This window comes from Colossoma macropomum, unplaced genomic scaffold, assembly GCF_904425465.1.
Source record: "Colossoma macropomum unplaced genomic scaffold, Colossoma_macropomum, whole genome shotgun sequence".
In the NCBI taxonomy this organism is placed as follows: Eukaryota; Metazoa; Chordata; class Actinopteri; order Characiformes; family Serrasalmidae; genus Colossoma; species Colossoma macropomum.
In genome coordinates this window covers 72,090-135,948 of record NW_023495849.1, presented here as the reverse complement: position 1 = coordinate 135,948, position 63,859 = coordinate 72,090, and the positions used below count along the sequence as shown (strand labels likewise).

General features: G+C 39.8%; 1 protein-coding gene across 6 annotated transcripts; it reads right to left on the bottom strand.

Moving 5' to 3' along the window:
• Positions 1–11,514: 11,514 nt before the first annotated feature.
• On the bottom strand, positions 11,515–39,530 carry LOC118803140. 6 transcript variants are annotated; one of them, XR_005006827.1, is made up of 6 exons: positions 39,499–39,524; positions 32,885–32,916; positions 32,708–32,788; positions 31,570–31,631; positions 20,486–26,261; positions 11,515–17,297 (listed from the first exon to the last, which is right to left on the bottom strand). XR_005006827.1 is itself a non-coding variant. In XM_036563661.1 (5 exons), the coding sequence occupies exon 5, from the start codon at positions 14,641–14,643 to the stop codon at positions 12,682–12,684; it is 1,962 nt and encodes a 653-aa protein (XP_036419554.1). In that variant the 5' UTR covers positions 14,644–14,878; positions 15,078–17,297; positions 20,486–26,261; positions 32,885–32,916; positions 39,499–39,530; the 3' UTR covers positions 11,515–12,681. The 6 variants fall into 5 exon arrangements, 2 of the variants coding, with proteins under 2 accessions (XP_036419554.1, XP_036419555.1); XM_036563661.1 differs by lacking the exons at positions 31,570–31,631; positions 32,708–32,788 and having other exon boundaries at positions 11,515–14,878; positions 15,078–17,297; positions 39,499–39,530; XR_005006825.1 differs by lacking the exons at positions 31,570–31,631; positions 32,708–32,788 and having other exon boundaries at positions 39,499–39,530.
• Between the last annotated feature and the right edge of the window lie 24,329 nt (positions 39,531–63,859).

Here is a 63,859-nt window from a genome sequence, read left to right as displayed (position 1 = left end):
AATCTTTAGATATTTTGTATAAAGTGTCTGTTTTTGAATCCTGTGGATGTAGGTTGTACGTTTTTTTTTTCTCCTACTTTTTGTTCTGTTTTATTTACGGTGCTTCCTATCATGTTTCGTTCTCTGAGGTTTTTTGGTATTTTGCATTTGGTATTTTGTTGGTATTAACAGACTTTGTTATTCTAATTCTTCATGCCCCTTGATATATGGATATAGATACATGAATAAATTAATGAACAATGAATCTCACTATTCAGTAGGATAAATGGAGGTCTTTTAATCATAGCAGTAAAGTTAGTTAGTTTTTTCTCAAATCTGTGCATTTCTGTGTTGTTAATTTCTTTCTCTTTTTTATTATTTATATGCCACACTGAGATAACAGCAGTAGCAAGTGATAGAATGAAAACTGGCGAAATCTTAAATGTGGCATAATTGTGACAGTCACAAGGCATCTTGGTTTTTTGCCGTTCTTGCCTCTGTTGCCCATGATTCACATTTGAAAACTGCTACATTGGTTAATTTCTTAATTGAATTTCTGTTCCACCTTAATAGTGTAGCAGATACATACTAGGTATCTGAATGTAAATCATACATCATTTAAGGTGGAATGGGAAGTGAGAATAAGAGCCAGACTTCTGCTTCATCTAATCTCTATCTACTGTACAAGACTGTTACAATCAGCAAATCGTGACTATTCCAAATTACAAACTATTACAAAACAGGCAAAGGGTTCAAAACACAAGTCAAAAGATCAGAATAACAACGCTCAGTAAACCAGGGAAATGGCAATACCTCGCAATGAGGAGAGCAAACCAAAGACTATTTAAAGTCTGAGACAAACAGACACAGGTGAATCACATTAAAACTCAGGTGACTGAGAACGAGGCAGTTGCATGTGATTGGAGGAATTGGTGACATCATCGGGACTGGAATTATGGGAAATGGAGTCCTGGAGCGTGCTAGGCAAGGAAGGAGAACCCGGAAGCGTGACATTGAGCCTCTCCTGTTGTAGCGTATAAGAGTGTTTATTCTGTATTTCATGGACTAATATCTCTATAAATAGCTTTGAACTCCTGGCAAGGCAGCATGGTCCCCTATCCAGTCACTGACCAGGACCAGCTTGGCTTAGCTTCCTAGATCAGTCAAGCCTAAGGGCTCCCAGCCCCATACATGCACTGCCTGTGGATGGACTCCAGTACTGGCAATTTAAAGTATCCGTGTGCACTATTAGGACTGAATGGAGGCTGACTTTTTCTAACATTATTAATTTTCAATCAAGGTTATTTTTAAAGTAAAGGTTAGGTTCAAAACCTGATTGCAACTTCTAAATGTCAGTTAGTTTTCAATACAAGCCCTGACCAAGGCCCACATTGCTTAGTTTCTGAAATGAGACCAGACCAAGGTTCTCATAGATTTTCATATAATAGCTGAAGCTGGAAACCAATACAGGCCTTCTGAAGTAATTCAGTAGAATATATAACCACGAACATGCAGGCTTCTTATGTTCTGTCTTAGGACTTCTAGTTAGTCCCACAATATAAACTACGTTTTCACTGTATACAAATTTAGTTTCAAAATACAGGTTTGGTTGAAAAGCTTTGAACTCCTGGCAAGGCAGGATCCAGACAGTGACCAGGACCAGCCTTGCTTAGCTTTATAGATCAGGCAAGCCTAAAGATTTGTGACTGGCTTCCAGTACTGGCCATTTAAAGTATCTCACCACCTCTATATGGAATTTCATTCCCAGTTACATTTTCTCTAAATTAGGAGGCCTTGATTTTGTTTTATTGTGCAAGTATAACATTGACAAAATCCCCTTCAAATTTTCAAACTTTCATAGTCTGATGCTTCTTTCAGGGACCTTGATTTTATAAGCATAATTTCCCCCATAGATATTACATATGGAATAACAAAGATATACTATAGTTTTACAGGCATGTAGCTTACCACAGGACATGTAGTAGGACATGTCCTATTGGAATAACCTTACGGGTGACCTTTTTACAGTCAGGTGAATTTTACAGAAATTTGACCCCGCAAAAATGTTTTGCAAAGATTTAAAGATGATACAGATGTTAATTGCTCTTTTTGTAATTCAACTCCTGACAATTTGTTTAACTTATTTTGGAACTGTCCTCACTCTTACAGCTTTTGGAGAGATAGTTTTTTCTTTTATTATACAGAAAATTGAAACTTTTCTCTTTGTTTTGAACCTTTGTTATTTGGTTTAATAAAGACCTCCCCTTTCAAGGCAGATAAATACTATACAATCTTATTTATTTGATTGCTAAATTCTATATTCATTAATGTAAATATTCAAATCAAAACTCTTTTTAGTTTTATTCATTAATAAAACCAAACAATACCTGAAAACATTTACTGGTTCTAACAATAAGAAAGCTGTCAAAACACTGTGTTACGACCTGTCTAGGGGTTTGAGATGATCATAACATAAAAAAAGACAAAAGAGAGCCAGTTGACGTTTAAACAGGTCAAATCGTGTTATTCTCTTTATGCTGCTCTTTTGTACATACGACACAGGAGAACGTCAGAGTGGGCATGCGCCAAAACAATAAACATAACCAGCCTAGCTAGAGATGCTAGAGAACTAACTTACCTATGCAAACATAAAGAAACAAAAGTACAGTCAGTCTTTCCTAACTCCCTAACTATACCAAAAACAGGAGAAAACAAGATCAAAAGAAATGGCACCCACTCCTACAACCTGGTCGGCATAAGAGTGAACATTTACAGAGACAGATCATGAGCTTACAGTTTAACTGCAGAGATAACTGGGTATAGAACAAGAGGTAAAGCTAAGCTATTTCATTTGAGAGGAGAGTAGACAATCGCTAGCAATAAAACAAACAAACAAGCTGCGCTGCGCTGCGCTGCGTGCGGTGCGGTTCGGATCTAAAAACAATCGCCCCAAGCCGCCATGGAGGAAAGCCTCGATGACATCCGGGCGCAGCCGTCGAAGATATACGCCATGCAATTTCAGCCAGCCAATCAGATTAAATTTCGTTACGGGACTCCAGCCAATCACACGCACAAGTGGGCGGGTTCCTAATAAGCGAGAGAATAAGAGAGAGAGAGAGAGAGAGAGAGAGAGAGAGAGAAAGAACGAAAGGGAAGCAAGCAAAACAAAACATACGTCCTATGGACGTAACAACTGAAAACATGTAAATCTTTAGATATTTTGTATAAAGTGTCTGTTTTTGAATCCTGTGGATGTAGGTTGTACGTTTTTTTTTTCTCCTACTTTTTGTTCTGTTTTATTTACGGTGCTTCCTATCATGTTTCGTTCTCTGAGGTTTTTTGGTATTTTGCATTTGGTATTTTGTTGGTATTAACAGACTTTGTTATTCTAATTCTTCATGCCCCTTGATATATGGATATAGATACATGAATAAATTAATGAACAATGAATCTCACTATTCAGTAGGATAAATGGAGGTCTTTTAATCATAGCAGTAAAGTTAGTTAGTTTTTTCTCAAATCTGTGCATTTCTGTGTTGTTAATTTCTTTCTCTTTTTTATTATTTATATGCCACACTGAGATAACAGCAGTAGCAAGTGATAGAATGAAAACTGGCGAAATCTTAAATGTGGCATAATTGTGACAGTCACAAGGCATCTTGGTTTTTTGCCGTTCTTGCCTCTGTTGCCCATGATTCACATTTGAAAACTGCTACATTGGTTAATTTCTTAATTGAATTTCTGTTCCACCTTAATAGTGTAGCAGATACATACTAGGTATCTGAATGTAAATCATACATCATTTAAGGTGGAATGGGAAGTGAGAATAAGAGCCAGACTTCTGCTTCATCTAATCTCTATCTACTGTACAAGACTGTTACAATCAGCAAATCGTGACTATTCCAAATTACAAACTATTACAAAACAGGCAAAGGGTTCAAAACACAAGTCAAAAGATCAGAATAACAACGCTCAGTAAACCAGGGAAATGGCAATACCTCGCAATGAGGAGAGCAAACCAAAGACTATTTAAAGTCTGAGACAAACAGACACAGGTGAATCACATTAAAACTCAGGTGACTGAGAACGAGGCAGTTGCATGTGATTGGAGGAATTGGTGACATCATCGGGACTGGAATTATGGGAAATGGAGTCCTGGAGCGTGCTAGGCAAGGAAGGAGAACCCGGAAGCGTGACATTGAGCCTCTCCTGTTGTAGCATATAAGAGTGTTTATTCTGTATTTCATGGACTAATATCTCTATAAATAGCTTTGAACTCCTGGCAAGGCAGCATGGTCCCCTATCCAGTCACTGACCAGGACCAGCTTGGCTTAGCTTCCTAGATCAGTCAAGCCTAAGGGCTCCCAGCCCCATACATGCACTGCCTGTGGATGGACTCCAGTACTGGCAATTTAAAGTATCCGTGTGCACTATTAGGACTGAATGGAGGCTGACTTTTTCTAACATTATTAATTTTCAATCAAGGTTATTTTTAAAGTAAAGGTTAGGTTCAAAACCTGATTGCAACTTCTAAATGTCAGTTAGTTTTCAATACAAGCCCTGACCAAGGCCCACATTGCTTAGTTTCTGAAATGAGACCAGACCAAGGTTCTCATAGATTTTCATATAATAGCTGAAGCTGGAAACCAATACAGGCCTTCTGAAGTAATTCAGTAGAATATATAACCACGAACATGCAGGCTTCTTATGTTCTGTCTTAGGACTTCTAGTTAGTCCCACAATATAAACTACGTTTTCACTGTATACAAATTTAGTTTCAAAATACAGGTTTGGTTGAAAAGCTTTGAACTCCTGGCAAGGCAGGATCCAGACAGTGACCAGGACCAGCCTTGCTTAGCTTTATAGATCAGGCAAGCCTAAAGATTTGTGACTGGCTTCCAGTACTGGCCATTTAAAGTATCTCACCACCTCTATATGGAATTTCATTCCCAGTTACATTTTCTCTAAATTAGGAGGCCTTGATTTTGTTTTATTGTGCAAGTATAACATTGACAAAATCCCCTTCAAATTTTCAAACTTTCATAGTCTGATGCTTCTTTCAGGGACCTTGATTTTATAAGCATAATTTCCCCCATAGATATTACATATGGAATAACAAAGATATACTATAGTTTTACAGGCATGTAGCTTACCACAGGACATGTAGTAGGACATGTCCTATTGGAATAACCTTACGGGTGACCTTTTTACAGTCAGGTGAATTTTACAGAAATTTGACCCCGCAAAAATGTTTTGCAAAGATTTAAAGATGATACAGATGTTAATTGCTCTTTTTGTAATTCAACTCCTGACAATTTGTTTAACTTATTTTGGAACTGTCCTCACTCTTACAGCTTTTGGAGAGATAGTTTTTTCTTTTATTATACAGAAAATTGAAACTTTTCTCTTTGTTTTGAACCTTTGTTATTTGGTTTAATAAAGACCTCCCCTTTCAAGGCAGATAAATACTATACAATCTTATTTATTTGATTGCTAAATTCTATATTCATTAATGTAAATATTCAAATCAAAACTCTTTTTAGTTTTATTCATTAATAAAACCAAACAATACCTGAAAACATTTACTGGTTCTAACAATAAGAAAGCTGTCAAAACACTGTGTTACGACCTGTCTAGGGGTTTGAGATGATCATAACATAAAAAAAGACAAAAGAGAGCCAGTTGACGTTTAAACAGGTCAAATCGTGTTATTCTCTTTATGCTGCTCTTTTGTACATACGACACAGGAGAACGTCAGAGTGGGCATGCGCCAAAACAATAAACATAACCAGCCTAGCTAGAGATGCTAGAGAACTAACTTACCTATGCAAACATAAAGAAACAAAAGTACAGTCAGTCTTTCCTAACTCCCTAACTATACCAAAAACAGGAGAAAACAAGATCAAAAGAAATGGCACCCACTCCTACAACCTGGTCGGCATAAGAGTGAACATTTACAGAGACAGATCATGAGCTTACAGTTTAACTGCAGAGATAACTGGGTATAGAACAAGAGGTAAAGCTAAGCTATTTCATTTGAGAGGAGAGTAGACAATCGCTAGCAATAAAACAAACAAACAAGCTGCGCTGCGCTGCGGTGCGGTTCGGATCTAAAAACAATCGCCCCAAGCCGCCATGGAGGAAAGCCTCGATGACATCCGGGCGCAGCCGTCGAAGATATACGCCATGCAATTTCAGCCAGCCAATCAGATTAAATTTCGTTACGGGACTCCAGCCAATCACACGCACAAGTGGGCGGGTTCCTAATAAGCGAGAGAATAAGAGAGAGAGAGAGAGAGAGAGAGAAAGAGAGCGAGAGAGAAAGAACGAAAGGGAAGCAAGCAAAACAAAACATACGTCCTATGGACGTAACACTCCCACCCCCCCATAAAAGTTTCACACACGAGAAAAAGCATCAGCCATTACATTATCTGTGCCCTTCTTGTGCCGAATCTCCAGTGAGTACCCTTGAGCTAGCAAAGCCCACCGCATCAGCCTTTGATTACTGTTATACATGCGAGAGAGTGGATTGTGATCTGTGAATACCTGAACAGGCTGTGAGCTAGAGCCTACATAGACTTCAAAATGCTGTAAAGCAAGTAACAAAGCCAAAGTTTCTTTTTCGATAGTCGAATACTTAAGTTGATGCTGATTGAATTTTTTTTTGAAAAATAACACACGGGGTGATCGATTCCCGAATTATTTTCCTGTAGAAGTACAGCACCAGCACCAGTAGCACTGGCATCTACCTCCAGCTTAAATGGCAGTGCAAAGTTAGGTGCAGACAGAACAGGGGAGCTGCACAACAGGGCCTTAATAGAGTCAAAAGCACTCTGACAGTCAGCTGTCCAAATAAAAGAACACGCAGAACTCAAATGTCTGTTAAAGGAGAGGCAATACAAGCACAATTTCGACAAAAACTCCTGTAATATCCAGCCATTCCTAGGAAGCGGCGCAGTTCACGTTTTGTAGAAGGAACAGGGAATTCTTGAATAGTCGCAACCTTGGCATTTACTGGGCGAACTTTACCCTGTCCAACTTCCTTCCCCAAGTAAACTACGGTGGCTTTTCCGAACTCACATTTGGCTAAATTCAAAGTTAATGAAGCTGCGTCTAAGCGCTGAAAAATCGTTCGAAGAACAGATAGGTGCTCATCCCACGTTTCTGTATAAATGATAACATCATCGAGGTAAGCTTCACAATGGGATACATCAAACAAAACCTGATTCATCAGTCTTTGGAATGTTGCAGGTGCATTTTTCATCCCAAAAGCCATCACTGTGTATTGTAGAAAGCTATCAGGAGTAACGAAGGCAGAAATATCAGAAGCTCGAGCTGTCAAAGGCACCTGCCAATAGCCCTTAAGTAGATCCAGCTTACTGACATATTTAGCTGATCCAACTCTATCTACACAGTCGTCAATACGAGGGAGAGGAAAAGAATCTGAACGAGTCACTGCGTTTACTTTACGGTAATCAGTACAGAAACGTGAGGTACCATCAGGCTTAGGAACTAAAAGACAGGGTGAGCTCCAGGGACTAAAACTAGGGATTGCCAAACCATTATCAAGGAGATATTGTACTTCTGACTTCATAATAGCACGTTTTGTTGGATTTATTCGATATGAATTCTGTTTAATTGGAGCGTGACCATCAACATCGATGTCATGTTCGATGACATGAGTACGTCTAGGAACATCTGAAAAAAGGTTTGGAAACTCTGCAATCAAATTTACCATCTCCTGTTGATCACTGACAGCGAGATCAGATAAAAATGAGGACAAGTCACTTAAAATACTAGAATTTGACAAACGTGCACAAAGTGCAGGAGCCAAACACGCATCTAAACCATTATCATCATCATCATCATCATCATCATCAACACCAGAGCTCGAAAACACAGAAACGGATGCAACAGGAAGGCTAAAACCAGAGTTATCAGAGGAGACTTGCTTCAAATCATCTGAGGTACTTTCTTCTCGAGAGACATAAGTCTTAAGCATATTAATATGACAAACTCGCGTTTTTCGGCTACGGTCAGGAGTACGAATGACGTAGTCTGTATCACTAAGCTTGGACTCGATCCGATAAGGACCAGAAAACCTAGCTTGTAAAGAGGAACCTACAAGTGGTAATAGAACCAGAACATCATCTCCAGGCTGAAAAGATCTAAGAACTGTTCTCTTATCGAAGCGCCGCTTCATAGTGCTTTGAGAAGTAGTTAGCGTTGATTTAGCCGCTGTACAAGCTGCATGCAGACGCTCCCTGAACTGACTGACATAATCAAGAACATTTTGATTCGGCTCCGACTCTGACATCCATTTCTCTTTCAAAATCTTCAGCGGACCTCGAACAGAATGACCAAAAACAAGCTGGGCTGGGCTAAACAAAGTCGACTCCTGAACAGTTTCACGAATAGCAAAGAGGACTAAAGGCACACCTTCATCCCACTCATTCCCTGACTCAGCGCAATATTTACGCAGCATGGACTTAAAAGTCTGATGGAAGCGCTCTAAAGCTCCTTGACTCTCGGGATGATAAGCACTGGAAACTTTATGTTTGACCGAAAGCTGTTGTAAAACCTGTGCAAATATCTTGGACATACAATTTGACCCCTGGTCTGTTTGGATACATTTTGGAAGCCCGAAAGTAGAGCAAAATTTAATCAAAGCTTTAATAATGGCTTTGGCCCGCAACGTGCGAATAGGAATGGCTTCTGGAAAGCGAGTAGCAGCACACATGATTGTTAATAAAAATCGGTTTCCTGACTTGGTTCGCGGTAAAGGACCAACACAATCTAAAATAATTCTCTCAAAAGGCTCTTCCATCACTGGAATTGGGTGCAAAGGCGCAGGAGGGATGGCTTGGTTGGGCTTCCCCACTACTTGGCACGTATGACAAGATTTACAGTACTTTACTACATCTGCTTTCAACCCAGGCCAAAAGAAATGTTGTCATATACGCTTATAGGTTTTCGTGACACCAAGATGTCCAGCTAGACAATGATCATGTGCTAAACTTAAAACTTGCTGTCGGCACACTTTGGGGATAACAATCTGACATTTACAGCATTTGGCAGACGCTCTTATCCAGAGCAACTTACAATTTCATCATTTTTACACAGGTAGGCGAAGGTAGTGTTAGGAGTCTTGCCCAAGGACTCTTATTGATAAAGCGTAGGGTGTTTGCCCAGGTGGGGATTGAACCCCAGCCTACAGCGTGGAAGGCAGAGATGTTACCCACTACACTATACCAACCACACACGGCATTGCACTCTAGATCAGCAGGAGGAGGAGGAGTCCATTTACGCAGCAGCAAACCTTTATCAAAAAAATAAGCCACATGCTTATCACTAGTAGACGACGTTTCTAAACCCAGCTGCCTACATTTATCCAAAGAAGGATCTGCTTGTTGGGCCTCAATAAGAAAATTACGAGAAGCTACACAGTCTACATCTACATCCAAAGCATGAGCACTCAACTTGGGAGTAGATTCAGCTTCAGGGACATCGAAACATACAAGCTCTGATTTGGATTCACAGGAGGGCCAAGTTTCAGCAGCCATAAACGTGTCACCCAAATCCAACTCATTACCTTTGCGCGCCTGAGCACGTGTCACCGCACATGCAGGAAAAACAGAGGGAAATTTCTGAAGCAAAGCGTCCTCTCCAGCAGTTATTCTAGGCTCGCTAATGACTTCAGGAACAGGAGTTACCTTTCCACCAGCTAAGTCATTACCCAATATAAATGTGGTACCAGCAACAGGCAGATGAGACCGAACTCCAACCTTAACTTCACCAGAAACCAAGTCAGACTCTAAAAGTATGGAGTGCAGTGGAACAGAGACAGGACTAAGTTCGATTCCCTGAACTAGGACATCATAACCGCAGTATGTGTCGTCTGACAAACTAAGAACGTTATCCAAGATAAAAGACTGAGCTGCTCCTGTATCTCTAAGGATGGTAACAGGCTGTTTATCATCAGAAGCTTTAGAAACGGAAACGTACCCCTGCAGAATAAACGGTTCAAAACCTACATGGCGACATTCATCATTTAAAACAGTGGGGCGGTTGGCAAACGCAGCAGACTGTATTAATGCTACACTTTTTCGAGAAGGCGAAGTCTGTTTTTTCTGAAGCACACGGCAGTCAGCAATGAGATGGCCAGGTTTATGACAATAAAAACACTCACGCGTTTCCCTAGAACGCGGAGGTGTACCTTGACGAGTGTCTTGATTATCCACGGCCAGATCAGACTTGAACGAAAGGTTCTGGACTTGGTCGTCTCATTGCGAGCCAGTACAGGGAAAGTGCTTTTATGTGTCAAAGCAAACTCATCAGCAGCAACAGCAGCATCAGCAAGACTAGAAAATTTCTGCTCATTCAAGTATACAACCAGATTCTCAGGCAAACAACTCTTAAAATCTTCTAAAAGCATTAATTCCTGCAACTGATCAAACGTAAATACTTGACTAGCGTTACACCACTTATTAAACAGATGTCTCTTCTCTCTAGCGAATTCTACATAAGTCTGGTTGGCTGTTTTCGAGTGGGCTCTGTAGTTTTGTCTGTATGCTTCAGGAACAAGTTCATACGCACGTAGCACAGCAGATTTCACTACTTCATAATCTAAACTCTCTTCAATCGGCAGAGCAGAATACACTTCCTGAGCTTTTCCCACTAATGTACATTGTAGCAGAATTGGCCAAACTCCTTGCGGCCAACGCAGTGTTGTAGCAACTCGCTCAAAAGCAACAAAATATGAATCAACTTCAGATTCACGGAACTTTGGGACCAACTTAATATGTTTACTCACGTCAAAAGCAGCAACCTCATCAGCATAAGGTCGAAATGACACAGAGCGGCGTGGTGACGGTACCGGACGCTCCACAGCTGGCGTAGCAGCAAATAACGGCGGAGCAGAGTTGCGTGGCGCCGGAACAGGCTGTCCGGCGTTTCCTGCCTCCAACTCCAGCTGTCGCAGCTTCACAGCCCTCTCAGCCTCGATCTCCAAGGCACGATTTAACTGTCGCTGAAGCTCCAGCTCCTTCAAACGAAGGATCAAAGCTGGGTCGGTGCCTACCGCTGGCAGGCGTACGGGATCTATGCGCGGAGGTACAGCCCCGACCCCGGCCTCCGCCCTGGCCGCTAAACTGACCTCCTCCACAGCACCCGCACCTTCTGACACAGGACAAGGCCCCTCAAAAAGTATGCCCCTCGCCACCAACACGCCAAAGATAGAAGATTTAAGCTCTGCTTTTCTAACGTTACGGTCCACCCCAATATCATAATGCTCTGCGAGTTGTAGTAAATCAGCCTTACGACACTGCTCAAACTGCTCTACGGACGGCGCACTAATAAATGCACTTAATGAAAACATCACAGCCCAAGACACATCCCCCCACACACACAAGAAAACAGCCAAGCAAACGAGTACCCAGCACATAACCAAAAAGAGGACGAGCCCCCAGTTTATGTTACGACCTGTCTAGGGGTTTGAGATGATCATAACATAAAAAAAAGACAAAAGAGAGCCAGTTGACGTTTAAACAGGTCAAATCGTGTTATTCTCTTTATGCTGCTCTTTTGTACATACGACACAGGAGAACGTCAGAGTGGGCATGCGCCAAAACAATAAACATAACCAGCCTAGCTAGAGATGCTAGAGAACTAACTTACCTATGCAAACATAAAGAAACAAAAGTACAGTCAGTCTTTCCTAACTCCCTAACTATACCAAAAACAGGAGAAAACAAGATCAAAAGAAATGGCACCCACTCCTACAACCTGGTCGGCATAAGAGTGAACATTTACAGAGACAGATCATGAGCTTACAGTTTAACTGCAGAGATAACTGGGTATAGAACAAGAGGTAAAGCTAAGCTATTTCATTTGAGAGGAGAGTAGACAATCGCTAGCAATAAAACAAACAAACAAGCTGCGCTGCGGTTCGGATCTAAAAACAATCGCCCCAAGCCGCCATGGAGGAAAGCCTCGATGACATCCGGGCGCAGCCGTCGAAGATATACGCCATGCAATTTCAGCCAGCCAATCAGATTAAATTTCGTTACGGGACTCCAGCCAATCACACGCACAAGTGGGCGGGTTCCTAATAAGCGAGAGAATAAGAGAGAGAGAGAGAGAGAAAGAGAGAGAAAGAACGAAAGGGAAGCAAGCAAAACAAAACATACGTCCTATGGACGTAACACTCCCACCCCCCCATAAAAGTTTCACACACGAGAAAAAGCATCAGCCATTACATTATCTGTGCCCTTCTTGTGCCGAATCTCCAGTGAGTACCCTTGAGCTAGCAAAGCCCACCGCATCAGCCTTTGATTACTGTTATACATGCGAGAGAGTGGATTGTGATCTGTGAATACCTGAACAGGCTGTGAGCTAGAGCCTACATAGACTTCAAAATGCTGTAAAGCAAGTAACAAAGCCAAAGTTTCTTTTTCGATAGTCGAATACTTAAGTTGATGCTGATTGAATTTTTTTTTGAAAAATAACACACGGGGTGATCGATTCCCGAATTATTTTCCTGTAGAAGTACAGCACCAGCACCAGTAGCACTGGCATCTACCTCCAGCTTAAATGGCAGTGCAAAGTTAGGTGCAGACAGAACAGGGGAGCTGCACAACAGGGCCTTAATAGAGTCAAAAGCACTCTGACAGTCAGCTGTCCAAATAAAAGAACACGCAGAACTCAAATGTCTGTTAAAGGAGAGGCAATACAAGCACAATTTCGACAAAAACTCCTGTAATATCCAGCCATTCCTAGGAAGCGGCGCAGTTCACGTTTTGTAGAAGGAACAGGGAATTCTTGAATAGTCGCAACCTTGGCATTTACTGGGCGAACTTTACCCTGTCCAACTTCCTTCCCCAAGTAAACTACGGTGGCTTTTCCGAACTCACATTTGGCTAAATTCAAAGTTAATGAAGCTGCGTCTAAGCGCTGAAAAATCGTTCGAAGAACAGATAGGTGCTCATCCCACGTTTCTGTATAAATGATAACATCATCGAGGTAAGCTTCACAATGGGATACATCAAACAAAACCTGATTCATCAGTCTTTGGAATGTTGCAGGTGCATTTTTCATCCCAAAAGCCATCACTGTGTATTGTAGAAAGCTATCAGGAGTAACGAAGGCAGAAATATCAGAAGCTCGAGCTGTCAAAGGCACCTGCCAATAGCCCTTAAGTAGATCCAGCTTACTGACATATTTAGCTGATCCAACTCTATCTACACAGTCGTCAATACGAGGGAGAGGAAAAGAATCTGAACGAGTCACTGCGTTTACTTTACGGTAATCAGTACAGAAACGTGAGGTACCATCAGGCTTAGGAACTAAAAGACAGGGTGAGCTCCAGGGACTAAAACTAGGGATTGCCAAACCATTATCAAGGAGATATTGTACTTCTGACTTCATAATAGCACGTTTTGTTGGATTTATTCGATATGAATTCTGTTTAATTGGAGCGTGACCATCAACATCGATGTCATGTTCGATGACATGAGTACGTCTAGGAACATCTGAAAAAAGGTTTGGAAACTCTGCAATCAAATTTACCATCTCCTGTTGATCACTGACAGCGAGATCAGATAAAAATGAGGACAAGTCACTTAAAATACTAGAATTTGACAAACGTGCACAAAGTGCAGGAGCCAAACACGCATCTAAACCATTATCATCATCATCATCATCATCATCATCATCATCAACACCAGAGCTCGAAAACACAGAAACGGATGCAACAGGAAGGCTAAAACCAGAGTTATCAGAGGAGACTTGCTTCAAATCATCTGAGGTACTTTCTTCTCGAGAGACATAAGTCTTAAGCATATTAATATGACAAACTCGCGTTTTTCGGCTACGGTCAGGAGTACGAATGACGTAGTCTGTATCACTAAGCTTGGACTCGATCCGATAAGGACCAGAAAACCTAGCTTGTAAAGAGGAACCTACAAGTGGTAATAGAACCAGAACATCATCTCCAGGCTGAAAAGATCTAAGAACTGTTCTCTTATCGAAGCGCCGCTTCATAGTGCTTTGAGAAGTAGTTAGCGTTGATTTAGCCGCTGTACAAGCTGCATGCAGACGCTCCCTGAACTGACTGACATAATCAAGAACATTTTGATTCGGCTCCGACTCTGACATCCATTTCTCTTTCAAAATCTTCAGCGGACCTCGAACAGAATGACCAAAAACAAGCTGGGCTGGGCTAAACAAAGTCGACTCCTGAACAGTTTCACGAATAGCAAAGAGGACTAAAGGCACACCTTCATCCCACTCATTCCCTGACTCAGCGCAATATTTACGCAGCATGGACTTAAAAGTCTGATGGAAGCGCTCTAAAGCTCCTTGACTCTCGGGATGATAAGCACTGGAAACTTTATGTTTGACCGAAAGCTGTTGTAAAACCTGTGCAAATATCTTGGACATACAATTTGACCCCTGGTCTGTTTGGATACATTTTGGAAGCCCGAAAGTAGAGCAAAATTTAATCAAAGCTTTAATAATGGCTTTGGCCCGCAACGTGCGAATAGGAATGGCTTCTGGAAAGCGAGTAGCAGCACACATGATTGTTAATAAAAATCGGTTTCCTGACTTGGTTCGCGGTAAAGGACCAACACAATCTAAAATAATTCTCTCAAAAGGCTCTTCCATCACTGGAATTGGGTGCAAAGGCGCAGGAGGGATGGCTTGGTTGGGCTTCCCCACTACTTGGCACGTATGACAAGATTTACAGTACTTTACTACATCTGCTTTCAACCCAGGCCAAAAGAAATGTTGTCATATACGCTTATAGGTTTTCGTGACACCAAGATGTCCAGCTAGACAATGATCATGTGCTAAACTTAAAACTTGCTGTCGGCACACTTTGGGGATAACAATCTGACATTTACAGCATTTGGCAGACGCTCTTATCCAGAGCAACTTACAATTTCATCATTTTTACACAGGTAGGCGAAGGTAGTGTTAGGAGTCTTGCCCAAGGACTCTTATTGATAAAGCGTAGGGTGTTTGCCCAGGTGGGGATTGAACCCCAGCCTACAGCGTGGAAGGCAGAGATGTTACCCACTACACTATACCAACCACACACGGCATTGCACTCTAGATCAGCAGGAGGAGAAGGAGTCCATTTACGCAGCAGCAAACCTTTATCAAAAAAATAAGCCACATGCTTATCACTAGTAGACGACGTTTCTAAACCCAGCTGCCTACATTTATCCAAAGAAGGATCTGCTTGTTGGGCCTCAATAAGAAAATTACGAGAAGCTACACAGTCTACATCTACATCCAAAGCATGAGCACTCAACTTGGGAGTAGATTCAGCTTCAGGGACATCGAAACATACAAGCTCTGATTTGGATTCACAGGAGGGCCAAGTTTCAGCAGCCATAAACGTGTCACCCAAATCCAACTCATTACCTTTGCGCGCCTGAGCACGTGTCACCGCACATGCAGGAAAAACAGAGGGAAATTTCTGAAGCAAAGCGTCCTCTCCAGCAGTTATTCTAGGCTCGCTAATGACTTCAGGAACAGGAGTTACCTTTCCACCAGCTAAGTCATTACCCAATATAAATGTGGTACCAGCAACAGGCAGATGAGACCGAACTCCAACCTTAACTTCACCAGAAACCAAGTCAGACTCTAAAAGTATGGAGTGCAGTGGAACAGAGACAGGACTAAGTTCGATTCCCTGAACTAGGACATCATAACCGCAGTATGTGTCGTCTGACAAACTAAGAACGTTATCCAAGATAAAAGACTGAGCTGCTCCTGTATCTCTAAGGATGGTAACAGGCTGTTTATCATCAGAAGCTTTAGAAACGGAAACGTACCCCTGCAGAATAAACGGTTCAAAACCTACATGGCGACATTCATCATTTAAAACAGTGGGGCGGTTGGCAAACGCAGCAGACTGTATTAATGCTACACTTTTTCGAGAAGGCGAAGTCTGTTTTTTCTGAAGCACACGGCAGTCAGCAATGAGATGGCCAGGTTTATGACAATAAAAACACTCACGCGTTTCCCTAGAACGCGGAGGTGTACCTTGACGAGTGTCTTGATTATCCACGGCCAGATCAGACTTGAACGAAAGGTTCTGGACTTGGTCGTCTCATTGCGAGCCAGTACAGGGAAAGTGCTTTTATGTGTCAAAGCAAACTCATCAGCAGCAACAGCAGCATCAGCAAGACTAGAAAATTTCTGCTCATTCAAGTATACAACCAGATTCTCAGGCAAACAACTCTTAAAATCTTCTAAAAGCATTAATTCCTGCAACTGATCAAACGTAAATACTTGACTAGCGTTACACCACTTATTAAACAGATGTCTCTTCTCTCTAGCGAATTCTACATAAGTCTGGTTGGCTGTTTTCGAGTGGGCTCTGTAGTTTTGTCTGTATGCTTCAGGAACAAGTTCATACGCACGTAGCACAGCAGATTTCACTACTTCATAATCTAAACTCTCTTCAATCGGCAGAGCAGAATACACTTCCTGAGCTTTTCCCACTAATGTACATTGTAGCAGAATTGGCCAAACTCCTTGCGGCCAACGCAGTGTTGTAGCAACTCGCTCAAAAGCAACAAAATATGAATCAACTTCAGATTCACGGAACTTTGGGACCAACTTAATATGTTTACTCACGTCAAAAGCAGCAACCTCATCAGCATAAGGTCGAAATGACACAGAGCGGCGTGGTGACGGTACCGGACGCTCCACAGCTGGCGTAGCAGCAAATAACGGCGGAGCAGAGTTGCGTGGCGCCGGAACAGGCTGTCCGGCGTTTCCTGCCTCCAACTCCAGCTGTCGCAGCTTCACAGCCCTCTCAGCCTCGATCTCCAAGGCACGATTTAACTGTCGCTGAAGCTCCAGCTCCTTCAAACGAAGGATCAAAGCTGGGTCGGTGCCTACCGCTGGCAGGCGTACGGGATCTATGCGCGGAGGTACAGCCCCGACCCCGGCCTCCGCCCTGGCCGCTAAACTGACCTCCTCCACAGCACCCGCACCTTCTGACACAGGACAAGGCCCCTCAAAAAGTATGCCCCTCGCCACCAACACGCCAAAGATAGAAGATTTAAGCTCTGCTTTTCTAACGTTACGGTCCACCCCAATATCATAATGCTCTGCGAGTTGTAGTAAATCAGCCTTACGACACTGCTCAAACTGCTCTACGGACGGCGCACTAATAAATGCACTTAATGAAAACATCACAGCCCAAGACACATCCCCCCACACACACAAGAAAACAGCCAAGCAAACGAGTACCCAGCACATAACCAAAAAGAGGACGAGCCCCCAGTTTATGTTACGACCTGTCTAGGGGTTTGAGATGATCATAACATAAAAAAAAGACAAAAGAGAGCCAGTTGACGTTTAAACAGGTCAAATCGTGTTATTCTCTTTATGCTGCTCTTTTGTACATACGACACAGGAGAACGTCAGAGTGGGCATGCGCCAAAACAATAAACATAACCAGCCTAGCTAGAGATGCTAGAGAACTAACTTACCTATGCAAACAAAGAAACAAAAGTACAGTCAGTCTTTCCTAACTCCCTAACTATACCAAAAACAGGAGAAAACAAGATCTAAAGAAATGGCACCCACTCCTACAACCTGGTCGGCATAAGAGTGAACATTTACAGAGACAGATCATGAGCTTACAGTTTAACTGCAGAGATAACTGGGTATAGAACAAGAGGTAAAGCTAAGCTATTTCATTTGAGAGGAGAGTAGACAATCGCTAGCAATAAATAAAACAAACAAACAAACAAACAAACAAACAAACAAACAAGCTGCGCTGCGGTTCGGATCTAAAAACAATCGCCCCAAGCCGCCATGGAGGAAAGCCTCGATGACATCCGGGCGCAGCCGTCGAAGATATATGCCATGCAATTTCAGCCAGCCAATCAGATTAAATTTCGTTACGGGACTCCAGCCAATCACACGCACAAGTGGGCGGGTTCCTAATAAGCGAGAGAATAAGAGAGAGAGAGAGAGAGAAAGAGAGAGAAAGAACGAAAGGGAAGCAAGCAAAACAAAACATACGTCCTATGGACGTAACAACTGAAAACATGTAAATCTTTAGATATTTTGTATAAAGTGTCTGTTTTTGAATCCTGTGGATGTAGGTTGTACGTTTTTTTTTCTCCTACTTTTTGTTCTGTTTTATTTACGGTGCTTCCTATCATGTTTCATTCTCTGAGGTTTTTTGGTATTTTGCATTTGGTATTTTGTTGGTATTAACAGACTTTGTTATTCTAATTCTTCATGCCCCTTGATATATGGATATAGATACATGAATAAATTAATGAACAATGAATCTCACTATTCAGTAGGATAAATGGAGGTCTTTTAATCATAGCAGTAAAGTTAGTTAGTTTTTTCTCAAATCTGTGCATTTCTGTGTTGTTAATTTCTTTCTCTTTTTTATTATTTATATGCCACACTGAGATAACAGCAGTAGCAAGTGATAGAATGAAAACTGGCGAAATCTTAAATGTGGCATAATTGTGACAGTCACAAGGCATCTTGGTTTTTTGCCGTTCTTGCCTCTGTTGCCCATGATTCACATTTGAAAACTGCTACATTGGTTAATTTCTTAATTGAATTTCTGTTCCACCTTAATAGTATAGCAGTTACATACTAGGTATCTGAAGGTGTAAATCATACATCATTTAAGGTGGAATGGGAAGTGAGAATAAGAGCCAGACTTCTGCTTCATCTAATCTCTATCTACTGTACAAGACTGTTACAATCAGCAAATCGTGACTATTCCAAATTACAAACTATTACAAAACAGGCAAAGGGTTCAAAACACAAGTCAAAAGATCAGAATAACAACGCTCAGTAAACCAGGGAAATGGCAATACCTCGCAATGAGGAGAGCAAACCAAAGACTATTTAAAGTCTGAGACAAACAGACACAGGTGAATCACATTAAAACTCAGGTGACTGAGAACGAGGCAGTTGCATGTGATTGGAGGAATTGGTGACATCATCAGGACTGGAATTATGGGAAATGGAGTCCTGGAGCGTGCTAGGCAAGGAAGGAGAACCCGGAAGCGTGACATTGAGCCTCTCCTGTTGTAGCGTATAAGAGTGTTTATTCTGTATTTTATGGACTAATATCTCTATAAATAGCTTTGAACTCCTGGCAAGGCAGCATGGTCCCCTATCCAGTCACTGACCAGGACCAGCTTGGCTTAGCTTCCTAGATCAGTCAAGCCTAAGGGCTCCCAGCCCCATACATGCACTGCCTGTGGATGGACTCCAGTACTGGCAATTTAAAGTATCCGTGTGCACTATTAGGACTGAATGGAGGCTGACTTTTTCTAACATTATTAATTTTCAATCAAGGTTATTTTTAAAGTAAAGGTTAGGTTCAAAACCTGATTGCAACTTCTAAATGTCAGTTAGTTTTCAATACAAGCCCTGACCAAGGCCCACATTGCTTAGTTTCTGAAATGAGACCAGACCAAGGTTCTCATAGATTTTCATATAATAGCTGAAGCTGGAAACCAATACAGGCCTTCTGAAGTAATTCAGTAGAATATATAACCACGAACATGCAGGCTTCTTATGTTCTGTCTTAGGACTTCTAGTTAGTCCCACAATATAAACTACGTTTTCACTGTATACAAATTTAGTTTCAAAATACAGGTTTGGTTGAAAAGCTTTGAACTCCTGGCAAGGCAGGATCCAGACAGTGACCAGGACCAGGCTTGCTTAGCTTTATAGATCAGGCAAGCCTAAAGATTTGTGACTGGCTTCCAGTACTGGCCATTTAAAGTATCTCACCACCTCTATATGGAATTTCATTCCCAGTTACATTTTCTCTAAATTAGGAGGCCTTGATTTTGTTTTATTGTGCAAGTATAACATTGACAAAATCCCCTTCAAATTTTCAAACTTTCATAGTCTGATGCTTCTTTCAGGGACCTTGATTTTATAAGCATAATTTCCCCCATAGATATTACATATGGAATAACAAAGATATACTATAGTTTTACAGGCATGTAGCTTACCACAGGACATGTAGTAGGACATGTCCTATTGGAATAACCTTACGGGTGACCTTTTTACAGTCAGGTGAATTTTACAGAAATTTGACCCCGCAAAAATGTTTTGCAAAGATTTAAAGATGATACAGATGTTAATTGCTCTTTTTGTAATTCAACTCCTGACAATTTGTTTAACTTATTTTGGAACTGTCCTCACTCTTACAGCTTTTGGAGAGATAGTTTTTTCTTTTATTATACAGAAAATTGAAACTTTTCTCTTTGTTTTGAACCTTTGTTATTTGGTTTAATAAAGACCTCCCCTTTCAAGGCAGATAAATACTATACAATCTTATTTATTTGATTGCTAAATTCTATATTCATTAATGTAAATATTCAAATCAAAACTCTTTTTAGTTTTATTCATTAATAAAACCAAACAATACCTGAAAACATTTACTGGTTCTAACAATAAGAAAGCTGTCAAAACACTGTGTTACGACCTGTCTAGGGGTTTGAGATGATCATAACATAAAAAAAAGACAAAAGAGAGCCAGTTGACGTTTAAACAGGTCAAATCGTGTTATTCTCTTTATGCTGCTCTTTTGTACATACGACACAGGAGAACGTCAGAGTGGGCATGCGCCAAAACAATAAACATAACCAGCCTAGCTAGAGATGCTAGAGAACTAACTTACCTATGCAAACATAAAGAAACAAAAGTACAGTCAGTCTTTCCTAACTCCCTAACTATACCAAAAACAGGAGAAAACAAGATCAAAAGAAATGGCACCCACTCCTACAACCTGGTCGGCATAAGAGTGAACATTTACAGAGACCCATCATGAGCTTACAGTTTAACTGCAGAGATAACTGGGTATAGAACAAGAGGTAAAGCTAAGCTATTTCATTTGAGAGGAGAGTAGACAATCGCTAGCAATAAAACAAACAAACACACAAACAAACAAACAAGCTGCGCTGCGGTTCGGATCTAAAAACAATCGCCCCAAGCCGCCATGGAGGAAAGCCTCGATGACATCCGGGCGCAGCCGTCGAAGATATACGCCATGCAATTTCAGCCAGCCAATCAGATTAAATTTCGTTACGGGACTCCAGCCAATCACACGCACAAGTGGGCGGGTTCCTAATAAGCGAGAGAATAAGAGAGAGAGAAAGAGAGCGAGAGAGAAAGAACGAAAGGGAAGCAAGCAAAACAAAACATACGTCCTATGGACGTAACACTCCCCCCCCCCATAAAAGTTTCACACACGAGAAAAGGCATCAGCCATTACATTATCTGTGCCCTTCTTGTGCCGAATCTCCAGTGAGTACCCTTGAGCTAGCAAAGCCCACCGCATCAGCCTTTGATTACTGTTATACATGCGAGAGAGTGGATTGTGATCTGTGAATACCTGAACAGGCTGTGAGCTAGAGCCTACATAGACTTCAAAATGCTGTAAAGCAAGTAACAAAGCCAAAGTTTCTTTTTCGATAGTCGAATACTTAAGTTGATGCTGATTGAATTTTTTTTTGAAAAATAACACACGGGGTGATCGATTCCCGAATTATTTTCCTGTAGAAGTACAGCACCAGCACCAGTAGCACTGGCATCTACCTCCAGCTTAAATGGCAGTGCAAAGTTAGGTGCAGACAGAACAGGGGAGCTGCACAACAGGGCCTTAATAGAGTCAAAAGCACTCTGACAGTCAGCTGTCCAAATAAAAGAACACGCAGAACTCAAATGTCTGTTAAAGGAGAGGCAATACAAGCACAATTTCGACAAAAACTCCTGTAATATCCAGCCATTCCTAGGAAGCGGCGCAGTTCACGTTTTGTAGAAGGAACAGGGAATTCTTGAATAGTCGCAACCTTGGCATTTACTGGGCGAACTTTACCCTGTCCAACTTCCTTCCCCAAGTAAACTACGGTGGCTTTTCCGAACTCACATTTGGCTAAATTCAAAGTTAATGAAGCTGCGTCTAAGCGCTGAAAAATCGTTCGAAGAACAGATAGGTGCTCATCCCACGTTTCTGTATAAATGATAACATCATCGAGGTAAGCTTCACAATGGGATACATCAAACAAAACCTGATTCATCAGTCTTTGGAATGTTGCAGGTGCATTTTTCATCCCAAAAGCCATCACTGTGTATTGTAGAAAGCTATCAGGAGTAACGAAGGCAGAAATATCAGAAGCTCGAGCTGTCAAAGGCACCTGCCAATAACCCTTAAGTAGATCCAGCTTACTGACATATTTAGCTGATCCAACTCTATCTACACAGTCGTCAATACGAGGGAGAGGAAAAGAATCTGAACGAGTCACTGCGTTTACTTTACGGTAATCAGTACAGAAACGTGAGGTACCATCAGGCTTAGGAACTAAAAGACAGGGTGAGCTCCAGGGACTAAAACTAGGGATTGCCAAACCATTATCAAGGAGATATTGTACTTCTGACTTCATAATAGCACGTTTTGTTGGATTTATTCGATATGAATTCTGTTTAATTGGAGCGTGACCATCAACATCGATGTCATGTTCGATGACATGAGTACGTCTAGGAACATCTGAAAAAAGGTTTGGAAACTCTGCAATCAAATTTACCATCTCCTGTTGCTCACTGACAGCGAGATCAGATAAAAATGAGGACAAGTCACTTAAAATACTAGAATTTGACAAACGTGCACAAAGTGCAGGAGCCAAACACGCATCTAAACCATTATCATCATCATCATCATCATCATCATCATCATCATCATCAACACCAGAGCTCGAAAACACAGAAACGGATGCAACAGGAAGGCTAAAACCAGAGTTATCAGAGGAGACTTGCTTCAAATCATCTGAGGTACTTTCTTCTCGAGAGACATAAGTCTTAAGCATATTAATATGACAAACTCGCGTTTTTCGGCTACGGTCAGGAGTACGAATGACGTAGTCTGTATCACTAAGCTTGGACTCGATCCGATAAGGACCAGAAAACCTAGCTTGTAAAGAGGAACCTACAAGTGGTAATAGAACCAGAACATCATCTCCAGGCTGAAAAGATCTAAGAACTGTTCTCTTATCGAAGCGCCGCTTCATAGTGCTTTGAGAAGTAGTTAGCGTTGATTTAGCCGCTGTACAAGCTGCATGCAGACGCTCCCTGAACTGACTGACATAATCAAGAACATTTTGATTCGGCTCCGACTCTGACATCCATTTCTCTTTCAAAATCTTCAGCGGACCTCGAACAGAATGACCAAAAACAAGCTGGGCTGGGCTAAACAAAGTCGACTCCTGAACAGTTTCACGAATAGCAAAGAGGACTAAAGGCACACCTTCATCCCACTCATTCCCTGACTCAGCGCAATATTTACGCAGCATGGACTTAAAAGTCTGATGGAAGCGCTCTAAAGCTCCTTGACTCTCGGGATGATAAGCACTGGAAACTTTATGTTTGACCGAAAGCTGTTGTAAAACCTGTGCAAATATCTTGGACATACAATTTGACCCCTGGTCTGTTTGGATACATTTTGGAAGCCCGAAAGTAGAGCAAAATTTAATCAAAGCTTTAATAATGGCTTTGGCCCGCAACGTGCGAATAGGAATGGCTTCTGGAAAGCGAGTAGCAGCACACATGATTGTTAATAAAAATCGGTTTCCTGACTTGGTTCGCGGTAAAGGACCAACACAATCTAAAATAATTCTCTCAAAAGGCTCTTCCATCACTGGAATTGGGTGCAAAGGCGCAGGAGGGATGGCTTGGTTGGGCTTCCCCACTACTTGGCACGTATGACAAGATTTACAGTACTTTACTACATCTGCTTTCAACCCAGGCCAAAAGAAATGTTGTCATATACGCTTATAGGTTTTCGTGACACCAAGATGTCCAGCTAGACAATGATCATGTGCTAAACTTAAAACTTGCTGTCGGCACACTTTGGGGATAACAATCTGACATACGGCATTGCACTCTAGATCAGCAGGAGGAGAAGGAGTCCATTTACGCAGCAGCAAACCTTTATCAAAAAAATAAGCCACATGCTTATCACTAGTAGACGACGTTTCTAAACCCAGCTGCCTACATTTATCCAAAGAAGGATCTGCTTGTTGGGCCTCAATAAGAAAATTACGAGAAGCTACACAGTCTACATCTACATCCAAAGCATGAGCACTCAACTTGGGAGTAGATTCAGCTTCAGGGACATCGAAACATACAAGCTCTGATTTGGATTCACAGGAGGGCCAAGTTTCAGCAGCCATAAACGTGTCACCCAAATCCAACTCATCACCTTTGCGCGCCTGAGCACGTGTCACCGCCGATTCCCTGAACTAGGACATCATAACCGCAGTATGTGTCGTCTGACAAACTAAGAACGTTATCCAAGATAAAAGACTGAGCTGCTCCTGTATCTCTAAGGATGGTAACAGGCTGTTTATCATCAGAAGCTTTAGAAACGGAAACGTACCCCTGCAGAATAAACGGTTCAAAACCTACATGGCGACATTCATCATTTAAAACAGTGGGGCGGTTGGCAAACGCAGCAGACTGTATTAATGCTACACTTTTTCGAGAAGGCGAAGTCTGTTTTTTCTGAAGCACACGGCAGTCAGCAATGAGATGGCCAGGTTTATGACAATAAAAACACTCACGCGTTTCCCTAGAACGCGGAGGTGTACCTTGACGAGTGTCTTGATTATCCACGGCCAGATCAGACTTGAACGAAAGGTTCTGGACTTGGTCGTCTCATTGCGAGCCAGTACAGGGAAAGTGCTTTTATGTGTCAAAGCAAACTCATCAGCAGCAACAGCAGCATCAGCAAGACTAGAAAATTTCTGCTCATTCAAGTATACAACCAGATTCTCAGGCAAACAACTCTTAAAATCTTCTAAAAGCATTAATTCCTGCAACTGATCAAACGTAAATACTTGACTAGCGTTACACCACTTATTAAACAGATGTCTCTTCTCTCTAGCGAATTCTACATAAGTCTGGTTGGCTGTTTTCGAGTGGGCTCTGTAGTTTTGTCTGTATGCTTCAGGAACAAGTTCATACGCACGTAGCACAGCAGATTTCACTACTTCATAATCTAAACTCTCTTCAATCGGCAGAGCAGAATACACTTCCTGAGCTTTTCCCACTAATGTACATTGTAGCAGAATTGGCCAAACTCCTTGCGGCCAACGCAGTGTTGTAGCAACTCGCTCAAAAGCAACAAAATATGAATCAACTTCAGATTCACGGAACTTTGGGACCAACTTAATATGTTTACTCACGTCAAAAGCAGCAACCTCATCAGCATAAGGTCGAAATGACACAGAGCGGCGTGGTGACGGTACCGGACGCTCCACAGCTGGCGTAGCAGCAAATAACGGCGGAGCAGAGTTGCGTGGCGCCGGAACAGGCTGTCCGGCGTTTCCTGCCTCCAACTCCAGCTGTCGCAGCTTCACAGCCCTCTCAGCCTCGATCTCCAAGGCACGATTTAACTGCCGCTGAAGCTCCAGCTCCTTCAAACGAAGGATCAAAGCTGGGTCGGTGCCTACCGCTAATAAATGCACTTAATGAAAACATCACAGCCCAAGACACATCCCCCCCACACACACAAGAAAACAGCCAAGCAAACGAGTACCCAGCACATAACCAAAAAAAAAAGGCCGAGCCCCAAATTTATGTTACGACCTGTCTAGGGGTTTGAGATGATCATAACATTAAAAAAAAGACAAAAGAGAGCCAGTTGACGTTTAAACAGGTCAAATCGTGTTATTCTCTTTATGCTGCTCTTTTGTACATACGACACAGGAGAACGTCAGAGTGGGCATGCGCCAAAACAATAAACATAACCAGCCTAGCTAGAGATGCTAGAGAACTAACTTACCTATGCAAACAAAGAAACAAAAGTACAGTCAGTCTTTCCTGACTCCCTAACTATACCAAAAACAGGAGAAAACAAGATCAAAAGAAATGGCACCCACTCCTACAACCTGGTCGGCATAAGAGTGAACATTTACAGAGACAGATCATGAGCTTACAGTTTAACTGCAGAGATAACTGGGTATAGAACAAGAGGTAAAGCTAAGCTATTTCATTTGAGAGGAGAGTAGACAATCGCTAGCAATAAAACAAACAAGCTGCGCTGCGGTTCGGATCTAAAAACAATCGCCCCAAGCCGCCATGGAGGAAAGCCTCGATGACATCCGGGCGCAGCCGTCGAAGATATACGCCATGCAATTTCAGCCAGCCAATCAGATTAAATTTCGTTACGGGACTCCAGCCAATCACACGCACAAGTGGGCGGGTTCCTAATAAGCGAGAGAATAAGAGAGAGAGAGAGAGAGAGAAAGAGAGCGAGAGAGAAAGAACGAAAGGGAAGCAAGCAAAACAAAACATACGTCCTATGGACGTAACAACTGAAAACATGTAAATCTTTAGATATTTTGTATAAAGTGTCTGTTTTTGAATCCTGTGGATGTAGGTTGTACGTTTTTTTTTCTCCTACTTTTTGTTCTGTTTTATTTACGGTGCTTCCTATCATGTTTCATTCTCTGAAGTTTTTTGGTATTTTGCATTTGGTATTTTGTTGGTATTAACAGACTTTGTTATTCTAAGAACATCATCTTGAGACCTCCCATGCCCCTTGATATATGGATATAGATACATGAATAAATTAATGAACAATGAATCTCACTATTCAGTAGGATAAATGGAGGTCTTTTAATCGTAGCAGTAAAGTTAGTTAGTTTTTTCTAAAATCTGTGCATTTCTGTGTTGTTAATTTCTTTCTCTTTTTTATTATTTATATGCCACACTGAGATAACAGCAGTAGCAAGTGATAGAATGAAAACTGGCGAAATCTTAAATGTGACATAATTGTGACAGTCACAAGGCATCTTGGTTTTTTGCCGTTCTTGCCTCTGTTGCCCATGATTCACATTTGAAAACTGCTACATTGGTTAATTTCTTAATTGAATTTCTGTTCCACCTTAATAGTATAGCAGTTACATACTAGGTATCTGAAGGTGTAAATCATACATCATTTAAGGTGGAATGGGAAGTGAGAATAAGAGCCAGACTTCTGCTTCATCTAATCTCTATCTACTGTACAAGACTGTTACAATCAGCAAATCGTGACTATTCCACTTGAGGAACATCATCCAGTCTTGACCTGGGGACATCATATAGTTGTGCTGACCCAGAGCTTTTATTCTTTCCTGTTAACCTGATAGCGGTACATTAAATAATAACAGCTGCAGAAAAGTGGATTTATGTAGCTCTCGAACAGAAACTCCTGAGGCAGGAGGGGGGGGGGTCACTATTTTAGCTCCTAAATTACTATGTATGAACACTGGGATGTAGCTTTTGTAGTATGTCTTAACATTCTTGTGCTTATATGTGTGAGTTTATTCATTAGCTCACAGTAACCGGTCCACTAGGAATTCTCCCCACGTTCTCATTTGTAGAGGAACAAAGGCCCCTAAAAGTTGATATTACTTAAAGAAGCTTAAAGAAGAGTGTCTGTATTGCCTCTTATATTTCAGAGAGTAGAAATCAGAATGTGGCCAATTTCAAAGTGTCTGCGCAAAGACGACACCAATATCTTTGACCATTTTTTAAATTCAGGCCATAAAACATTTGTTTTCCATAGGCAGAAACTGACTTAAAATAAATTCTATTCTCTATTCTTAAACATTAATTCTTAAATTCTATATGAAATCTGTAATGCATATTTTTGTGCCATTAGCATGCAGTGTCACAGCAGGGCTGAGAATAGTCCACCACCAAAATTATATCTGGTCAGTTGTGGGTCTATGATTCATTGCAGTGGACAGTTTGGTAGTAGTGCCTGATAAAAGTTATACTATATGGTCAAAACTATGTGGCCATCTCTTCTAATTTTTGGCTTTGGCTATTTAAGCCACACCCATTGCTAACAGAGGGCAAATATATTTGCCTAGACAAATACTAGCGGTATAATAAGTCATAGGGCTAAGTAATTTCTGCCTTGCTAGAGCCGCCCCAGTCAACTAGAAGTGCAAAGTGTACAAGTATAAGTACACTTGGTTTTGAAATAAAACATTCAACAAGTGCTTAAGGATGTGATGTTTGGGTATCCACATACTTTTAACCACGTAGGGGAGGTATTCATAATGAACTGGTCTCTCAGTGTACCTCAATATTACAACATCCCTTGTCACGATTTGCCATTTTGTTTGTCTGCCCTTCTCATCCCCTTTGTTTCTCTCTAGCCCCAATCCCCTTGGTATCATGTTCATCTATGTTTTGTTAACAACAGTGCCCTGTAATCAGTGTTCCCAACTGTGTCTAATCCCCTTTTCTTTTGATTTGTGAATGATCATAATGTGCATTTATATTCCTTGGCTTGTTACTAATTATTTGATGCAGACAGAAGATCCACTCAGTTTATTGAAAACTGAAATAAAAGCTGATTTTACCCATCATAATGCTGAAACCCCCTCAAGCCACCCTGATATATCCAGAAAGGAACTTATTCTCCACCTTATTCTTATGCTTAATAATAATAATCATAATCAATCATAATCATAATAATATTGTTATATGTCCTCCTGATTTTCTGTCATATTAATAATCTATTGTTTATTATTCAGAAAATATTCTGTTGTTTTTACTGGTATTATGGAGCCTACATAAAAGTAATTAGTAAATGGATGCAGTAATTAGTTTCTGTCATGACATTGCATTTATTAAAATCACCCAACAAAAACAGCATCTGTCTAGGAGACCCACACTTAGCAAAGGTCTGTGCTGTATCTCTGACATTGCTATACATTGATTGACATCTGGGAAACACCCTGAAGTCTTCTTAATGCTCCTCAAACTGTTCCAGAGCAATGTGTAAGGTGTGGCAGAGTGCATTATTCTGCTGAAAGAGACCACTACCATCAGGGAATAACATCACCATTAGGGGTTAACCTGGTTCACAACAATCTTTAGATATGTAGCATCTGACAATACTTCCCAGCAGAACAATGCCCAGAGCATCACACTTCCTGCACCAGCTTGTCTTCTCTACACAGTGCATCCCAGTGCCATCATCTCCCCACATGGGCTACACACGCCTACCAGGCTGTCCACGTGAAGTAAAAGAAAACGAGACTCATCAGAGAGGGTGACCTTTATCATTATTCCAAGGTCCAGTTCTGATGCTCGCGTGTCCATTGTAGGAGCTTTTGACGGTGGACAGGGGGTCAGCAGGGTGAGATGCATGTGTCGTGTGTTGTGACACATTCCTTGAGTAACCATCATTAAAAAATCTGTGACTTGTGCCCTTCTGTTAGTTCAGACCAAATGGGATCGACTTTGTTGCCCTTGGGTATCAATGAGCCTTGGGCCCCCAACACCCCACCAGTTCGTGGTTTGTCCCTCCTAGGGCCACTGTCGATAGCAACACACAAGCTTTGCCATTTCGGAGATGCTCCAGCCCAGCCATTTGGCCATATTAATTTGGCCCTTGTCAAAATCACTCAGTTCTGCCGCCTGCCCATTTCTCACACATCCAACATCATGATTACGAGTACCGACTGTTCGATTACCAACTAATACATACCAGACATTGACAAGCACCATCGTTACAAGATACATTATTTGCCTGATTTGTAAGTGATCATGATGTTAAATAGTTTAACACATCTACAAATTAAATGAGATATATAATAACTACAAAAAAAAAACAGCTGCCGATGTTTCATGCTGAAATAATTTTCTTATTGTCATATCATATTTTTTTCGTATTTCATTATTTTATTATTTATTTATTTATTACAGTTTACACCGATCAGGCATAAAATTATGACCACCTCCTTGTTTCTATGCTCATTGTCCATTTTATCAGCTCCTCTTACTATATAGGTGCACTTTGTAGTTCTACAATTACAGACTGTAGTCCATCTGTTTCTCTGCATACTTTGTTAGCCCCCTTTTACCCTGTATTTCAGTGCTCAGGACCCCCATGGACCCTCACAGAGCAGGTACTATTTGGGTGGTGGATCATTCTCAGCACTGCAGTAGCACTGACGTTGTGGTGGTGTGTTAGTGTTTGTTGTGCTGGTACACGTGGATCAGACACAGCAGTGCCGGCTGGACTTTTTAAACACTGTGTCCACTCACTGTCCACTCTATTAGACGCACCTGCGTTGTTGGTCCACCCTGTAGAAGTAAAGCCAGAGACGATAGCTCATCTCTTGCTGTACAGTATAAGCTAATCATCCTCTAGTCTGTGACCATTGGTGGTCACAGGACACTGTTGGCTGGATATTTTCGGTTGGTGGACTACTCTCAGTCCAGCAGTGACACTGAGGTGTTTAAAAACTGCAGCAGCACTGCTGTGTCTGATCCATACGTACCAGCACAACACACACTAACACACCATGTCAGTGTTACTGCAGTGCTGAGAATGATCCACCACCCAAATCATACCTGCACTGTGAGGGTCCATGGGGGTCCTGACCATTGAAGAACAAGGTAAAAGGGGCTAATGGTGTGCAGAGAAACAGATGGACTACAGTCTGTAATTGTAGAACTACAAAGTGCACCTATATAGTAAGTGGAGCTGATAAAATGGAGCATAGAAACAAGGAGGTAGGCATAACATTATAACAACATGATCTATATTTTGTGTCTGTCATTTCAACCAATGCAGCCCTATGGTATTTTTCTGGGTCAGTGCAGGTTGGAAGGAATTAAGGGCCGTTAACGTGTGAAGATAGTACAATCCAAAAACTTTAAAGATAAATTTGTTATGACCAGAAAACAAGGTGTAGTACAAAATAACAATTTTTTGGTGTCTGGCATCATTATTATGTGAATGGCACGAAAATATGCATTACAGGTTTGATACAGAATTTTTAAGTCAATTGCTGTCTATGGAATATGTATGTTTAAGGATCTGAATTTAAAAACGGACAAAGATATTGGTGTTATCTTTTCTTTGTGACATAAAATGTATGTTTGTGCACAGTCAGTCTAAAGTTGGCCACATTCTGATTTTATATAATATTATAAGTACAAGAACATTAAGACAAACTACAAAAGTTACATCCAAGTGTTCATCTGTAGTAATTTAGGGGTTAAAATAGCCCTCCCTTCCCCACCTCAAGTGTTTCTGTTCCAAAGCTACATAAATCTACTTTTCTACAGCTGTTATTATTTAAATTAATTAATAAAAGAAATTAATTAACATCAGCCCTGAGAGATTAGTGTACCGAATCTGGCAGAGTTCATTACTTCTTTCCATAGAGGCAAGAACTGCAAAAAAGCTAAATGTGGCAGTGAGAAAACAAGAACGAAAAAGCTACCAAAGAAGGAGGACATATCTGAGCATGTGGGAAATACTAACCTTAAGTTACTTAACTAGCATTTATTTATAGCATATCAACTCATGATTATGTCACATTTGAGATAAAAGCTTTTGCTTTCATTCCATCACTAGCCACTGCGGTTATCTCAGTGTAGCATATAAATGATAAATTAGAGGAAAAAAAAAATGAACAATAGAAAAATGTGCAGATTTTAGAAAAAGTTATTTTGGACGAACGCAATGCTGTGTATGTGTGTTTGTGTGTGTATAGTTACAGTTTGGGGTGGGCTGATTTGTATCACATATCTCCAGCTTGAAAACAAGTCCCAATCCAGCCCTGTTTATATGCATAAACATATACATACAGTTGCAATCAATTGTTCAACCTCCATTGCAAATTAGGTTTATTAGCAACATGTACAAACTTTCAGCTGTTTGCAATGAACCAATCAAAAAAGAGCAATTTAAATAGCTCGATACAACTAATATAACAAAAGTTTCTCCAAATTTTACATAAAATGCTAGTTTTAATGACTACCGCAGTCTCAGAATTATTCAATCCCCTGAATAGAATCCCTCATAAGAGCACTTTTACAAATCAGGTGTTCTCAAGCACACCTAATGCAACCAATCAAGGGCTTCACTAGTTGCATCAGGTGTGCTTGATATAAAAATGTCAAATACCTGGACAGGCTAGGGGTTTGTTGACTGTGAAATTTGATTGCATGTTAGAAATATAGTCTGCCTAAAGTGAAGCATAGTGGTGATTCAATGATGCTCTGGGGCTGCTTTGCTTCCTCTGGCACTGGAAACCTGAAGCGCGATGAGAGCAAGACGGATTCAATAAAGTATCAGGAAATCCTAGGAGAAAACGTCATGCCTTTTGTGAGGAAGCTAAAGCTTGGGCATCATTGGATCTTCCAACACGACAGTGATCCAAAGCATACCTCAAAGTCCACTATGCTTTGGTTCCAGAAGAAGTCCTGGAAGATTCTGGAGTGGCTGTCACAGTCGTCTGACTTGAACCCCATAAAAAATCTTTGGTGGGATTTGAAGAAGGCGGTTGCAGCACGTAAATCCAAGAACAGTGAGCAATGGGCTAAGATCCCTCAGGAACGCTGCTAGAAGTTGGTGTCTGGCTATGCATCACTGCAGCGGGTCATAACAGCAAAAGCGTGCTCTACAGTTGTCATGAAGAGGTTCAATAATTCTGAGACTGCAGTAGTCATTAAAACTGGCATTTTGTGTTGAATTTGGAGAAACCAGCTGTTATATTAGTTGTGTTGAGCTATTTAAATGGTTCCTGTTTGATTGGTTTATTACAAACAGCTGAAATTTTGTAAATTTAGCTAATAAACAATTTGCAATGAGGGTTGAATATTTTTGATTGCAATTGTATATATACACAAGTACCTCAATTTAAATGTCTAGTATAACATCATCCACTGTCCATCATCTAATAAGGCCAGCAGTGAATGAGGGGGCATCAAAAGCCTTATGTAAAAATAAATTTAATAAATGTGTTAGATAAGGCACACTTTAGCATCACATTCCATTTAGAATACAGTAATTGTTTTAATGTGCACATACCTTTTTCCCTTTCTCCATAGAAAATGTTGTCTCTGCAAACAAAAAGATGACAGAATTAGGCTAACAAGCTTGGTGAAATTTGCAAATATCCATAAAAGATCAAGCTATTTACTTATCACATGTACTTAAATGTTATTCCCAGTTTTATTCACTGATCATTCAGAATACAAATGAAGTTTTATTTGCAGGATGAAGGATCCAGTACTGTAACTTTACTGCTATGATTAAAAGACCTCCATTCCTCCTACTGTATAGTGAGATTCATTATTCATTTATTTATTCATGTATCTATATCTATGTATCTAGGGGCATGGGAGGTCTCAAGATGATGTTCTTAGAATAACAAAGTCTAATAATACCAACAATAAAATTATTTAAATCATTGTTGGAAAACCAGTATGGTCAAAATACTAAAGCTACATAAATCTACTTTTCTACAGCTGGTATTATTAAATGCACTGCTCTAAGGTTAACATATAGGAATAAAATCACAGGGTCAGCACAACTGTATGATGTCCCCAGGTTGTTGTTCCTGGGACTGCATAACATATTAGGTAGCTTACTGCGGTGAGAAAGCTAAACTTTCCTACTACTGTTAAATGATAGAGTCTTTCAGAAATAAAGATGAGGAGGGGTTTACCACTCTGTGAAAGACAGCATAAGCAAGTAGTGCAACAATTCAAGAATAACGTTTCTCAACGTAAAACAGCAAAGAACTTTTGCTTTTCTTCATGTATGGTACATAATATCATTAAAGGATTCAGAGAACCTAGAGAAATCTATTTTCAGAAATCACTTCTGAAAACTACAGTCTGTGAAAACAGTTCGTCGCAGCATCCACAGATGCAATTTAAATCTCTAAAACACAAAGAAGAAACCATATATAAACAGGATCCAGGAATGCTGCCACCTTCCCTGGGCCGGAGCTCATTCAAGATGGACTGAAGGGAAGTGGAAAAGTGTCCTTTAGTCCAACAAATCAACATTTGAAATTCTTTTTGGAAATCATGGACACTGTGTCCTCCAGGCTAAAGACCACTCAGCTTGTTATCAGTGCACAGTTCAAAAGCCAGTATTCATGATGGTTTAGGGGTACATTAGTGCACATAAAGGCCTTAACTATTTCAGCAAGACAATGCCAAACCACATTCTGCATGTATTAAAACAGCATGGCTCCGTATTAAAAGAGTCTGGGTGCTAAACTGACCTGCCTGCAGTCCAGACCTGTCACCCACTGAAAACATTTGGCGCATTATGAAATGAAAAATATGGCAAAAGAGACCCTGAACTGTTGAGCAGCTGAAATCCTATATCAAGTAATAATGGGAAAAGAGATTACTTTCAAAACTACAGCAGTCGGTCTCCTCAGTTCCCAAACGCTTACAGAGTGTTGTTAAAAGAGGAGGTGATGAAACACAGTGGTAAACATGCCCCTGTCCCAACTTTTCTGGAATGTGTTGTTGGCATCAAATTCAAAATGGGCATATATTTTTCAAAAAACAATAACATTTCTCAGTTTCAACATTTGATATGTTGTCTTTGTAGGTTTACATGATTTGCATATCATTGCATCCTATTTTTATTTACATTCTGCACAGCGTCCCAACTTTTTTGGAAATAGGGTTGTAAAAACAGATTAAGTTAGTTCCAGTGCCCACAACAGAGGAAATCAAAAAAAGTATACTATTAGGTCGTTAAACTTTTATGCATCTCAATAACAAATGAGCTAAAACATTTTCCTACCTAAACATACCAACTGTGGGCTTTAGACACATCATAAAATGTGGTTGCTGAGATGGCAGCCATTTTGAAAAGGTAGAACTCCTGTAGTGAATGACACACCTCATCAAATGACATATCAATGGAAAGGCCAGGATGTCCTCTACATGGAGCACCAGGTATTAGCACTAGCAGTAGCTTATATGGTTTTTGAAATATCCTTTGTGAATTACCAGGTCTCACAAGGTTAAAATCAGGTTTGGTTGAGTCTGACTTCAGAAAAAACATTTGGTTTCACTTTATAGGAACATCATTAACAGGACAGTTAAAGAATGTAGCCATAACATCTGGGCCTGTATTCCTAGAGCTTCTCAGAAAAGAAGAGCTGATTTCAGATCAGATTTGTATCTTTCTCACTTTCTTACTTTGCCTTTACTGGCAGGAACAGATCCTATATCAGCTTCCTGAGTATGAGGCCTGATCTCCTGATCAGTAGAACGTATGGTGTTCAGCTTGTACTTTAAATGCATTCTTAATGAGCTTTTGGCTTATTAAATAATAAGCAAGCAGCAGGACATTCTGGAAATAATGATTATAATGAAGATTAGTTGAGATTTTCTATTAAATCTTGCCTCAAAGTTGTGGGACACTGTTTGTCACCGCAGTGGTAGAAAGACTCATTTACCATGTGCATTTTTTTGCATTCTTGGTTTATTATATAAATGATTTTTTTAAATATAATATAAATGATTTTAATTTTAATATTAAAAGTACTTTGTGCAGTCATTTTAGGTGAACCAGTAACAATAGTGGGAGAGCTTAAGCCCCCAATGCCAATCATACCATCTATATGTGGAATATTCTCCACTGGCATCTGAATACGGTAGAGCAGCTGAGATCAGCTCTTATCTCTCTCAAATAAATGTCTTCTTTAGTGATGCAGTTTGCCATGAAAGCAAAGAAAAGACAAGTGTGACACAAACCACACACCTCACAGAAACCGCATACAGATGTCTGCACAGCAATATAACAATGATAATCTATGAACTATGTGGAATGTTTTTGCTCTAAGTTAGTAAATGCCGCAGCACAGTTTTACTACTGCTTTTGATCTTTTATCAGTTTTATTAAAAAGGAAGAAATGTTATGTGTTGTCTGTAATTCCATTTTATAACTATGAGCTTTTTAACACTTTCTAAACATAAAAAATCTGAAAATGAGTAATTGTTACTTAAATGATGAAAAAAATAATTTAAGTAACAAAAAAGTACTGACAAACAGTAACACAGTTATATGGATTTTTTGTAACAAAAACTTAGAACTTAAAGTACAGTTAGTTTACAGCATTGTTAAATAATTCTGACAGCTGTGTTTTATTGATAGCTGTAATCTCCGCTTTTTAACCTGGACATCATGTCAGATCAGCACTGGATTTATAGATGGACACTAGAGGGCAGCAAAATAACTCTACTGGCACTATCTTCTCTTAATGCACTTGTTCCCAAAACCCATCCTGGAGTCACATATTTGTGTTTTCCCTACCTGACCCAGCACTCAAATGGCTTGGCAATTAGTTAATAAGTTAAATAATGTGTGCTAGATGAAAGAAAACAAAATTTGCACACTTTGGGGTTTTAAGGATTAGGATTATAGGAACACCTGCCTTAAATTCCACTGATTTTGCAAAATCTCTGCACAGTTAAATGGTTACAATGTAGACAAAGTCATTCTGAGTGGTTCAAAAGAAACATGCTGATTCAGAATTGTTCACAGTGGTGGTGATAGGAACCAGACATCTGAAGGGTTTAGTGCAGGTGTTCCTAAACCCACCCGTGAGCATTTCTGTGCTTTGTCTCATCAAGCTTACCTGATTCAACTCATTATCAAATGAACAAGGTCACTGTTTGCTTGGTCAGGTCTGTTAGAGCAGGGCAGTGATCACCAACCGCTCTGCAAGAAGGTAGATCTCCAGGATTAGGGTTTGTAAAACAGGGGAAATGTGCAGAGCATGGAGCTGCCAGGACTGAGACTGTGAACACTTAGTTTAAAGCTTCTAAAAGCATAAAGTTATTAAATTAAATGGGTATTAAATTGTTTAAGGTCTGACAGATTGTTTTAATCAGAATATTTATGTTGAAGTGTATTTCTTAAAAATATTTATGGTGGAAGGGTACATGCAGGGTTTTGTGAGGCAAAATAGTCCCCAAAGAAAACATATTTTCAGATTTTCCACTATTTTACTATTATCAACATACAATACATATAAAAACTCAGAAGACTCATGTACGTTCACTGGTGGATTTGGATAGTAAATAACATGCCTATATTTGTGTTGTTGAAATCAGTCTCTACAATGAACTATTTCACACCAAACCACTCTGAATGACATCTCAATAATTGAATTATACAGAAATTTAGAAAAGTTGGTGGAATACACTTAAGTTAAATGAATGTAGAATGAAACTGGACTTTGTATCTTCTGGCCTTTTAAGGGGTTCATTTCATGATCAGCTGTTTGAGAATTTGAGTATTTACTTTAACCCAGTAAGACGTTTTTAAAATCAATCCAAAACCTAATCCCAACCCTTATTTTGGACCTACATTTAACCATTTTCCTAACCTTTACACTAGCACTAGAGTTTAACCCTTGTCCTATTCCTAACCCTACCTCTGGTCCTAAATTTAAGCCTTGTCCCAATACTACCCACAAATCTCATCTTAAAATCAATCCAATACCTAATGCCAACCCTTATTTTGGACCTACATTTAACCATTCCCTAACCCCATCCCTAGCTCTGGTCCTGAGTTTAACCCTTGTCCTATTCCTAAAGCTAGCTCTGGTCCTAAACTTAACCCTTGTCCAAGTGCTAACCCCATACAGTGAAAAGAATTTCATACTGTGGGACTAAGCAGAAGGCTTAAGACAGCAAATAGGATGTCTGCATGTTTGTGGTTATATATTCTAATGAACTACTTTAGTAGGCCTGTATTGGTTTCTAGCTTCAGCCAGTATATACAAATCTATGAGAACTCTTGGTCTGGTCTCATGTCAGAAACTAAGCAATGTGGGCCTTAGTCAGGGCTTGTATTGAAAACTAACATTAGAAATGGCAATCAGGTTTTGAACCTAACATTTACTTTTAAATAATACATTTGATTGAAAATTAAGAACTTTTAAAGCCTGTATTGAGTCGTAATAGAGAGGTGGGATACTTTAAATGGCCAATACAGGAAACCAACCTCAACCAGTGGCTCTACGAGGCTGGGAGCCCTTAGGCTTGACTGCTCTGTGAAGCTAAGCAAGGCTCATACAAGTCAGTGAGTGGATGGGAGACCATGCTGCCTTGTCACGAGTTCAAAGCTTTTCAACCAAACATTTGTTTTGAAACTAAAGAAGTGGCCCTTTTTATGGCAAACTCGAACACATTGTGGGTGATAAGCTCAGCTGTTAACCATTGGAACTTCATAATTGCTCCTGTGATGCTGGCGAAGATGAAACTGACTGCGACTGCCGTTCGCTGGCCATCATGACTGTTTACCTCTGGACAAGCACGGCACATGAAGCACTGTTCTTTTGCGCATGTGGGTCGGTTTAGGAGCTTGATCTGTTCAGACTAATGTCACATACAGATCACATTTAAAAGATACTGTGAACAGCCACACAAAAAAAATCAGTTTTGGTGAGAAAATCAGATTTGGGCCACTTTTACCTGCTGTGTAAACCTAGCCTAAGCAATGTGGGCCTTAGTCAGAGCTTGTATTGAAAACTGACATTAGAAGTGGCAATCAGGTTTTGAACCTAATCTTTACTTTAAATTGAAAATACATTTGATTCAAAATTAAGAACTTAAGAAAATCAGCCTTTATTTAGTCCTTACAGAGTGGTGGGATACTTTAAATGGCCAATACAGGAAGCCAACCTTAGCCACTGTTTCTATGGGGCTGGGAACCCTTTGGCTTGACTGATCTATGAGGCTAAGCAAGGCTGGTCTAGGTCAGTGAGTGGATGGGAGGCCATTTTGCCTTGCCAGGGGTTCAAAGCTTTTCAACCAAACATTTGTTTTGAAACTAAACTATGGATCCAGTAAAAAGAATTTCATACTGTGGGAATAAGCAGAAGGCTTAGAAGAGCAAATTGGAAGTCTGCATGTTTGTGGTTATATATTTTACTGCGTAATTCCCTCATAGCACAGGCAGACACAAGTGGTTCTCTTGCTACTGGTTTATTGGAAGCATTTTCTCCAAATCCACCGTGAAAACACAGTACTGACGTGAAAATATAGACCATGTTAGCTTAACATAAACAATAGCATGCACAGCATGTGAAATAACATTTTACTAAAGCAAAACACGGACAAACAAATACCGTGTTGGCTGCATGCCACAAAATGGGAATAGGCTTTGAGTCTTCAGAGGTTCCCTTTAACTGTTCACATCAAATTAAAGTCCATTGTGACTATAAACTTTCACCAGAGTTTATAAGAAGTCATGCTTGCTGCTAACTTTAAGGTATTGCTAGAGTCTAACGCGAGAGCTGCACAGCGAGGCTTGAACATAACTTTGAGCTTAGACTTCAAAATAATAGTAGCATTACTTGTGCTAAATGAAATAATAATGTGACAGAACGTACAAACTAGTTTCCCTAGTTAAATCTATTTCCTTTCATATTTCCCCCTTATTTCAGTCCCGTTCTGTCCCTGCTCTAGTCTTAAACTGTATGAACAGTAGTTCATACATTTTCTCTCACCATTTTATCAGCTAATGCTGCTGTTTACTTCTCACTGCAATCTCAATGTTTGCTAGCTTGGTACAAAATATCACCTTTTTCAGCTAAAGTATGCTACTGGACTTTACATCATGATACTAGCAGCAGGTTTATATCATACATTACTTACATGAGCTGCAATACTTCCTGGTCTGGGAAAAGGCCCAAGCTTGGTTTGAGCTGTCCTTAAATAATGCCTGGGCAAAATTCAGACATGCTCAGTAGAACCTTTTTTTGATCTTACATTTGATCTAACATTTGATCTTGTCCATTCTGTGTTTTTTTTATCTTATGATTCAAGAATCGATTTGTGAACAAGCTTTTCATGGATTTTGTATTTACTTTCTAAGTTATTATTGATGATCATTATTGTCTCCCCCTGCAGAGGAGAAGGACTGGTATGTGCTGGGTTGGGCAGACCAGTGGACGTCTATTTAAGGAGCTCACTGCGGTTCTGTAGGAGGGAGAGGAGATGATTGGTTGATTGTTGAGCTGGAGTATCTGAACTGACAAAGCTTCTGGGCCAGTTTCTCTCTTCATGAGTTCCAGGAGCTGAGAACCAGCCTTGCAAAAGCACGACCAGATGAGATAAGCGTGGATGGCCAGTTGAAGAATGGGCTTGTCGATTTGTGCCGTTGCTGACAGGCAAGGCCCTTTAGGCATATACAGCCATGGATGAGGAAATGTCGAACTCATATCCAGACCTGAGGGAGGCACTGCTTGCAAAGTTCGACATATCCTCTGAGACCTATTGCCAGCAATTCAGGGGGAGGTTCGTACCAGCAGGAGAGACACCAAAAAAAACCTTTCATCACCTGAAAGGCCTTTATCACTGCTGGGTGAAACCAGGATTGCACAGTAAGGAAGAGATCAGGGAGCTCATCATCCTGGAGCAGTTACTGCGAGTGCTACCAACAGATGTCCGCACCTGGGTCCAGGAGCATGAGCCTGCAAATGGACTGATTGCAGCACAGTTGGCACAGCAGTATCTAAATGCTCGACGAGGATTGCCGTGGTCCTCACCAGCGCCACCGAAGGATCCAAGACTTGTTGAGGGTAATGTCAGCTCTTATCCAGAACGAAGCCCACCTAAGGACACGCGAGACGGACAAAAAAACAAAAGGTACCTAGATTTGTTTTTACTGTCGGCAGCAAGGACACAAGGTGTCTATATGCCCTCTTAAGAAGCCCAAGCTGTCTACCTACTGTTATGTGCCAAGAGAGGGGAGTGTGTTCTTACAGGACAGAAGGGGAACAGTGACAAGTGATCCCAGAAAAATATACAACAGCAATTTTGGAAACTCTACTGACATTTTGGTAGTGGTTATGGACAACCTTTGCAAGCCATGTTAGAGATACTGGAAGTGCTGTGACTTTGATAAAGGGGGATTTTTGCCACCTAGCATGGTTGACCATTCTGAACTCACAACAATATAATGTGTATATGGTGATGTGAAACGCTATCCCACAGCTGATGTAACTCTTGGGGTTTCTGACAGTGTGTTTCTTTTGCAGGTGGGAGTGGTTAATGACTTGCCCAAAGACGTGGTGATAGGCAGGGACTTACCAGTCTTGGGTGAATTGTTGGGAGAAGTCCAATCCACTGTTAACTTATCATGTCCTGTCTTAACACACTCCCAAACCAAAGCTAGTACCGAGCCACTACCTTCTGTGTCTGACAGCCTGTGTAGGGGGGGAAGAAGGGTCCAAAAAAAGTCACATCAGAAACGGCGCCTTGAGAAAGCTTTAGGATCACCCATACATCCACCACAAACCACACTCCTCACCACTAGTCAATGGCAGGTCCCCACAAACATAGACACTCTCCAGCGAGAAGATCCTTCCCTTGCTCACTTGTATGATGGGTGGACAGGGGAATAGTAATGGGTCACCTGGTTTTAGCTGTCCTTAAAGAATGCCTGGGCAAAATTCAGACATGCTCAGCAGAACCTTGTTGGACTGATCCATGTGGAGGGGGGATTCATTGGATTCATATAGTTTGAAATGTTCTTTTTTTCATTTGATCTTCTTCATTCTGTGTTTTGTTTATTTAAGAATGGATTTGTGAACAAGCTTTTCATGGATTTTGTATTCACTTTCTAAGTAATTACTGATGGTCATTATTGTCTCCCCCTGCAGAGAAGGACTGGTACGTGCTGGGTTGGGTAGACCAGTGGATGTCTATTTAAGGAGCTGATTGCGTTTCTGTTGGAGGGAGAGGAGATGGTTGGTTGATTGTTGAGCCAATGTATTTTGAGGGAAACTGTTGCTTCCTCAAAGTTTATAATATATTCTGTAAATAGTTTTTGTTTGTTTATTTTTCTTTTTCTCAGCATTTTGTTATTTTCTCAACACCTTTCACTAAATAAACACCCTTGAGCACTGAATGTGCTATTGTGGTTTGCCATCGCTTTTTCTTACAACTCACAACCTTGTCAGAGCATATTTACCCTCACCTGCAAGCAAGGTGTGACAAATAATGAAACAAATGAATTCTCAATTATGACACTGCTCTTAGAAAAGGTAAACAAATTATATAAATTATATAAACAATATAAGTATTTAGAGAAACTTCAGTTTCTCAATGAAACATTTCTTGGTATTAACCATTTTACATGGAATTTTAGGCAAAATATTAAACACCTTAATCTGCCTCAAGCAGAGTAACAACCTTCTGTATTGGTCTCTCAAGGAAGTCCATTTTAGTTAGGGGTTTCCCTGTTTTGTCAAATTTGTTGTCACTAGCCATCTTACTTTTCTCACCCTGCCATCTGACCTGTGGAAAGACCTCTGTGATCCTGGCCAGCTTCCATTCATTGCGTGGTGCCAAATCATCTTGTAGAAGGACAATGTTCTTGACCTTCAAGTTCCTTGTATTCTTGTGCCACTTTTGTCTTGACTATAAATTCAAATGATATTCTTTCTTCCATTGTGTCCAAAGCTCATTAGCCAACTATTGCACTCTGTGCCACCTCTTTTCTGATAAATTGTCCAGGTGGGTGCAGTATGATCATGGACTTCATCATAAGGATGTGGTTTGGAGTTAAAGGTTCAAGTACGGATGGGTCATTCAAATGTTCAGCAGTGTTAATAATGGCCATAACCTTAATACATCGTTTAGAGAGGTGCTGTCAAGCCTTTGTGATGACTGATCAAAAATAGCAGTAAGAACACTTCTTATGATTCTTATGGTGTCTCTCTCAGACACCACCCATGTGACTTGCTGCTGGAGGGTTCATAAGAAACTCACATCCTAAAGCCTTCACTCTTTCTTGATTCATTCCTTTCATGAGTTCTGTAAACTCTCTCCTTGCCCCAGCAAAATTAGTTCCTTGGTCACATCTTAGTTGACGAACATTTCCTCGAATGGCAATGAACGCTTTTACGCATTTACTCTTCAAGTATTCATAAATGCATCAGCTGTCATATCAGTCACCTCTATGTGTATGGCCCTTGAACAAAGACAAGTGAGTAAAAGACAATATATTTTTTTTTTTAGATCTTTGCCTCCTTCTTTAACATAGATAGGGCCAAAACAGTCTAGGCCTGTGTAAGTGAACGGTGGAGTTGTTTCTGTTCTATCTTGGGGTAAGTAAGTCACCCATTCTCTGTTCTTCAGTACGTCTTCTGTACTTTCTGCACTTAACACATTTGAAGATGTGTGATGAGATTGCACTGCTGCGTCCCAAGATCCACCATCCATTAGCTCTCAGTTCATTTATCATCAGAGCACTTCCTTGATGTACTCCTTTGTGAAAGTGCTTAATAAGTAAAACTGATTTGTGGCCGTTCTTGGGCAGTATTGCTGGATGCTTCACGTGTTGGTGCAACGAGGCTTGACTTAAATATCCTCCTGCTCTAAAGATACCTTCTCCATCCAAGGATGGATTTAACTTGTACAGACTGCTGTCTTTGGTTTTCGTAACTACTTTCTTTAGCTTCAACCTCTTTATCACATCTGAGAATGCTTCTTCTTACTGCACGTCTTGTTAGGTAATTTCAGTCTTTCTCTTTTGAATGGTAATGGCATTTCGTAGGGACCATTATTCTTTCGTTTGATGTTTTCTCTCAGCTTCGACTGGAACTTGAGATCATCCTCACCAGCTCATTCTGGGTAGTCTGATTCAAGGACTCTTATAATGTCTGAGGAAGTAATTTCTTTTCCTTTGAAACAGCTCAAATACTGTACTTCAGTCTTGAGATTGACAGAGGGCTCCACACCTGGTGTAACTTGTCTTACAACTATGCAATGCCCGATTCCAATGGCATCGCCATAGTCTACACACGGATTCCCATGGCCAACAATACTCCTTCCAAGGTCTGTGCGCTGTGCAAAAGGCTGATTTTCTTTGCCAGACTCAACTTCCCTTGGAAGTAGGGCTTGTGAGCAGTTGTACCCAATGAGCACACTTACTTCACAATCTTGCAGACATGCAATCTCTTCTTGGAGGTGCTCTAAATGGGACCAAGCCCTTGCAGTTTCATCTTGGTATATGAGTTCTGTTAGCTGGAATAAACTCATGTGTATAGACTGGTGGTAAGGAGATCTTCTTGCTGGAGTAAAAGCCACAAACTTGTAGGTTTTTTACTCTTTGAGAGCTTACTACTGTGATTCTTGAGGTCATAGTAGAGAGCTTGACTTGTTCTTAGTTTGCTTCCAAGGCTTCTGCTACTTCACTTAGAATAAAAGTTGTGTCGCTTTGAGAATTCAACAGAGCGTACACAAGGACTTCTTGTGCTGGTTGAATTGTGGACAAAAGCCAGACAGGAATTATTGCAGCTGTCTGCATGTTATTTTCATGAATTATTACTCTATTTGAAGTAAAGGTTGTGATTGATGTCTTTGGCATTCTGGTTATTCAGCCTAACCTTGTTTCAGTGACTACAGTGATGTAACAGGGTTGCAGGGTGTTCAAAATTTCCAATGCTTTGATGTAGACCATGGCAGCCTCACAACTACGGAGAAGATCAACAAAGTCTCTGAGCCCAAAGCTGTCTTTGGACCCCATCTTGGGCCATGCTTGGAGCTTGTCTCTGTACAATTTAATATTCTGGTCGATCAATGTTTCAAAGGACAGTTTCCAGTTGTTGTATTTCAGCAGATCTCCATTGAATACTGAAGGTTTAGGGATTGGAATTCTATTGGCACTTGTTACGTCCCTACCATAGGCTCAGGTCAAGGAGGAGGTAGGGACAGTAACTAAAGGATGGAGGAGCACAGTAAAGGGGTACAGAGACCAGTATAAAGCAGCTAACGCTTTAACTGTTTAATTATACAGACAAATAAACAACACAAACAAGCAAGTTACAATACGAATAACAGGGTACTGTTATGAAAAGTTGTTATAGTCATACTGGCAAACTGAGCATCTACCCAGGAGGGGACTACAGACAGTACCAAAGGAAAGAAATAAACAAAACAGATCTAGTCTAAACTAAGAGCTAAACAGCTCTAGCTACCACCCTATGCTAAGCTACTAAAACATACAGGGAGTGGTACCTGCCTCTAATCTAGTGTGTTTAGACAATCGTGTACCTACGGATGTGAATGTAGGTGCGCACACAGTCTAACCTGCCCTTCCTCCCGGGATAAAAGCACCAGTTTGACAGACTTTTAAACCAGTACACTCAGACAAACAACAGAAGATGACAAATGCTAACAGAGCTAGCAAAGGGCTAAAGCAAGCTAGCTAGCAAAGGGCTAAAGCTAGCAGAGGGCTAAAGCTAGCAGAGGGCTAAAGCTAGCAGAGGCAGAGAGAGTCAAGATAACAGCAAACCAGACACCAAACAAATGAGCCAAGAGTTGCAACAGCAGTCACATGACACTCAGGGCTGATGACAAACTCTGGCACACTGCTTTTAAAGTCAAAGCTCCACCTCCTTGAACTCAAATCTGCAGGCTGATTGGCCAAAAGATGTCCAGGAAGTGATAGACCTCCCAGGCAACTATATGGAAGAGAGACAGCCAAAAGAGCAGGAGAAGAGCAACAGAGAGGGGAGAAAAACAAACACGTGCACAGGCACTGACACATAACACACTTAAAGTGCCTGCAAGCACCCTAACAAGCTCGGCTGTACTTTCATTTGAGGAGGTGGTCACAGCTTGTATTACAGAAGACACACGCTGGGACACAGGACTTGTAGGAGCATGCACTTGATTATCTGTTACCATCTCATGCACTCATGTGTGTCCTTCCATTCTTCTTCTATAATCTGCACTTGATCGTACACCAGCATTCTCGCTCTTGCTGCATTGAGACCTTTCACTGCCTCCAAATGCTGCATCATTCTCTGTTTTTCTTCCAAAATAATTTGCAGAGCTACATGCTCTTCTTCCAGCTGAGTTTTAAATTTAGCTTTGTCTTCTTCTCCCTGTATCCTTTGTTTCACCTCTTGTGCTTCTCGTTCTAAATGACGCCTTATGGCTGCTGCCTCTTGATCAGCTATGATGCTTTATTTCTAATTGTTCTCTTTCTTGTTCTTCCAACACATTCAGAACAGCTTGGCTTGCAGCAGCGTCAGCTTCTTGTTGTTTCACAGAAGACCTACTTGAATGCTCTGAGATGCCTTTCATGATAGTGCTTGAGTCAAAGAGAGAGTCTGCTTCCAGCCAATCTTGCTCTTCTCTTTCTGAAATCCTTCCATCCAGTTGACTTGAGGCTCTGGATAAAATGAGCTTAGAAATCTCTACACACAGATCCACTTGCAACGTATGTCCAGGTCTGGAATTGAGACTTTACGTAGTTCATCACAAACACGCTGGACATCTGCGGAAAGACTTGTGACATCACTAATGATATCCTTAAGCAAATCGTCAGATAGAAGCTCTGTTGACTGTGATAAGGGCTGTTTACAAGATCTAACTTGTGTTCTCCATTTTTTGTAAATATAGTTAAACCTTTGTTGTCATTTTTTCAACTTGCATTTCTCTACCCTTCTCTTAGAGTTCTGATTCTTCGACTTTGTCTTGGCTGCTGCGCTTCCTCTTGCTGGGCTTCAGCACCACCCACTTGACTTTCTTCGGGTCGGTCAAAGGAATCTGCACTATCCCTAACCTGGATCTTAGACTCACTTGGCTCTGTCATTTTCAAATGACTGCTTTAAATGAACTCAATTTGGGAATAGAAAACTGACCTAGTAAATGAAACCTCTGCATCAACTTTTAACACTCACTCAAATGTAAATGTCAATTAAATGTAGATATCTAAAAGTTTAATCAATTCAAATAGCTTAGTTCAACTTTGGATATTGCCTTTTAAAATACACTCAATGCATGCATTTAAAACACTCAGGAAACCTAGATCAAATATCAAATAACCTTCACTTATTATTTCCAAACACACTTTATATCAGATGTATAGACAGTTCATGAGAAAAAGTATTTTTTTTTTAACTTGGGTATAAATGATAAGCGTCAATCAAACTACATGAGCAAATAAGTGAAAGCATTTACCACACACACTACAGTAGCTATCATTTGCAATAAAACCATTTGGTAACCTTAACAAAAGCCTTCTTCTTAAATCACTCTTATTAATGTTCAAGTTCTTTATGGCTTGTCTTTAAACGTTGCTTGTTTAAACACTGTTTAAAGCTGTGTGTGTCTTCTTACTTCTTTTTTTGTGTATAGTGAGTGTTTTTGACTCATCTGTGAGTCCTTTGATATCAGCTCTGTGCGCCGGGACATGACGTAAAGTTCGCTGAACTCATCCTTCTTCACGGTGGCTGGGGTGAAGTTTCTGGAACCAAACGACAACACCGCCATGCAGAGAAGCTCGCTCCTTTGTCTTCTCAGCCATGCCGCAACGCTTAATGCCTACTCGCATCAATTAACAGATCAAGTTTTTATTGTAATTCCCTCGAAGCACAGGCAGACACAAGTGGTTCTCTTGCTACTGGTTTATTTGATTGAGTATTATTTTATTATATACAAATCTATGACATCCCTTGGTCTGGTCTCATGTCAGAAGCTAAGCAATGTGGGTCTTGGTCAGTGCTTGTATTGAAAACTAATTGACATTAGAAGGCGGCTAGTAGTGAGTACAGGTTAGACCTCCCTTTGAACAGCTGGCCCCTAGCTCTTGTATTCTAAGCTCCGCCCCAGCCTACAGCAAACCCCAACCCCGGGGTACATAACTAACACATACACTCACACACACCCACAACACATACTGTACAGTAACACACACCTGGTTGCAACCCATGACATTACCAGTAAGTATATACAAATATTAAATACAAAGATCATGATCCATCTAACGTCTCCTTTCCCTTACAGGACCTGCACGAGAGTGGAGCCCCCCCGCCCCATGTCGGTGGATCCGTCCGACTAGGATAAAAGGAGCCACCGTTCTCGCCGACATCCCCTAAAAGACGTGCATCAAAAGAAGAGGTAAGTAACGTTTTATTTCACTTAAATGTCCATACTTCTGATGGTTATACCAGTCTCTAGAATGTATCAGGGCTGGTGTTGGGGTGTAAAACTGACCACATCACACCAGCTTCAGCCAGTATATACAAATATATGAGAACCCTCGGTCTGATCTCATGGCAGAAACTAAGCAATGTGGGCCTTGGTTAGGGCTTGTATTGAAAACTAACTGACATTAGAAATGGCAAACAGGTTTTGAACCTAACCTTTACTTTGAAATAAAAATAACTTTGATTCAAATTAAGTGTCATGGTCTTAGTAGACCACGAATGTAGCCTGTTCATACAATAGGAATTTCATTTGTTGTTTGCAGTCTTAGATCGACACCTACTGGCTGCTACATGTTATTCACTTTATAATATGCAGATTCACGTTCTCTTCCGGTTCTCATAGGGGAAAAGAGAGTCATAGTTCGCTTGTTGTCACCTCATCTTGAAGTTAGAATCAGTTTGCTTTTAAAGACATTCTTTTCACCACGTGGGCAATGCCATAAATATAACTTGTTTTCTTTGTACATCATATCGTTTGTATACCTATGATAACAAGCACTATGCTATGTAGCTTTCTTTTAATAGCTTTTCTTTGCTTACATAATGGTGGCTAAATTTCACGTGGTTCCAGTTACTGTCCATCATGTCATTGAGATTCATATTCTGTAAGAATTTGTGCTTCATTGAGACTTGTATGAGACAAAAAGGATTTATTTGTATTTTTGCAGTTTCACAATAAAGAAATAAGAGAAAAGGAACTGAAGATCAAGCTCTGCATCCATATGGTCCAGGTCAGTGAGTGGAAGGGAGACCATGCTGCCTTGCCAGGAGTTCAAAGCTTTTCAATCAAACCTCTGTTTTGAAACTGAACTATGGATACAGTGTAAAGACGTTCATACTGTGGGACTAAGCAGAATGCTTAAGACAAAGCCCCACATTGCTTAGTTTCTGATATGAGACCAGACCAAGGGTTCTCATAGATTTGTATATACTGGCTGAAGCTGGAAACCAATACAGGCCTTCTAAAGTAATTCACTAGAATATATAACCACGAATATGCAGACTTCATATTTGCTGTCTTAAGTCAGAATTACAATGGTTAAGCAACACACTACCTCTATCTTAGGTTAGAACTATAGGTTCGGAAGAGAGGGGACAGTAAGCAGAGTAGGCAATATGCTTATAAATGCAAATTAATTGGATTTATTACAGAGTGCACATGTAGCTTTAGTTTGTTCAAAGAAAATGGCCATTCAAAATGAAATAAAATAAAATAATAATGAGAGCTCTTGAACAAAATCAGTTCTGAAAACAAAAATGGGCCCGCTACCCGGGTAGTGAATGTACATTCGTGCTTATCTGTATCCGGTTAGGATGAACAGTTCACAGTCAACAGTTCCAAAGTTCTTGCTGCTCAGCTCTAGTTCGCTGTACATGTGGAGAAGTGTTCCAGGACCCAGTCAGACTGTCTCGCCATCAAAGTTGAACTGTACAGAAAACCAATCTGCAAAACAGCTATTCCATTACCTATAGGTTCTCCACGTACTAAAATTACATTCTAGTCACAGGAAAATAACTTTTCCCACAAATAACCGTATATGTACAGATAAGTAGGTACAGATTCACACACAGTTCACAAACAAAATTCGCCTAGCTTCTTGGTAACTTGCACACAAATTCTGGTATATAAACCATAAACCATGTGTTTCCCAACATTTTAACAGTTACTCCAATTGGTTTTCTCAGAAAACAATATATTTTCACTCGAACATCACTAACTTAGAAGTAAATGCAATTCGCTATACTGAAAACCACGCTGGTTCACACTTACCAGAGTTCTTGAAAAAAACTTCACAAAATAATAACCATCCACTCTCAAAACAATGGACCATCAAAAACAATAGAAGACAGCTTAATCAAGCTATACTTAAAGATATCGAACAATATTTCTTCGTTTTGCAATTAATTATTGTCTATTTTTGACGGACTCTCTCGCAATGCGTTCAGCTCGTCTCAGGAACCCAGGCAAAAAGCTCAAAAAACAAAAAAACAGGATACTGAGTGGAACTACAATGCATTGAAAAATTAAAGTCCTATTGAAACAAAATAAATGCACTGTTATTGTAAGCATTAAATGAAATAAAATGAACGATGATGAGTGTATTTTCTTTTTTACACACACATGTATATATCTTAGTAACAGATTGAATCTAAATTTTAAACTTCCTAGTAACTAAAAGTTTAAATGGGTTACATATGGTAGCACACTACAGAGCTCTAAACTGAGGACAGGAAAAGATGAGCCAAAGATTAGAGATTTTGCACACTCATAAGAGAAAACAGGGAGAAATAAAGAAAAACTATTAATATAGTCCCCCTTTGCCTCTTGTACAACAAACTCTGCCCAAAAAGATATCTACAAAACGAACAAGAGGTTCTACCATTAGGTATTAAGCCCTTAAATGTCCAAAGTTTTTTACACAATTCTATAACCTACAAATAGCTCATTCACAGCACTAAACTGAGGACAGAAATAGATGAGCCAACTGAGCCAATAGAGATTTTGCACAGAAATAGGCAAACACACATGCAAGGGAAAAAAGAGAGAAAAGAAGAAAAATAATTAGCATATTTCTCCTTTGCCTCTTCTTCTCTAGAGTTCATCTCCTTCCTGATTTCTACAGCCCCAGAATAATTAATGCCCAAGAGACATTGTGAAATTATTATTTTTTTTTGTCCATGTGAACAAAGGAAGCATGAAGACAACATGGTTCTTTTCCTTCAGTTTACATGGATAATGGACTGCTGCAAAGCTGTAAATGCTCTAGAAGAGCTTGAGATTTTGGCTTACAAGAAGATGTTAATGTGGGTTTGCATGTATGCAACTCAGAGATAGTTTGGCTTTTTTCTTATTCCATATTTGGGTTAGATTTGGTACTATTTTACACCCCCTCATCTCTGGTCAGCACATGGCAGTTTTTAAAGCATCTCATCAAATCAGAAATAGAGTGAGCTCACCTCAGGGCACTTGTGCACTGGCAAAGAAAACTACACCATAAAACCAGCAATGAATGAATGGTAACAGAAACCAGTTACCATTGCCTCATTAATTCTAGCTGACTTTGACTAGTTGTCATTTATTATCAGAAACGTTAGTATTTTGGAATTACATTTATTTCATGGTGAACAGGATATGCCTTTTATTGCAAGATAAAAAACTTGCATCAGGACACAAATTTTAGCATCTTCTTTTATGGTCCTGTGCTTTCTAACATTTCCATCCCCCATACTAGCACACAACAATGACAGGAACAAAGGGAGCTGTTCTTTAGAGTGAAATGCTCAATTCATTTTTGTTCTGCTGCCTACATATTAGCAATATGTTAACAAACATGTTTATGACAGTCAAATTATGCCAAAAACTGAAAAACAAAAATGGAGATACAAGGTTTTCTTCTGACAACAGCAGAATCTAACAGATGTTTTGTAAAAATAGGAATGCCCCAGGAGATTTAATCAAGCCTCTTCATAAAAGAATTGTTGAATTTATTTCAAAGATTAATTTATGCATTAACGCTGGAAAGAGGCTGGGATTAGTGGGAGGGGGACATTCCTAAATACAAGCTTGAAATGAAGCTAGTAGTGAATTCTCTTGGAGACTGATTAGAGAAGCTGTGGTTGCTAATGAGATTCATTGGCAAAATTTTAGAAAGCGAAGAGCAGCGCCCCCCTCCTTCCCCCCCTGCTGGACCCTGTCTGTTTCTGTTCTTCTCTTAACTTTTACAAATTTGGTGAACTGTGTAGGAAGCACATTTTTGGTTTGACAGTTGGAGAAACATTGAGTGGCTGTTTTACTATGCAGTTTGTACAACAAACTCTGTCAAAAGAGTTATTTTCTTATATCTACAGAACAAATATTTTCTTGATTAAGTATTAACCTCTTAAATGGCCAGGGCCTGCCAGCAGACCCAAAGTTTTATTATTTCATTATTACACAATTCTATCATCTGCATTGATGTCCCTGTAGTTACTGAATAATACGCCTTAGTATTTATTAAGCTTGATATTGTAAGGGGTTAAAGCTCGTGTCAAAGGGCAGTACAGAATTCAGGCAGATTTATTAAGTTAAGAAACGGGGAGGGAAAAAACGAAGGGACAGGGCCAGAGTCAATTTAAAGCTGAGTAAACAACCACTCTTCAGAAGTGGATATGTGGCTGTTTGGGCAGAGGATTGGGTTTCTGTTGCGCAGACAAAGGTATTGTCTGATGGTTTTTGTAGGTGAATTAAATGCATTGTTTACTCAGGAACTGCTGCTAGGAGTGTGAAGGAGCTGCGAGGATCAGTAGGGTCAAAGGAAGAGGCTGGTGGAAGGATAGACCCTAGGGCATGTTTTCTATCATTGTGTAATAAGAGGAGAGGAGATCACTGGGAAAATTGTAAGCAAGCGCACTAGCTTCTAAAGACATTGAAATTCATATTTCTCTATTATGTACAGACAGGCAACACACCAGAAGGGAACATATCATTTTTCTTCATTCGTTCTAGGTGAAATGTGTAATACTTTTACAAACAGCTGAAGTGCTTGCACATTCGATATGACAGAATTACTTTATTTCAGAATCAGAATCATTTAATTTCACCAAGTATACAAGAAATTAGTTTTGGCGAGTGCACACATGCATGACACAGAACAGATTAGACAAGCAAACAGACCAGTAACAAATATTTAACAAATTACCTGTTTAAAAAATCTAGATGGTCCTTTTCTTCTTTGGCAAAAGAGGACAGGTTTTCCTTGTTTCCATAAACAGTTTGAAAAAATAACTTGTCAGACTACAATATTTATACGATTTATACAAACCTTTTCTTAGCCTTGGCTATACACCAAAAACTTTTAGCAGTAATTAGACCTCTGATTAAGAAAGCTAATCTTGATCCCTGTGAGTTGTCTATAGACCTTCTCAGATCCCTTTATATCAAAGATTCTGGAAAAAGCTGTGGCACAACAAGTTCATGGGGGCTTGGACCTGGATTTTTCTGTAAAGCTGCTTTGCAGCAACACCGGTTGTAAAATGCGCTATATAAAAACACTTCGACTTGACTTGACTTTGGTGTTTTGTAGTGAGCTACAACTTTGGTTTACTTCTTGTCGTTGTCGAAATCGAAAGCAAGTAGCTAGTTTAGACAACATTAGCTATGAGCAAGCTCCAAGTAACTAGCATAGCTATAGTATGATGACCTAGCTTATTTACACAGAGATTAATTTTATTTTCCTGTCTGTGGCTATTTCGACATGTTGCTTCTGTGTGAGCCTTTGTCTTGCCTCGCTGTAAACCATTCATATCAAATTAATTAATTTTAATACTGTCCGACAATTAAATAAAATCAAAACAATGAACAGGCCTTGTTTTTTAGTCACCCAGGTAACAATGTAATATTGAAAAGATTGGCACACAACATTGACCAAACAAAGCCATCATACTTACAGTCCATTGTGTGGCCTATTGTAATGCATAATTTGTAATGAATAAAACACTTATCTTTCAGTGTTTCCTACTTACATTTACCACAATTGTTTTTTAAACAATTTAAACAGACTTGTGTATCAGACTCCCGCTTTTTTGCATGTTTACAAGGTTTTATGTAAGCTGTGACAGTATAAATTGATGTCGATATCAAAGTAATGCCACAAAAGGTAAATAATATTTAAGTAAATAAATTCTTTCAGTTGAGCCAAATGGACAGAGAGGCACTCAAAAGGAATTGTATGGACTATGCATTACATGTGAAGTTAGAACTTGCCAGCATAACCCTCTATAATGTAAGAAGGCACTTTCTGTAGTAGTTGAGGTAATACCAACAACAAGAACATGAATAAATGAATGGAAAATATATTTGGAAGGACAAATTGAACTTTTACATTTTTCAATTATTAATATTAATACATGATGCTTTTATCCAAAGCAATTTATACAGAACAGAATTACAGTGCATTAAAATTATATATAAAAGTTTACAATTACGCAATGGAATAAAAGGCAAATTCCATAGAGACATATTAAAGATAAATACACATATGCATAGGAAGTATTTTTAACAAGATACAATTACCATTAAAAAGTATTATAAGGTGCAGTTATATATAAGATAGTTATAATTAAATTAATTGTTTCAAATAGAAACTACAAGTGCCCTACATATAATACTGTAAAATAATAGGCATGGCAAAGGCAAAGTTTATTTATGTGGCCTATTTAATACACACAAGTAACTCAAAATGAATGCTTTACATAAGTAAAAGCAAGATAAAACAACATAAGGAACGTAACGTCACTAATCTGCGGTGTCCCAGCAAGGATCCGGACTCCATCTCCCAGAACCCTCTGGGAGATCACCTGACCCATGACTTTTCCCTCACGCTCCTATCAGCGCTCTAGATCACCAGAATACTGATGTCTGACACCAGTGTAGCTGATCAGATGACTTTCTTAGTTTAGTTTATAAGCCCGGGCTTTAGTCATAGAAAGTTGCGAGGTATTGTTTCCGTTTGCGAACTACTGAGCGTTATATCTATTGTGTATGTCTGAGAATGACCTGTACTTTTCGTTTCTCCGACTCTGCGTTTTGCTCTGCCCTCTGGATTGTTTGCCCTGGATCTCTGATTACTGTTGTTGACCTTTTTGCTAGTGAAGATGAAGCCTCATGAAGCCTTGAAGCGTTCCATCCAGCTGGTTCAAAAAAAGGTTAATTTCTTGAAGCTTCATGCGCACACAAACCCCCCTGCTGGTTAAAACCTTTATTGTCATTTCAACTATTTGTGATGGTCTCTTGGCTGTCTTGCAACATTGTCAGCATGGGAATAATCACTGCTAAGAATAGAAACACCTTAATTTGATTTTCTGTGGTTCATTTATTTATTCATCTAGTCTGTTTTTGATTAATGTGTGGATAATGGTAATAGAGGTCTGTTAATGTCAAAAAACTTTCCAGTATGATTTCAGTCAATAAAGAAATCCAATAGGACATGAGATGTTTATGTTAAAACTGTTGCAGTGCTTTCAAGAGATGAGACAGTGATTGTGGGGTGATGGTAACTTTATTCATTTTTATTAAGAAACAATATTTTTTCCACTGTGCTTGGACTCTTTTTGGAAATAACCTCTCCGGCTTTGGAGAAAACCCTTTCACATGGTACTGAGGAGGCAGGGGTGCACAAGTATGCCACAGCAAGCTTGTATAGGCTTGGATATATGCACCTCTGCCTCTCCCAGTACTGAAGGGGATCCTCTGTTCTGCCGATGTTTCGTTCTGCCAGGTATCTCTGCACTTCAACTGTGGCATCAGCTGTGACACTGTGAATTCTTCTGGACTCCGTGACCATGGTATCTAAATGAAACCACCTGAGAAGCAAAAACTGATCATATAAATGAGGTCATAATTCCAAAATTGACTTTAAACCAAAACAAAAATACTGACCAGGTCTTTCAGCTACAGCATCCTGTGATGTTGAAGCTGCAGCTGGAGATGAATGTGAGATTACATTGGCACATTCAAAGGTGAGTCGTTTTATTGCTTCATCTGCCTTTGTTGGGCTAAAGAAGCCAAGTGATTTGTATCTTGGGTCTAGCAGTGTTGCCAGCAACATAATGTTCATGCTTTGGACTTTGTCGAGCTTTTCCCTAAGGAGCCTGATGAGATGCTCTCCCAGTTCTCTAGCTACTGGGACCGTTGCCTTTGCTGCCTCTTCCTGGAGCATCGTTTCAACCATTTTCAATAATGGCACCACTTTGGAGCCAGATACCTTTTTCTCCTCTGACAGCTCCATAGTCGGCTCGTGAAAAGGAGACAGTATAGACAGGCACCCACAAATATTATTGTAGTCATCAGAGGTCAGCGCAGGAATGTCTGTTTGTAAGCCAGCCAAAGCTGCCCCCACAGGCTCCCTGAGTTCTGCTACTCGCTCCAGCATTTGAAATGTGCTGTTCCACCTTGTTTCAACCTCCTGAATCAGTTTCTTTTTTGGTTTTCCCATCTGCTCTTGAACAAGGTCCAGCTTCTCCTTTAAAAATAAAAAAGTAAATGTTACATATGTAGCAATACAAAACAATGTGTAAACAAAAATGAAAATAAATGTTACTGACTTTGGCAGTTGTGCTGCTCCTAAAATAGCCCACCAGCTTCCTTGCCTTTGTACAAATGGTGGACAGCACTGGGGTTAGTTCAAGAGCCTTTTTAACTACTAGATTCAGGGTGTGAGCAATGCACACTGCATGGCGCAGCTTCAGGTTCCTGCCACAGGCAATCATATTAGATGCGCCATCAGTAACAAGACATGTGACTTTTGATTTTATTCCCCATTCTTCCATGAGGGAGGATTCACACAGGCCAAATTTTCAGCTGTGTGTGCCTGCGGGAATTTCACTACACTAAGTAGTGTAGACTTAAGACATGTGTTGTGATCTATAAAATGGCAGGTTACAGCCAAGTAGGCATCCATATTGAGAGATGTCCACATGTCTGCTGTCAAACTCACTGCAGGAACTTTCTGGACCTCAGCTTTCGTCTTCTCTTTCTCTTGTTGTTATTTGGCCTCAGCCATGGCCTTTATAGCCTAAAGGGAAGGTAGAAAATGATTATTTATTTCAGTACTACTTTTTTAGTACTGAAGTATTTCAGCACTTTATCCATGTCATCACACATACCTTCCTAGTTGGAAGAACATAGGTTGGATCCAATTTAACTACAAAGTCCCTGAAGCCTTTATCCTCAACTATGCTGAATGGCTGTGTGTCTTTAACAATCATTGAGACCAAAGCCTCATCCAGCTCCTCCTTTCTGGTCACTGCCTTGTAAAGATTAGATTAGATTAGATTAAACTTTATTGTCATTGAAGAGTACAGTACTCACTAATGAAATCCACGTAAGCGTCCAATCTGAATTGCAAATAGCATGTAAGGTACAGAGGATAATGCAATATATAAATATGTATGTACAGTATATACACATTTTACATGTGCATAATAATGTTAACAGTGCAAAAGTAAAATTAGGTTATGGTTTAATTACAGTATTTGCATGTCATAAGTAATTACATGAATATGTGCACATGTGCAATGGTTGTTTTTGTTTGTTTTTATTTTGTGGTGTGTATGATGAATATAGTATTAGTAGTGTCAATGTCATTATTATCATGGTTGATTAACAAATATGAAAAATGGAAAAGCATACCCACCTTGGCTGGTCCAACTCCATTCCCCTCATTATTTTCATGACAGGCACGATAATGCCCCACATAGATGAGGTGTTGTTGTTGTACCCCAGTTGCTTGGCACACAACAAACACTTCACCTTGGAATGAAAGAAACGACTTGTGAATATTATAGTAGTAACACATTTCATTATGTTCAGGCAAATTATGTGTAATACCTTATTGGGAGAGATCTGCTCAAAGTGTTGCCATACAGGGGAAATTCTTCTCCTCTTACCAGGCTCCATGAAAACAAGTTCCTCTAAGTTCCTCTCCAACACTAACACGCAAATTTTGCGGGGTTCCATTGCGCTTTATATATGTTCATAAATCACGCCAATACTCGAACCACTGCCTGAACCAGCGAGGCTTCAGACGTCATCAGTGACGTCACTCGCCCTTAAGGAAGCAAGCGTCGGTACGACTTCCTGGATTTCTCGACACAAGCTCCGAAGCCTCGGCATCATTTGCCCATCACTACTTTTTGCTTGTTTTTTGACTACGCCTTCTGCCTACCCCTTTTGGATTGTCACAAGAGTGATGTTTGTTTGTTTGTTTGTATCTGCTTTGTCTTCTTGATTTGAACCCTGCCTGTTTTTCGACTACGACCTTGGACTCTAAAGCGTCTGAATTCTGTTGAATCGTTACACATAGGATGATAATTAAAGACAAAGTGTGTAAGTGTAGTCTAAGCTTCGGTTTGCTATGACTGTGTCAAGTATTTGGAACTGACTTCTGTGTCTGTGTTTTAAGGACACTGTTTTCCATTCCAACAATAGTTTGTATTTGTGGTTCAATGCATATGACAAGTGCTCATGCTTTTTAAAATTCCTTCCTAATAAATCTTTGGGCATACTCATCTGATGGACTGCAAAGACAATTATTGCATAACACAGAACTTCGTTATAACCTGGAAGGAGTTTAATCGGTCACTGTCCTCTCATTTGTTTTTGTTTTTTTGTTTTTTTTTTGTTTGTTTTGTTTTTATCTGCAGTGGTGAAGAGTTCACTTGGCTTCATCATTGGAAATAGTCTGTACAAATAAAACTAAAGCCAAACATGATATTAAAATGTAAAAAGCATGTTCACAAAGCATGTTCACTACTTCACAACATTATTACCAACCCTCAGACATAATCTGATGGACATGTGTCTTATATATTTAAATACACATCTAAAAACACATAAAGCGCCTGGTTATAGTTCTCAACTATTTGGATTCACCTCCTAGAAAGGTGCCAAATGGCAAGTTCCTGCATTACCCAGAAGTCATAGCAAAGATACACCATGTTCAATTATGCCTGCGCTTCCCTTTAACCCATCACCCACTGACTCATGCTGCAGACACAAATCCTAGGGGTGAATAGAAAGGAAGACAGCAGAATTGTTAATACGTTATAAGTATTAGAAAAGTTTCAAAGTGCTACAAGGTGCTACCCATTATCAGTCTCTCCCCTGCTAGTGTGCACTCCTAGCAGTGAAGACCTCCATGTTTGCTTTTCACTTTTAGCATTAAACCATGTCTAAAAGGATAACATGTAGTTCATATTAATAATGTACCAATACGACTACTTTAACACCACTGACATGATAAACAAATGACAAAAAAAACAAAAAAAAACAAAAAGGCTCATTAAAATTATTCTGGGAACTATAACAATATAGGCAATAATGGTTTGTGTTCCATAGGGCTAACCAAACATACTGTAAAACATAGGCATGACAGCCTCTGGGCTCATGCTTCATATGAGGATCTTATTTTAAGTTGGTTACTAAAATTTATGGCAGTGAGTTAAATTAGAATTAAACTCAATTAATAGTAGACGTACAGTGATTTAATTTTACTAAAAAGTAAATTCAAATCAAAGTTTACTTATACAGCGCTTTTTACAAAAGGTGTTGTCACAAAGCAGCTTTACAGAAAAAGAGTCCAAGCCCCCATGAGCAAGGCAACAGCGGCAAAGAAAAACTCCCTAAGAACAAGAGGAAGAAACCTTGAGAGGAACCAAGACTCAAAAGGGGAACCCATCCTCCTCTGGTTGACATCGAATATCAAAGCAATAACACAAGAGCAAAATGAGCAGAGGATAATTGAGGTCAGTCTCAGTCTACCAAAGGCAGGAGCCCTGTCAACCATCCTGTGGTCAGACCCAATGCCACCACTAGATGAGAGCAGAGAGCCACCTCTAGGCTATAAGAGACAGCCGGTCACACCTGTATTGGGCTCTATTTTAGAGTGGCTCTTTGTTTGTTCTAAGCTCTGTCATGAGTTTGCATGCCATGTGCACGTACCTGTTGATCAAGCTGGTATTTGGATAACTGCTTTCAAGTCCCTCAGAGTTTTCTCTTGGTCTCTCTAAGCCTTGCTTCTGAGTCACTTTTGACAACAGTGTAAGTTTAAAAAAATCCAAATGAATAAGTAAAATAAAACAATAAAGAAAAAATATTTATTTTATTCCTCCTTTTTCCTCTCCCTTTCTTGAGGCTTTGGCTTGGTTTAAGTTCTTTAGCCTATGCTAGCCCCACTTTGAGTTTTTGAGTGGTGTTGTAGTTCCATTGGTTGCACACTGGTCAATGATCCATGGTTCAATCCCAGCGTGGGGTCTATCTTGGTTTTCTGTCTTTGGAGTAGTTTTACTCTAGGTTTTTCCTTGGCACCTGGGCCAGCATTTTCTAAACTTTGTTTAGTTACACTATTCATTTTGTTTTTCACTGCCACCTGCCCTTGTGTGCTGCAATTGAGGTCCGCTTCTGCCCACAGCCAGTCGTTTCTGGTTCACACCTAAAGCTTTTCTACAAAAGGTTGCTATACCTCCACCCCGACCACTTAAACAAGGGCCATGTGCATAACTGTAGCCTGTTGGGGGGGTGGCTTCATTTAGAGCAAAGTATTCATCAGGTCTACTCCATGTTTCTGTAAGGCAAACAGCGTTAAGATCATGATCAGTAACAAGCTGATTTACAACATTTGCCTTAGATGTAAGAGATCTTATGTTAAGCAGTCATAGTTTTAGACCAAGGGTGCTTTCCTTGCAAATTGGTCTAACTGGTTTTCGATTAGTAGAACAAACTTTTCAAGCTGTTCTGAATTTTTTTTTTTATTCGGTAACAGACCATGATCAGTAAGAAGTTGATTTATAACAATTGCCTTAGATGTAAGAGATCTTATGTTAAGCAGTCATAGTTTTAGTTTAGTAGAACAAACTTTTCAAGCTGTTCTGAATTTTTTTTTATTCGGGAACAGACACAGTCTCAATTGGGTGGAACTTATGTGGTGTCTTAAGGCAGCTAGCAGACTGTCACTTTAGCCTGTCTGTCTGCTGCCTGGCCTTGGCCCTGGTTTGTCAGCAACTGACTGTCCTACACTGATGGCTACCTGAGAGACCACTCTCATACATTATTATACTCATAGAGAATAATGTAGTAACTATTGTTTCTTATGATAACTACTCATAAATTACTGATCAATTAAAAATTAATTGTTCAATAGCTGTTTCTTACAAGGCTCATGGTGAACTACTAACTGATATGAAGAATTGGTAACACTTTATTTGGATGGTCCACTGTAAATGCTTTGTAAATGCTCAGTCTGTCTTCAAGTAACATTTAACTAAATTTCCATTAAATACAACTAAACTTCAAGTTCATTGTGAAAGATTTTATTACATCTATCCATAACCCTAAACCTAACCCTAACACTAACCTCAAGGCAAAACCCACACCTACTCCTAACCCAAAATCTAACCATAATGTTGTTGATAATCAACTGAATATCACCAGAAAGTTTGTTAATTATTTAAGTATCTGTAGAGCATCTATAGGGGACCATAGTGTGACTCCTCTAAATCCACTGATACCTTAAATTCACTGCAACTTTAAATTTACTGATTACTTACATTTAAGGTGTCTACATTAGTGTCATGCTGGAGTCTGAATAAAACAGTCCTCTGCATCAGGGGTCTCACAGTAGCAGCCCAAAGGTCTGCCATGTGTCTGATTCAGTCATCACACAGCAGGTCATATGGTGAGTTTATTTAATTCAATAGAACACTAAAGTATTTAGTATTTCAAACTCTATACGTATTTATACAACAAGAACAAGAACAAAAACAACAACAATAATAATATTAATAATAATAACAACATCAACAACAGGAGTGGTAAGATCAAAACAAGATTTTTTCAGAATTTAAATAAATGGAAGAGAAAAACACAAAGATTTCTTATCATTCATTAGATATGATGTATATTAAAAAATATTCTATATTTATAACATTTTTTGCAAAATATGATATTAAATAATATATGGTCTGAAAATATTGTGAATTATTATATATATATATATATATATATATATATACATATATATAATACGTTTGATGGTAAATTATTCTCCATCCTTCTTCTCTGTACTTATTTAGAATCACTACCTAAAGTCTACTAAATATAAACCAAAGAGCATACATATATTTTTATTATATGAAACATTCTGATCTGCATAGTTAGGCCATCATGGAATAGTCAATTTATTTATTATTTAAAATAAAACATGTGGAGCAGGGGTCTAAAACTCAAATTACCTGTGGACCTCAGCTAACATACACAACAACACTAACTAAAATAAGAGGTATTTAAGACTACGTTATGATATAAATATTCTTTAAAACTTACTAAACTAATTCAAATAACTTACTAATTTGCTACAGGTCATCACTGCTGTAGTCGACAGCTGAACGATGAACTGAATGGTAATGATCTTTCCAAACAATACTAATAAATACAAATAAATAAAACATTATGATTTTCCTCACATTGAGGAAGCCCATTATTTACAGTTACCATCCAGTGCTTGCATCAGCCAACCCTAAACTGAATCAGGCATGCTGCTGATGGAATTAAATGAATCCATGCAATGGCTGGTGCTGCAGGTCAGGCACCCAACCTATGTTCTTAATTGTATTCCTCTATCCAACATATTAAAAACTTTATTGAAAACATGGCTGTCGATTATATTGGTAATTGAGTAATTTAATGATATTTCAGTTTTTTATGAACACTGAAATTGTAATAGCCATTACAATTATAACATTAAAATACATAAAAAGAGCGAGTCTGCTACCAAAGAAACGCTGACATTACTGTGCAGTTTAGAATCTGACCAATGCATTGGTTTACCCAAATCAACCGATATTTGCAGCCCATGGTTTTATTGGGGTCATGAGCTCTCAAAAATTGGGTGAAACCTTAGAAGAGTGTTTGCCCTTAAGCAGAGATGGAAGAAGTTGTATCAAAAGAATTGTGAAAGAGGTTGGTTCTGGAAGAAACAAAACAGAGGCCAATCTAAATAAAGAGGTTAAAAAAAGGTGGTGTAGGAGGCTGGCTCTCCATCAAGGCCTGATGGAGAGGAATAGGAGTCTGGTCCTGGTGGAGAGGTGTAGGAGGCTGATGCTGGTGGAGAGGTGTAGGAGGCTGATAATGATAAACTTGCCTCAAAGTCAAACTTTACAGGAAAAAATCATTTAACTAGGCTTGTGCCCAGGAACAGTTAACTGAGTTACCACAGCAACATAGTGACAATAAAAACTCTTCTATTCTTTTATTGATTTATTTCATGCAAACCATGGTGTAAAATAGTATGTGAACATGACTGAGCTGCACTGGTTAAGCTAAGGACAGCTGCATGCATGTCTGCAATACCTAATATATATATATATATATATATATATTAGATTATATATGTATTAGAGCATTCTATTGGTCCATGTAGAAAAATGATATTGAGGAATGTTGTTTCATTTCACTGTATACTTGTATATAGCTGAAATGACAATAAAACCTCTTGAGTTTGAGTTTGAAAGGAGAGAAGTGAATTTGAGTGAAGTGACTGACATACAAAACATCCTATATTGGGAACAGTTGAAAAGTTTCATTCCAAAGCGCATTTTTTTCCATTACTAAAAAATGTAGACATAACAATTTTTTTTTAAAAATAATAACAGATGTATAATGGGAAATGCATTTTTATTTTTCTAAAGGTGGTATATATTTTTCATAATAACAGTGGCGTATATTAAGACAATAGAGAATGGGCAACTATGTAATGGCGCGTTACATTCTGGGTAGTGGTCACCATATTTTAGGATACGTGTCTTTGTGTTTTAACAAACCAACAGAGAAAATCACAAATGGACTGGGCAAAGATCAAGCACAAGATTCCTTACCGGGAGAAGCTGAACAATGAAGCAAAGGAGCGCTATTTTGAGAAAATAAAGGAAATTAACGGACTTGATCCATACAAATGTAGAGTGGACGGATGATCTTAACGAGCTACCGTTAGTAACATTTGTGTTATCCTATCTTGTTTGTGGTGTGAGCACTTACACATGTCAATACTTGAAAATGACACTGCCATTTTACTTACTTGCACTTCAGGGTGGTTTGGTGTGAATTGCCGCATTCTAGAGAAACATGCCAAAGCAGAAATGTTCATGGATGTGGTGATCTGAACCAGATATCAGAAGAGTTCGACCTGAGTTTCACCGTTTTGCTTCCGAGAAAGCTGAAAAAACGCACTCAATTTGCGATATGTTTTCCACACCGGTCATGAGAATGATTATGGCAGTTGATAATGCAGCAAGCATTCACCATTTCGCCATGTTTAAAATGTAAGACAACATAAACACCACCGCAAGTGCACTTCACTAACTTTACTCGGTCTCTGCCATACTTAGCTACGTGTCCTAAAATCCCACAGTGACTTGCGTTGTTCACTTCGGCTGACTTCACGATTCTATTCTCTATTCACTGTTGTAATTAAATAAAC

Coding starts and splice junctions, on each gene's coding strand:
- LOC118803140 (XM_036563661.1), bottom strand. CDS start 14,643: ATGGAAGAGCCTTTTGAGAGAATTATTTTAGATTGTGTTGGTCCTTTA.